This window comes from Capricornis sumatraensis, chromosome X (genome assembly GCF_032405125.1).
Source record: "Capricornis sumatraensis isolate serow.1 chromosome X, serow.2, whole genome shotgun sequence".
In the NCBI taxonomy this organism is placed as follows: domain Eukaryota; kingdom Metazoa; phylum Chordata; class Mammalia; order Artiodactyla; family Bovidae; genus Capricornis; species Capricornis sumatraensis.
This window is the reverse complement of record NC_091092.1, coordinates 78,547,881-78,605,132: the sequence shown is the minus strand read 5'-3', so window position 1 is coordinate 78,605,132 and position 57,252 is coordinate 78,547,881. Positions and strand designations below refer to the sequence as shown.

Here is a 57,252-nt window from a genome sequence, read left to right as displayed (position 1 = left end):
TTGATTAACATTTTGGTAGTATACTTCTGGAGTGATGTTATCTGAGTTAAAGTGGTCTTAAGTATGTTAAATGTGGATCTTTTACACCACATCATCGTGTACACATTGGGGAGGTGTGCTTTTTTGGAAAACTCAAGGTGCTAGATCCTTAATTCAAAGAGGACATTTCTCATGTTTGTTCACTCTAGTTTATTTTCATTTAAAATGTCTTAGGTTAAGTTTTAAGCTTTTTAAAAGTTTGTTTTGAAAATTGAGACACATCACAAATACTATAGGAATTGGTGAGGCCTTGACTTAAAAACTTTCTTTGTACTGTGATTTCCTTTCGGGTGTATTTTGCTAAGTGAAACTTGTTAAATTGTTTTGTTAACTAAGCTTCTTTTTCTTAAAAAGACTTTTTCACACACACACACAGACACACAAAAGAAGACACTGAGGCTAGACCTCTGGGGAACATCTACAGAGGAGCCGGAGGAGGACAATGCAGACAAAAATCATGAGCATGATATAATGGAAACCAAAGAAAGAATAATTTTCTAGAAATCAGATTTATTCTTAGCATCACACACTACTGAGAAGTTCCCTCTGAAGTATATCTGCAGCTTTTCTAATATGGAAACCACTTATCAGCATAGTGAAAGCTGATGGTTGGGGCAGAGACCAGAATGCAGAGACTGAACTATGATGTGAAGATGTCAGTGTTAACTATTTTTTCTGAAAATCGGAATCTGGGTAGTTCTTTTCACAATAGCAACACTAGTTGTGTGTGTGCTAAGTCGCTTCAGTGTCGCTTCAGTCATGTCTGTGCTTACTCAGTTGTTTCAGTCGTGTCTGACTCTTTGTGACCCCATGGACTGTGGACAGAGGACATGCTCCTCTGTCCATGGGATTCTCCAGGCAAGAATGCTGGCGTGGGTTGCCATGCCCTCCTCCAGGGGATCTTCCCAACCCAAGGATCAAACGCAGGTCTCCTGCATTGCAGGCAGAGGATTTACAGCTGAGCCACCAAGGAAGCCCACAATACCAGTTACCATATGTTAAATAACAAATATATAGAAGGTGAGTATTACAATTTCTTTCAACTCTGGAGAACATATTATTGGGTGCCTTGGCTGTTGGGGATATGAAGAAGATCAAGGTGAGGTCACTGTCCCCAAGGTGCCGATAACACAATAGGAGACAGACAAAGAGGTCTGGGGGCATAGATGAGGGAAGAATAATTTCTATCAGAAGGGGATGGGAATCTGAGAAATCCTGACAGAGGAAATGACATTAGAGTTGGGATTTGAAAGATGAGTGAAAATTCTTCTGGTGGAGGGTGGAGAGGATGTTCTAAGTAGAGGGACACAAAGGCAAAAGCTTGTAGACAGAAATGTCTCTGCCATGTTTGGGGATGACTTGTGGCTCAGTGCAGATAAAGGGCATGTTAGTGAGTTTGGACTTTAACAGAGATAATGGGAAGCTTCCAGAGTTATTTTAAGCTAGATCAGTCACATGTCCAGAATTGAAAGAGTCCAACTGCAAGTGGGAAGACACACTGAAAGACTTCCATAACTTTCTGAGTAAAAGAGGATGAGCGCCTGTTCTAAGAGGATAGCAAAATGTTGGAGGAGAATGAAACAAACAGCGAAGCAAGGCATTTGAGCTAATTGAGGAAATAAACATGATGACTTGGTGACTGATCATAGTGAAATTATTAATCTCTCGAGCCCTGGAATAAGGAAGAATTCTGGTTCTGCAACATTCCATTGCTTGCTCTTAGAAACATTATTGGGCTTCCCAGGTGGCGCTAGTGGTAAAGAATCCTCCTGCCCATGCGGGAGGCTCAAGAGACGCGGGTTTGATCCCTGAGTCAGGAAGATCCCCTGGAGGAGGGCATGGCAACCCACTCCAGTATTCTTGCCTGGCGAATCCCATGGACAGAGGAGCCTCATGGGCTATAGTCCATAGGGTCGCAAAGAATCAGACATGACTGAGCAAGCACAGACACATTATTTAATATTTCTGAGCCTCAGTTTCTTCATCTGCATAATAGGGATAATAAAATGCCTGCTGTATAGGACAAAACAAGATTAAGTACTCAATAAATGTTAGTGATTATGTTTAATACTATTATTTTTACTGCCAGCTAAATTGCAGTCACTAATGGAAGTGCCCAATAGGCAATTAGAAATGTGAATTGAAGTGCAGAAAGAAAATATGGACCAGAGATTTTTTATTTACCTTATTACCTTGGAGAGTGGTTACACTGCTGTGAAGGGCAGAGAACGGAACTTTGCAGAATATTTGCGCTTAGAAGTGGTAGGAGAAAGTGTACAGAAAAGTAGTGGTGTGTGAGAGAGAAGTCTTACCTTTGAGAGGATCATTTTAAACTGCTAAATGCAGTGGCTTCATCTAGATCCTTTATTCCTGACACCTCTGCACCATTAGATGCAAGTGACCTCTTCAAGCCTTCTTTTAGAAACTCTCTTCTTCAGTTTCCATGGCATTCTGTTCTCTTCTGGCTTCTCTGATTATGCATAGAACGTCTCAGCCTTATCACTTCCTTGTGCCAACTCCTTCATTTTACAAATGAGGAGACAAAAGAGCCAGGAAATGGAAGTAGCTTGTTCAAGGTTCACAGTCAATTGTTCCTTCCTCATCTTTATTTCCACCCTTTTCTCACTTCCTACAGTTCTTTGTTCTTTGCCCTCCTATACTCACTTTCTCTTTCTAAAAACTTATCTTTTTGCACAGTTTCTAGGATTGCTTTTAGGTTTTCTGATTTCCAGCTTGAAATCTCCCATCCTTGCCTCTCCAGAGCTGCTATCCCACCCCTTCAATAGTCAGTCAGATGTTCTACCAACACCTCATACTTAGCATGTCTGAAATATTGTCTTTCCCTACAAGGCTAGCTTCCCTCTGACTCCATTACCATATCAGTGCTGCCTTCATTCTCCTAGTCCGCTAATTCCTTATCAAATTTGGTCAGTTGGTCCTATATAAATGTCCATGTAGTGCAGGAGTTAAGCACACTGCCTGTAGGGACAACACTGTCTGGGACCAAATAATGGTTTTGTGATATTGGACAAGTGACTTATTCTGAACCAGAGGCTATTAGTGCTAGAAGAGAACTTAAAGATAATTATTTCCCAGAGCTTCACCTTTTTCAGAAAAGAAATCTGAATCTCTGAAAGGTAAATCCCCACAGCCTGTAAATATGAGTCAGGACTGGAACCCAGGACTACTGGAGCTCCAAGTCAATGTGCTTTGTCCTGCACCATGTTGCCTCTTGCTGTTTTATTGGACCTGTCACCACTGCCACTTCCCAAGACTGAATATTTATAACTTTGTGCCTGGATTATTGACATAGCCTTCTACCTACTCTTGCAACCTTTCCTTTACCCCATCCCCAGTTCATCCTGCCAAGTTAATCTCCCTAAAGCTTCATTTCCATCTTGTCATTCCCCTCATTGAAAAGCTTTTGGTGGTTCCTCCTCGCCTACTATATAAAATTCAAATGTCCGAAAGTGAAGTTGCTCAGTCGTGTCCAACTCTTTGTGATCCCATGGACTATAGCCTACCAGGCTCCATGGACAGAGTCCATGGGATTTTCCAGGCAATAGTACTGGAGTGGGTTGCTATTTCCTTCTCTAGAGGATCTTCCCAACCCAGGGATCGAACCCAGGTCTCCTGCATTGTAGGCAGACGCTTTTACAATCTGAGCCACCAGGGAAGTCTCAGATGTCCAAGCTAGGTATCAAAACTCCTCCAAAATGTGCTGCCAGCCCACCTTTCCACGCTTCATTACCCATACTACCCTTTTATACTTCATGACCCAGCCGTGCCCAAAACTCTGTGTTCTTTGAACAGCTCATGCACTTTCATGCCCTACTGCCTTTTTGCATAGTGTTCTCTCAACTTTGAATGTCTTACTTTGATTTTCTTCCTGTCAAATTCTTACTCATTTTTCAGGGACCAATTAAATGTCCTAGTGCATGAATACTTTTCAGATTCCCCCAGTCAGAATTAATCTTTATGATAACGTATGTGACAGGAATCGACAACATAGCTGAGTGTTTAGTGAGTTCCTGTCTCCCTTTCTTTCACCTGTGTTCCCACAACATATTGCTTATACTTCTGTTTAACACTTATTTCACTTACTTATATTCAAGCTGATTATTTAACCTACTAATGAGACTTGTCTCATTCATCTTTGCATCCTCCATGGCCCCAAGAGAGTTCCTGGCACACAATAGGTACTTAACAGATATTTATTGAAAGGAAAGGAAAGGAGAGGAAAACTGTGGAGCCAAGTCTTGAGACATCCCCTCATTAGTAATTCAGCAAGACCAACTCCTCTTGCTGAACATGGAGTGACATGTTGAGAGAAGAAAAATCTGGGAAACCCTATTGGCTGATCTTCAACAAAGTGCTTCAGGAAGCCTTGGTTTAACCTGACAGTTTGCTTGAGGGTGATAAGGTAGGAGAGGTGAGACAACTCAGATAAAATTCTTATCCACACATTCTTTAAAATAAGCTGAGATCAATGCAGGTCCATTGTTCCTTGCCAGCTGGTTTACAAATAGCTAGAGAGAGCAGTGACTTGTGCTAAAGAGGGGAGAAGGTAGAAGTAGAACGTCTTTGGAGCCATTTGCAAGGGGAGGTTACCATGATCCATGAGTTAATCTTTCCCTGGAAAAGGATTCTTTCTGTCAATTGAAGTATAGTTGATGTATAATGTGCTAATTACTATTGTACAGGAAAATGACTCAGATATATATATATATATATATATATATATATATATATATATATATATATTCTTTTAATATTATTTTCCATTGAGGTTTATCATAGGATATTGAATATAGTTCTCTGTGCTATAGAGTAGGAAGGACCTTGTTGTTTATCCATTCTGTATATAAAAACTACATCTGCTAACTCCAATCTCTCACTCCATCCCTCCTCCAGTCCCCTCTGCCTTGGCAACCACCAGTCTGTTCTCTACATCCGTGATTCTGTTTCTGTCTCACAGATATGATCATTTGTGTCATATTTCAGACCCCACACATATGTAATATCATATGGTATTTATCTTTCTCTTTTTGACTTCAGTTCAGTTCAGTCGCTCAGTCGTGTCCAACTCTTTGCGACCCCATGGACTGAGGCACACCAGGCCTCCCTGTCCACCACCAACTCCTGGAGTTTACCCAAACTCGTGTCCATTGAGTCAGTGATGCCATCCAACCATCTCATCCTCTATCATCCCCTTTTCCTCCTGCCTTCAATCTTTGCCATCATCAGCGTCTTTTCAAATGAGTCAGTTCTTCACATCAGGTGGCCAAAGTATTGGAGTTTCAGCTTCCATATCAGACCTTCCAATGAATATTCAGGACTGATTTCCTTTAGGATGGACTGGGTGGATCTCCTTGCTGTCCAAGGGACTCTCAAGAGTCTTCTCCAACACCACAGTTCAAAAGCATCCTTTGTTCAGTGCTCAGCTTTCTTAATAGTCCAACTCTCACATCCATACATGACTACTAGAAAATCCATAGCCTTGACTAGATGGACCTTTGTTGGCAAAGTAATGTCTCTGCTTTTTAATACACTGTCCAGGTTGGTCATAGTTTTACTTCCAAGGAGCAAGGGTCTTTTAATTTCATGGCTGCAATCACCACCTGCAGTGATTTTGGAGCCCCCCAAAATAAAGTCTGCCGCTGTTTCCACTGTTTCCCCATCTATTTGTCATGAAGTGATGGGACCAGATGCCATGATCTTAGTTTTCTGAATGTTGAGCTTTAAGCCAACTTTTTCACTCTCCTCTTTCATTTTCATCAAAACGCTCTTTAGTTCTTTGTCACTTTCTGCCATAAAGGTGGTGTCATCTGCATATCTGAAGTTATTGATATTTCTCCCAGAAATCTTGATTCCAGCTTGTGCTTCATCCAGCCCAGTGTTTCTCATGATGTACTCTGGATAGAAGTTAAATAAGCAGGCTGACAATATACAGCCTTGATGTACTCCTTTTCCTATTTGGAACCAGTCTGTTGTTCCATGTCCATTTCTAACTGTTGCTCCTGACCTGCAGACAGATTTCTCAGGAGGCAGGTCAGGTGGCCTGGTATTCCCATCTCTTGAAGAATTTTCCACACTTAGTTTGATAATCTCTAGTTGCAGCCATGTTGGTGAAAATGGCATTATTTCATTCTTTTTTATGGCTGTGTAGTATGGAAAAGGATTCTTGATCAAACTTCTGGATCACTTCCCTTGGAAGAGTGGGTAATTGTGAGGGGTAATGCAGGCCAAGTAGGTTCTTCATGATCTCTCAGTAGCAGTAGACAAAGCTTTCAGCTAAGGCCTCTATGCAGGTCATCCTAATTCTGGAGTAATGGCAAGATAAAAGATGACTTGCATTCTCATTTTGGCCAGACCTTGTGGCTTGTGGGATCTTAGTTCCCAGACCAGGGATTGAACTCAGGCCCTCAGCAGTGAGAATACAGAGTCCTAATCACTGAACCTCTGGGGAATTTCCTGCATTCTCATGTTGACAGTTTAAGGACAGGTTGAAAACCTCAGGTTCATTTCTCTGTTGGCTACCTCCATTATTATCAATTATCATTCATCAGAATTTTTCTAAACACCTACTACATGTCAGGTACATGGGTACTGATGCAGATTTGAATGGAATGTGCCCTTAAAAAAATTGTTATTCTAGGAAATTCCCTGGTGGACCAATGGTTAAAACTCCACACTCCCAGTACAGGGGGCATGGATTGGGTGCCTGGTTAGGAACTATATCCCATATGTCAATATCCCGCAACTATATCCCACAACTAAGACCCAGTACAGTCAAATAATTTTTTAAAGTGTTATCCTAATAGAGGAGACACGTAAGTAAACAGACAATATGGTGGACTCCGATAAGTGCCATCACAGAGATATACAGCACAGAGGAGAAACTAAGAGAGAGAGAGAGAAAGTGGATGGAACAAAACCTTAACTTCTGAATTTAGCATAAAAGGCCACTGGCTACCTCTCTCTACTCCTCAGCCTTTGTATGTGAACAGCAGACCATCTGAGCAGAGTTTCAAGGAATGGAGAGTTGGCAAAGAAGTGGGGAAGAGGTATTATAGGCAGATTTTATCCTAAAGGCAATGAGGAACAATGGTGAACTTGAAGTAGAGGAGGGGCATGATCAGATATGTATTTTAGAAAGACCACTCTAAGGAAAGTTTGGAGAATGGATTGGAAGAGGTCAGGAATGGAGGAAGGGAGACAGGAAACTGGTTTATTAACCCAATTGTAAAATTATTATAGTCTATACTAGGGCAGTGGAAGTGGAATAGAAAGAAAAGGAGCTGAAAGATATGAGAAAGCAAAACCTACAGGGTTTAGTTATTTATCAAATACAGAGTTAAAGGAGGCTAAGCAAGGGGAGGAAGCTAGTACTGAGTCAGCAGATTCCTGGCTTGAGCTATTGGGTGGATATGAGACCATTCAATGGGATAAGGGAACACTGGAGGGGCAGCAGGTTTGGGAGCAGAAGAGATTAGATGAACATCATATACATATTTGGAGACCAGGAGTGAGGTCTGGCCTGAAAATACAGATTTGAATCTATCTATAGTTGAAGCCATGGGTTAGATGAGCCTACTCAGGGAGAGCCTGAAAAGTGACAGGAACAGAGGGACTAGAACTCTGAGGAACATCAACATTTAAGGGGCAGAGTAAAAGAAAAGCGTGGAGCAATCAAATAGACAAAAGAGAGACCCAAAGAGAAAAGTGTAAGAAAATTCAAAACAGATTCTGTAGCCATTAAAAAATACACTTTAGAAAAATATTTAGACATCTTTGTTGTTGTTCAGTAGTTAAAGTGAAAGTGAAAGTTAAGTTGCTCAGTCATGTCCAACTCTTTGCGACCCAATGGACTGAAGCCCACCAGGCTCCTCCGTCCATGGGATTCTCTAGGCAAGAATACTGGAGTGGGTTGCCATTTCCTTCTCCAGGGGATCTTCCCAACCCAGGGATCAAACCCAGGTCTCCCACATTAGAGGCAGACGCTTTAACCTCTTAGCCACCAGGGAAGGTTCAGTAGTTAAGTTGTGTTCAACTCTTTGTGACCCCATGGGCTGCAACACACCAGGCTCCCTTGTCCTTCACCATCTCCCAGAGCTTGCTCAAATTCATGTCCATTGAGTCAGTGATGCCACCCAACCATCTCATCCTCTGTCGTCCCCTTCCCCTTTTGCCTTCAATCTTTCCCAGGGTCTTTTCCAATGATTTGGCTCTTCTCATCAGGTGGCCAAAGTTTTGGAGCTTCAGCTTCAACATCAGTCCTTCCAATGAATATTCAGGGTTGATTTAGGATTGACTGGTTTGATCTCCCTACAGTCCAAGGGACTCTCAAGAGTCTTCTCCAACACCACAATTCAAAAGCATCAATTCTTCAGCACCCAGCCTTCTTTATGGTCCAACTCTCACATCCATACATGACTACTGGAAAAACCATAGCTTTGACTAGACGGACCTTTGTTGGCAAAGTAATGTCTCTGCTTTTTAATAAGCTGTCTAGGTTTGTCATGACTTCCTTTCCAAAAGACAAACGACATCTTTAAATAGTCGTGATAGAATAGCAAGTGAAAGAGGATATGGAACAATATGCACTGCTGAGAACAGATTGATGATTGCCAGAGGTGGGGGGTGGACGGTGGGCAAAAGTGTGAAGGGAATCAAAGGGTACGTACTTGCAGTTACAAAATGAATAAGTCATGGGGATGTAATGAGCAGCATGGTAAGTGTAGAAACAATACTGTATTGTATATTTGAAAATTGTTAAGAGTAGATCTTAAAAATTCTCATCACAAGAAAAAAATTCTGTGTGGTGATGGATGTTAACTAGAGTGACTGTAGTGATCATTCCACAATGTATACAAATACTGAATCATTATGCTGCACACCTAGAGTTAATATAATGCTATATGTCAATTATATCTCAATAAAAATAATATGTAGTATATGATGACAATTTTATAATAGTATAAGTATATATTTTCATTGAAAAATGACTGTAAGCTTTCACACCTTGTAGTAATGGTTATCTCTGGATGGTGATGCTACAGATTATTTTTATTATTATCCTATGAATTGTTTTGGTATTTTCCAGTTCTACCAGATGAAGAAGGAACATACATTGCTTGTGTAACAGCAAACATAAAGATTAATATAAAAGGGAGGGACATCCCTGGAAGTCCAGTGGTTAAAGCTATGTACTCCCAATACAGGAAGCATGGGTTTAATCCCTGGTTGGGGAACTAAGATCCCACATGCCACAGGATGAGGCTATATATTTATATATGGAAAAATCAAAGAAGAAAGTTTAGAGAAGGTGGGAGTGGTCAAGTGAATCCAACATCTCAGAGTCAGTAAGACTAGTTTTGAGGGATGTCCATTGGATTTAGTAACAAAGTGACCATGGTGAAAACTATTTCAATGGAGTAGGGAGCAGGTGCAGAAGCTGGGTTGGAGTGGAAGTAAAAAGTGAATACCAGATGAAGAAGTATAGATGGCAAGTATAGACATATCATTCAAAAAATGTGGTTAAGAAGGAAAACAGATAGGGTAGAAGCCCAGTCTCAGATAGATAACATTCAGTTTAAGATTTTCACACTACTACGTGTGGTGGCTTTGAGTGCCCTGAAGAGAGGTAAGTTATGATGGTTTTCTGATACTCAGATTTTCAGTATAAGGGGTACGGCATAGTATGGAATTGTAAGCAGGAGCCATCAGGAAATCAGCATCAGAAATTGCTCTTATGAGCTCAGAGACAAACTTAGCATCATTGGAACTGAGTGAAACACTCCAGTATTACATATGTGGCTACATAATTTAGAGTGTGGGTTAATACTTGGGAAAGAGCCCTTCCCAAAAGCCTGTGATAAGTATGAAATCATTGTGGAAGTTCTAGTGACTCATGTGATAACAGTCAGGGCTTCTTTATCAAGGTGTGCAGCTCAGTTTCATAGACAATGTTGTTCTCTAGGAATAATGCCAAACCTCAGTGCACGCTATGGCTCAACACATCCCCAACACTGTGAGGTGAAATGTCAAAAGTGAGAAAGAGCAGTTTATGTTTATTAAAGTACTAACACAGATTCAGCAATCAATAACTGCTTGACACTCTGAAAAGCGCCCTCATGCTGGCAAATCCAATGCCACTGAACACCCATTTCCTAGGAAACAATGAAGTAGCTCAATTATCTTTGTCTTTTATAGGAGGAAAAAGCAACCAAATGAACCAAAATGGAATCAAAAAGTGATCAAAATTCATGATTTCAGGGATCTGAATGGGCCTAGGAATCAGCCCTTTAACTGTCAGCAGAGTCAATTGGAGCAGGTAAAATAGGGGGAAAAATGTCTGGGTTTCCTACCTAGATAGCCTTTCATCCCTCCTATGAACAATACTTGTTAGCAGAAGCCTTTGCTTTCAGGATGTCATCAGCAGCCTGACACTCCCCTAGGTATTGACCTAAGAGTGCTGAGTGGTTCAAAGAAATAACAGGGGCAGTGGCTGTGATTGCTGAGACAGGGAGATTCTCAATAAGGCATTTGTGGTGTTATGGTTGGCAAACTTGGTTGACAGGGGGAAGGACAGAGGAGTCCAAAGATTAGACAGAAAGGATGAGCCTCAGGGCTTCTATTTAGGGTCTGATTTACATGTTTTATTTGGATTATCAGTTTGAGGGGGTGGGTGATGAACCAATACATTTCTAATTGGGAGTCCTGGAAACAGATCCTATGAAAAAGAAGTTCCCTTTATATACAATATGAGTTCAATGATAGGTGTGTACATAAAGAAAGGAAACTGGAAAGTACTAAATTATTAACAGCTTAATGGGCAGGGTGTTAGCTCATCAGGTTGGACAATTAGCAGAACTAGCTAAATTCTTCTGTGTCCTTTTTGCTTCACCCTTCATACTTGACACGTGGCCCCATTTTTTTTTTTTTTTTTTTTTTGCTACAACCTGGACTCCTCTCTGATTCCTCACCCCTATCACACGACTTCTACCCTTGGGATTGGATGCAACCTGGGAATTTTCTCCCCCTGCTCTGCTGTACCTCAAAGCAGAATGATCAGGAAATGGACATCAAGCTGTAACATTAAGATAGGAGCCCAACAGTTCCAGTTTCTCATTATGCTTGTTTCACTTGGCTACCTGAAATGATGTGGAATTTCCTGGGGTCTTTTACAAGCATACTCTCCGTTGGTGCAGTGATCAGACATCAGTGAAATATAGGACCATTCCTAAACCCCAGGAGTTTGAGTCTTTTTAAAAAAGATTTATTCTTTTATATTTTGGCTGTGGTGGGCCTACATGCCAGCTTTCTCTAGTTGCAGCGAGCGGGAGGGCTATTGTTGCTGTGTGCACCTGGCTTCTCATTGTGATGACTTCTCTTGTTGCGGAGCACAGGCGCTAGGTGCGTGGGCTTCAGCAGTTCCAGTGTGTCAGCTCAGGAGTTGTGGCTTGCAGGCTTAGTTGCTCCGTGGCGTTTGGGATCTTATGGGACCAGGGATCAAACTGGTGCCCCCTGCATTAGAAGGCAGATTCTTGACCACTGGACCATCAGGCAAGTCCAGGGTCTTAATAAAATACAAAAATGAGGGAGGCAGGGGCAAAAAGAATTTGAAACTGCAGGGAGTAGGTATGGTGCTGCTTAATGCTCTTACTCCCAGGAAATCCGAAAGCTCCAAGAAGCACCACCTCACCTTTAGGTTTTACTGTTGGTAGAATGAGTGCACCATCCTGACAATACGGGGCTGGTTTAAGGATATTTCACACTTTTAGGTTTTTTTGAGCGGGAGAGCTGAAGCAATTTTGCTTTGTTCCCTGCTCCCAAACTGTCCTAAGAGCAAAGGGTATATGCTTAACGTCAAGTGAATTGGTGCACTATCTGCATCCAGTTCTTCAGAAATCCCCTTGGAAAAATACTGATAACTCTCCGTTTTTGATCTCTTCTAAGAATATGAATTCCTGAGGCACAAACTCATTCATACAATTACACCTTTTAAAAAGGATCTGTGGGGACTTCTCTGGTGGTCCAGTGACTAAGACTCCACACTCCCAATGTAGGGGGCTCAGGTTTGATCCCTGGTCAGGGAACTAGATCCTACATGCCACAATTAAGAGTTCACATGTCACAACCAAAAATCCCATAGGTGTCAATGAAAATCGAAAATCCTGCATGCTGCAACTAAGACCTGGTGCAGCCAAACAAATAAGTAGATAGATAATTTAAAAATAAATAAAAAGGATTTGTCACAACCAAGAGCAATTGTGAATACAGGACAACTTTCATCTTTCCCTAGCAGCCCTTACTGTAAACAGTTTGCATAACCTTCCACAGCCTGAGCTGGGGTGGGAACTTTTGAAATGTTCTGCAGATTTTCAGGGTTAGCCATTTCCTTAATCCTATGGACCCATTTGAGAAGATCTTTTTGGCCTGTGTGTCTTAAGCAACATTTATATGGGAAGCTGTCTCCTTTGATTTCTGAGCCATACAGCAGTGCTGTCTCATTGATCAAAGCCATAGAAAATGCCACATTTTGTTTGGTAATGAGGCCCAGGGACAGGCTTGATGATGGACTCCACATGAGAGGCAGCGCTGCTGCAGACCATCCAGGGAAGCCTTCAGATCGCTGGGCTGAGGCAGCCGGCGCTGTTCCGGGATGTAATGAGCAGAGCTCCCACTGGCTTTCTGATTCTGTTTATGAGTTTAGAACCTCTGAACTCTGACGATGTTGCTGGAGAAATGTGCTCTGAAATAAAGTGATCAATTTCTTCCAGCAACTGTCCTGGTCCTGGGTGGGACAGAACAGGAAAGCCCTTGTTTGGGCTAATATCTGAGCCATGCTGGAGACAGCAGGCTTATGTTTAAGACCTCTTATCTTGTATATTTTAAGATCTAATAAAGATCTTCCTGAGTGAATCTGAGGAAGTAAACAGGCTGATGTAAAAAAAAATTTTTTTTAATATTCCCCCCAAACGTCCATTGTGAGAAGAAAGGCTGCTTAGGATTCAAGGCAGACGCTGATTTTAGCTGCTTACCAGGAGCAAATGGATTTGCACTGCTCGCTGTAGTGGTTTTCCTCCTCTCCTCTCCATTTTCCTCCCCTCCCATGCTCTCTCCTCTCCCCTTTCCAGAAGATGTGCTCAAGCAGCAATAAACAGGCAGAGGACAAGTCAGTTCTAGCAACAGTATTTTTTATACCACTACAAGCTACTCTAAAAGACTTCCTGTAGCCTAGAACTACAAGCACTCAGAGAAACCCTGCCAGAACTCTAAGAAACAATGAGTACACACTGATATTGACCTGTATTTTCCCTTCCTAGGAGCTCTGTTATAGGAGCTTTCTCTTCTGGTCAAACAGGTCTGCCCACCGTTCCCTAAACACATCTCACAGCTTCCTGTCACCTGGAATGCCTGGCCTCTCCATCTCCTTTATGATCTACATCCAACTCTGTCTCTTCCTATAATAAGTACCTTTTAATCCTACATCTGAATGCCTTCTGGCCCCTCGTATCTACACAGGTCATTCAGGACATAATCCCTTGTTGTAGGTACTCGGGCATATACTTATCTCTCCAGCTAGTTTTGAACCTTCTAGAGTTAAGGACCAGTTCTCACTCAGATTCTCCATGGAACCTGTAGAGCTCATCAGCTCTGATGCTGTGGTTAAACAGCCTCTGGCACAAGACTGCCTGGGTTCAAATCTTGCTTTGTCACTTGCTGGTTGAGTGACCTCACTCATGTCACTTAACTTCTGTATGCCTTAATTCCCCTGTAACATGGGAATATTAATAACACCTTCTGCTGACAGCTATTTTGAGGATCCAAGTAATACTTGCAAAATACTTTGAACACTGCCTTTCACCCATTAAGTACTCCAGAAATGCTAGTCCTCTTTATCCACTCCAACCTGTATGCTCAGCATGAACTGCCAAGTACCAAAGAATGGCATTCAGCCTGCCCTCATGGTGTCAAGCTTGGTTTTGCCTTATAAGTTTACCAGACACTCACTGAAGGAATTCCCTACCTGACTTTCAATAGCCTTCCTGCTCTGAGCCCTTTACCTGACTGCTGGTATCATCCACAGCCACCCAACACAGTCTTGCCTCCTTTCTGTCTCCCAGTCATGTCCCACTCATTCCTACCTTTGTACCTTTAATCAGTGTTCCTCTTCCCTGGAAAGCTCGCCCTACCCTTCCCCTTTCCAATTCCCACCCATCCTTCACTTTTCCACTCAAGCTTTACCTCCTCCAGGAAGCCTTCCCTGATTATCTCAGTTTATCTTCATCTTCCCCTTGTGGCTCAGCTGGTAAAGAATCTGCCTGCAATGTGGGAGACCTGGGTTTGATTCCTGGGTTGGGAAGATCCCCTGGAGAAGGGAAAGGCTACCCACTCCAGTATTCTGAACTGGAGAATTCCATAGACTGTATAGTCCATGGGGTCACAAAGAACGACTGAGCGACTTTCACTTCACTTCCCCTTCTTCCAACTCCCTCAGCAGTCTAAGTTAGAACCACATAACTGAACATACACTGACATTTTCCTGGCAACTTTTGAGTCGTAGTCTCATTTCCTCAGGAAGCTGGTCAATTCCTTAAGAATAGCTAAAATGTTTCCCCCTATTTTTCCATCTTCCCCTGGCATGTAACCAGTACTGGGTGGGTACTCAACAGGTGTCCAGTAAAGACTTATCAATTGATGTACCTATATGCCCGGGTATGGCCAAGGGAAGCCGGGGTTCTGGCTCTCATCCTGGCAGTGAGCTCAGGCTGGAGTGAAGAGAAGGCAGGGAACCAGTGAAGCTGACTTGTTATTTCTTCACTGCCATCCAGGCCACAGAATTAGCAGGGTCTTCAGGTAAACTATCCTTCAAACTGGACTTATCTCTCAGTTAATGGTTGACATTCTTTGTTTACCTTAATGATTGCCAAGATCTGTTGCTGCGCACGGTACATTTTGTGGCTCAACTGCCTTGGCCCCGAAGGTAGAAGACAATTTGGAAGAGGTTTGGGGTTGTGGGATGGGACTGGAAACGCTTTGGTCCATTCCTAGCCACTTAGGGCATGGGCAATAAGCAGAGAGCCCAAGAGAACCCCGGTACTGCCATGTGGGGGAAGCCCTGCTGTCTCTCACTTTGGCCTCAAGGGGCCAGTAGTCATTGCCCATAGCTGTTCTTTCTCTCCCCATAGTCAGCATTTTCAAGGCTGGGAGCTGGAAGGGATGGCACCCAGTGCAGGAGCCCTCTCTGTAGCTCGTCCACACACTGGATCTACCTATGGCCAGTGGGTGAGGGAAGGCTGAAGGCTGAGGCCCAGGTCCAGTTCCATCTCCCAGATTGGGCTAAACATGCATACATGGGTGACGAAGATGCCTCTCTTCCTCTGGGATGGGGCAGTAACTTCAGGCTATGTGATTTGTCTCTCCAAAGTTACCGGGAGTTCAGGGGATCAATCTTATTTAATGATTGTGTGAGGGAGGAGGTAGAGCTGGTTAATGTTTGTCTTGTTCCTCTTGGGCTGTGGGCCATATCTGGCTCCAGCCCTGGGCTCTTTGTCCCTCCCCTGGACTGGGCTGACAGTACCTAGTGACATAGTGCAGACACGCCTGCAGACATTCCCTGGGAAAGGGCAGCAGCAGCCAGGTGAGGAAGCTGCGGGCTGAGGGACGTGGGCCCAGGGGCTGGTGTGGCCCAGGAGGGCAGAAGTGGGGGTTGGGGAGAGGCTTGGGTCTTGCCTTCTCCTGGGCTCAGCATTCAGCCACTTAGATCCCTTCTGTGTTTCCCTCTGAGCTGGACTGAGGCACCTCCTACCCAGGTGCCAGGCTTGCTTAGTCTCTCTCTGTAGCCCCCAACTCATCCTTTTCCCAGGCTCAGTGTTGCTTCTGCTCTCACTCTTTTTTGCCCAGGCAAGAATCACCCTCATCCCCACAGGGTCAAATACCCAGAAAGACTGGAGGGGGCCCCCAGGCTCAGGGTGTCTAAGTTTATATCTTTAAGACATTTCCTGCCACACAGGGTTAGGGTTCAGTGGGGGCCGCTGGGCACTGCCAGGTGCTGTTTTCCTTCCCTGATTAGAAGGCTAACCAGCCGTGCCACCAACATAGGGGCTGCGGGCGGATGAATACAGCACACTCGGTAGGCACAGAGGACCAGCCGGCCGGGCCAAGGTTTGGGAGCATGCATTTCCATTTTCTTGAGGGAGGCAGGGAGACTCAAGCTGAGCTTGGAGTAACTGATGACTGGGAGATCTGAAGGATGGGTAGTCCCCTAGTTGTTTGAAAGTTGTTCCAGCTGTTGGGAATGGCACGGCAGAATGCATGGACTTAGAAAATGAGATGAGGAGAAGAGAATAGAGACAAGATGGGCGTGAATGGAGAGAAGCATAGAGGAGGATGCAGCAGAGCAATGGGGAAGGGACCCCGGCTTTGATGAGGGGCCAGCATGAGCCCTAATCTGAGCTCCAGCACTGGCTTACCAGCTGTGTGATAAATTACTCAGCTTCTTTGAGTCTCCATTGCCTTGTCTGTGAACTGAAGACAATAACTCACAGCTCACAGGTTTGTTGTGAGGATAAGAGTTAAGGAACAGACTACTCCTAGCACAGAATAGGTATTCCCTAAGTGGTGGCTGCTATAATAAGCCCAAGTAGAGAGAGCAACAGGAAGTCAGAGAGTTGATGGAGGAGTAAAAGGGTATAGTCGAAACAGTGAGGAAAGGAGCTGATATTACCAGGAGCTCTGTGGAAAGATCATGGCAGAGCGAGAGAAGGAGAAAACTGGAATGAGTTAGACTGGCCCTGACCCAAGCCTGGCCACAGGATACATGCGACAGTGTGGAGGGAACAGTGCTGTGACTGAGGTGCTGTGGGACCACAGGCTGGAGGCGGGGAAGGGAAGCGGCTGAAGAGGAAGAGGGATGGAGGGGTTTGGTCTTAGCCGCACCAAACTGATGAAGGCAGCTGGAAACTCAGAAGAAAATCTGAAAAAAAGCCCCCTGTCCTTTCCTGCCAGAGGCTGCCTGTGAAATGGGGGAGGGAGTATGGAGTCTGAGGTTGAGTATAACCTCATTTAGCCAAGCCAGGCCCCTCTTTCCCAAACCAAAAAGATACAAGGATTTCCCATAGTTGGAAGGAGGGACAGGAAAGAGGTAGGAGCAGAAAGAGATAGACTTGAACGTGTGTGTGTATACATGCATACACACGCATGCAGGCACATGTGGAAAGGAATGCTGAGAACAGTTTTTGAGTTCTGAGATCTAATTATCTCAGAATGCAGTGTCCTTAAAGGAAGAGAGGCTGCCAAGGTACAAATACTTTGAGGTCAGAGGAAAACAAATTTGAAATTTGACTCTACCATTTACCAGAAGTGCAGTTGTCATTGAGGTAAGTTGTTTAACTTCTCTGAGCCTCACCTTCTCTGTCTGAGAAGTGGGTATAGGGACTAAGGACAATCTCCTGATTTTGACCTGTGCTTGAGTGCTTGGGCAAATCTGGATCTGAGGACAAGGCCAGAGCCAGACAGGGTCAGAGAAATCTTGTCTAATTAAACACAGGAGCCAAACATGCCTGGAGCAACACAGAGCATATCAACACCTGGACTTTAACCCAAAGTCACAAAAACAGTTTGGATTTCAAAATCAGGTGACTCCCATGAATGTTTTTGAAATGAAACCCTTGAGGTACTGATGTTGACATAGGGATCAGCTCTTTCCAAAGGGAGAGCAAAAATTGAGATATCAGTGCTCACACAAGGGTCCTTAGGGGCTCCAAAGGGAGCTCCTGGCTATGTCCCAGAGGGCTCAAGAAGATGGGAGGTGGAGAACTATAAGAACCTAGAAACTCAGGGGTGGCCAGGCTGGCTGTGAGACATCCCTAAACGACAGAGAGAAGAGAACAGCTGAAGTTCACTTTGGGGTTTGAGGAAGCAGCCAGAGAAAGGTAAGGACAAGGAAACAGAACAAATGTGGAAGCAACTGAAAGCCCTGGGAAGGGAGGAGAGGAGAAGAGTTGTCAGTTATAGGAAAGAAGAGAAGGGCTAGAGGAGAATAAAAGTCAGACAAATCTTCAATCTCGCTGTTTCTTAAAAGCACTCAGAAAGAAAAATGATCATTGTATCTGAGGCAGCAAAGCTTCTGGGAAAAAACATGGGCTCTGGAGTCAGCTTGTGTTTGTGTGTGTGTCTGTGTGTGTGTGTGTGTGTGTGTGTGTGTGTGTGTGTGTGCGCGCGTGTCTGTGTGCATGTGCGTTAGTCGCTAAGTCGTGTCTGACTCTTTGTGACCCTGTGGGCTGTAACCTGCCAGGCTCCTCTGCCCATGGGATTCTCCAGGCAAGAATTCTGGAGTGGGTTGCCATTCCCTTCTCCAGGGGATCTTCCTGACCCAGGGATCAAACCTGCACCTCCTGCATCTCCTGTACTGCAGGCAGACTTTACCACTGAGCCACCAGGGAGTCAGCTTGATCTGGCTCAAAAATCCCAGCTCTGGCTTGTACTCACCACATGAACCTTGTGACACTGAGATAAGTCCCTTCACCTTTCTCTACCTCAGTTTCCTCATCTGTGACATGAGGGTTACAAATAACACCTACCTCTCAGGGTTGTTTTGAGGTTTACAGGAGATGGTGTGCAAGGGCCTGGCACAGAGCAGGGGCTTAGGAGATGGTTATTCTTAACAGTATGCTCCTCCACCACCTATTTTGACTCTAACAGGTCTCATTGGATGAAGCATTTCTTTCCATTGTACCTCCTGTACCAGCTCTGCCTTCAAAATCCCAGGCTTGGGAGAAAGGGCACCTGTGTTCTTGCTTTTCCCGCACTGGTTTAGGCCCACAGCATGAACTGACTGAGGCTTTTTTTTTTTTTTTAAGCTGCATGAAGAAACCTTGTACAGACTATCCCTTTACCCCTTAGTTTCTTTCATTCCGCTCCCCCAACTTTTCCTGGGCTTCCCTGGTGGCTCAGTGGTAAAGAATCCGGCTGCCAAAGCAGGAGATGCAAGAGACCCGGGTTCAATTTGTAGGTTGGAATGATCCCCTGAGAAGAAAATGGCAACCTGCTCCAGTATTCTTGCCTGGAAAAACCCATGGACAGAGAAACCCAGCCCGTGGCTGGCTATAGTCCATGGGGTCACAAAAGAGTCCATCATGACTTAATGACTAAATAACAACAAATTTTTCTAGCTACTAATACCCTCTCCCTTCCCCCTACAACAGAGAGGACCACCCAGAACTTGCCACAAAGTTCAGGCCTTGTGTTCTCACAGCCAGTTTCTGGCTTGCAGCATGATCTCCTTGCAACTTAATGGCAGACAAGGTGGGAGGTAGAAGGAAGCCTTCTCCCCTTGCCTAAGAGACAGAGGGGAATTTCTTCCCTAGAGCAACTGGCAAGCTCAGGAAACCAGGAGTTAAAATGTATACTTGACCCGGGGCCAGGGCAGCAACGGAATGGTCTGTTCTATTTCAGACAGACACTATAGGTCAACAGCAGCATTGGGAAGAAATAAAGAGGGATATTGGGTTTGGCAAACCACTTAGTTCCCCCCAAGTCACATTGTTTTCTCTTCCTGATAAGGTTTTACTTCCCTTGATCACCAACCATGAAACTGGAGCTGGGCTAAGAACTTTTACAGGTTGCTTCATTGAACCTCACAATAACACTGGGTATGAACCTCATTTATAGATGCGCACACAGACTCAGAGGTTTGGTAACTTACCCCAAAGTCATAGTAGATAAAAAACAAAAACCCCAAAGCTCGGTGGCTCTTATCTTTTCCATCTCCTAAACTTCTTCTGTTTGCTTGGTTAACTTTTGCTTTTTCCTTCTGGCTTGTCTTCACTTGGCCATCCTCTGTACCGGCTCAAGGAGAGATGGTCAGGCTTTGCTCTGTGATTTTGGAATAGGACTGCACTCACAGGTTAGCAACTTCCTTGTTTCTTGTGTTTTTATGGGTAGCCTTTGCTTCTGTTGCTGTTGTTGTCATCATTTAACAGCTAGCCTACACTTCGGGGAACACCATCTGCAAAAGCACAAAGACTGTACCGAGCAAAGAGCTTAGAATTCTGCTTCAGACACTTTTGTGTTTCGTCCTACTCAGACACTTCAGCTGTGTGACCTTAAGTGAGTTACTTAACTTATCTGAGCTTCAGCTTCCTCAGCTCGAAAGACTGGGGTCCTTAGAGGCTTGCTAAGTGGGTCAAAAGAAAGAATGTATGGGAAAATACTTAGCACAGTTCCTAGCTTGATAAAAGTGAGCTCCTTTTCCTAACCTCAGGCTCACCCATATCTTGGAGGGGATTTAAGCCAGGAAAAATCCTGCTGAATCTAAGTTTCTAGTAGAGTCATGGGAGAGTGCCTTAGGCCAGAGGCTTCTGGTTCCCCTGGGTCCCATCTTACATGCACCTGTCCTTGTTCCATCTTCCCCCCCGCTGTGGCCATTCTTCTGGTGGGGCTATGGGGTGGGTGCGGCGATGGACCGGGCGGGCACAGAACAGGTGGGTGCAGGCTGGGTGTCCGGCGCTGGGACACAAGTGCTCTGTGTGTAGGGTGGGCGGAAGTCAGGGCGTTTGATCTGAATTCTAAAGGGCGTTGTTCAGAGCCCCACAAAGGTCCCATTGTGCAGACACTGGGTATAAAGCAGCATATGACTCCCCAGCACCGGGCGGTGATGAATTGGGACGCAGGCGCGAACCCAGGGACCACTCCCCCTGCATAGACATGAGACCATAGGGGACCTGTCTGGGTGGCCTCAGGGATAGGCGCTCCCCAAGGTAACGGGGCTTTGTTGGGTTTAGCCCAGGTCCAGACTTAAGGAACTGGGGGAGGGGAAGCTAAAGAGGATGGCTGATGGCAGAACAAGATGGGCCTGGCAAGGAAGGGCAGGAGAGGAGAGAATGTTGGATGAAGGTGGAGAAGAGAGATGGGGCTCAGGGAGGTCAAGTCATCAAGTGAATGAGTGAGGAGGAAAAGAAAGAGAAGGAGAGGCTGGCAAGGGAGAGGGGGTGGTGAGGAAAGCTATGACTCTCCTTCTTCCTTTCTTGTCACTGGCTCTTGGGAGGGTTGGGGGAGGTGTCAGGCAGTGTTATGGAGCCTGGCTTTCCACCCTAGCTTTCTGACAGCTTGTGCTGTGGCTCATGTTTTGCAGGTGTGAATGAAGCAGGATGAACTGGACGGGTTTGTACACCTTGCTCAGTGGCGTGAATCGGCATTCTACTGCCATTGGCCGAGTATGGCTCTCTGTCATCTTCATCTTCAGAATCATGGTGCTGGTGGTGGCTGCCGAGAGCGTGTGGGGTGATGAGAAGTCTTCCTTCATCTGCAACACCCTCCAGCCTGGCTGCAATAGTGTCTGCTATGACCACTTTTTCCCCATTTCCCACGTGCGTCTGTGGTCTCTGCAGCTCATCTTGGTGTCCACCCCAGCTCTCCTCGTGGCCATGCACGTGGCACACCAGCAGCACATTGAAAAGAAAATGCTTCGACTTGAGGGCCACGGCGACCCCCTGCACCTGGAGGAGGTGAAGAGGCACAAGGTCCACATCTCAGGGACACTGTGGTGGACCTATGTGATCAGCGTGGTCTTCCGGCTGCTGTTCGAGGCCGCTTTCATGTATGTCTTTTATCTGCTCTATCCTGGCTACGCCATGGTGCGGCTGGTCAAGTGTGATGCCTACCCCTGCCCCAACACAGTGGACTGCTTCGTGTCCCGCCCCACGGAGAAAACCATCTTCACGGTCTTCATGCTGGCCGCCTCAGGCATCTGCATCATCCTCAATGTGGCCGAGGTGGTGTACCTCATCTTCCGGGCCTGTGCCCGCCGAGCCCAGCGCCGCTCCAATCCACCCTCCCGCAAGGGCTCAGGGGGCTTCGGCCATCGCCTCTCACCTGAATACAAGCAGAATGAGATCAACAAGCTGCTGAGTGAGCAGGACGGCTCCCTGAAAGACATACTGCGCCGCAGCCCTGGCACCGGGGCTGGGCTGGCCGAGAAGAGTGACCGCTGCTCCGCCTGCTGATGCCACAGACCAGGCAACCTCCCATCCTGCCCCCTGTCCTGCCCCAGGCCTGCCCCTCCTTCTCCCCTGCCGGCGCGCAGGCCTCTACCTGCTAGAGGTTGCTCCATCAGAACTTTCCTTCCCTCCCTACTTCTCTTCCTCCTCAGGGCCTTCTGCCTCAGGGCCTGAAGGTGTGGGGAGCTGGAGGCCACCCACGCCAGCACTCAAGGCTATTGGGGGCGCGGGCAGCTCTCGTTGCCTGCACCCCTTCCTCTTCCCTCTCCCTCTCCCTGGGACCACTGGGGACCAGAGGTGGGATGCTCTGACAACATCTCCAATTATGAAACTAATCTTAACCCCGTGCTGTCAGATACCCTATTTCTGGAGTCGTATCGGTGGGGAGGGATGTGGGCAAGTGGAGTGGAGGGAGGGTGCTGTGGACGTGTGGGTGGGGAAGGGAGGGTAGCAAACGAAAGAAAAGGAGGAACAGTGCTTGCCGGCCCTGAGGAAAAGGAGGACATGTCTGGGGTGGAGGAGCTAGGGAGGGAGAAGCAGGCAGATAAGTTGGAGTGGGGGTTGGTCAGGGTTGCCTTTGCCTCTAGTCCTCAAGGCCTCTCTCTGCCTGAAATGTTACACATTAAACAGGATTTTACAGTAAACGAAGAGGTGGCTTGTGTGTTTGTGAAGTTCTTTCTCCTGCAATCTCTGACCACCCCCTGGATGAGCTGGCCTTGGCTTTTTGCTGATCAAGAAAGAAATGGGAAAAGAAAGAGAGCAATCTGAGTAGCTGAAACTGCCAAGGAGGGGCTGCCGCATATACCCCACTATCCCACCGGCCAGGCACAACCAGGCCCAGAGCCATTCTCTCCTGTGTTTTGTTTGGTATGGGTTCTTTTGCCCCCATTTTAAAATAACAGCTTTATTGGACTCTAATTCACTCATCCCTTTCTCTGATTGATTTTTTTCATCCATTTTAAGTATGTGGTTTATTGAGTTTGGGTAATTTTGTGCAGTCTTGTAAACATGACCACAATCTATTATAAAACATCTACATGCCCTCAAAAAGTTTCCTTGGGCCCCTTCCTCTGATTTTAAAAAGATTAAAATGACAACTCCCTCTGGAGAGACAGGAAGTGATGGAGAAAGTTCACAAGTCTGAGAGAGTAGCATACATCTCCTTGGCGAGGCCCGTCCCCTGCACTCCTGGGAGGAAATATGGCCTGTCTTCCCTCAAAACTCAGCCTTCACTGCCTATGGATGGTCTCCAAGCCACCCACTGGATTGCACAGTGACTCTGACCCCTTTTCTCAGATGTAGCCCTAATTCTACCCTTCTCCCCAGTTTCCTTCCCTCAGGAATCAATGCCTCCCACCACAGAGATGTCTCTAACACAGGTTAAGTATTTCACAGCAGCAGTTTCCTCAGCATCACTCACCCAAGCAGCAGGTACCTCCCCTCTTTCCCTGGGCTGTGGTGGGAAGAGCCCCAGGCTGGCACTTGATAAAGTGGGGTTCGAGTCTTGGTTCTGTCACTTAGTAGCAAGGTATTCCCTTCTGCAAGCTTCAGCTTTCTCATGAGCAAACAAGGGCTGGCCCAGAACCTTTCTAAGCTTCCTTTGACACTCTGGGCTCCATGGATTCCCCAAAGCCTCCCCCAGGCTCATGAGGGCTCCCTGTTGCAGAGTCACTGCCCTTACCAATGGCCCCTAGGAATAAAAGTTTCCCCCACAGTAGGTTTCTCCCTTCAGCTTCCCTATCTCTTAACAGAAAAAATTATTTGCTACTCCCTTTCAGAGAATGCTGACTCCCTGTGGGAAGTATGTCAGAAAGGAATAGAAAATCAGGCCTAATCTTATCAGAATTGTTCTCTAGAAACAGTCTTTTTCCTTCAGACAGAAACCCTGGGAGGGTTCCTCATTCAAGGAGGTTTCTCCTTTAGAAAAGAAAGGAGTGCACAAGTATTCCTTTCCCACACACTCTGCAATCCTGAAAGAGAGTTTCCTCCTCTCTTAAAAGAGAGACATTTCTTTCCTGTGAGAAATCTCCTTCCTTAGTAAACTGACAGCTACTGTCAGAGGAGAGGTCCCCATCCCCTCACGGTGAGTGGAGATTTCTGTTCTTATTGAAATACATTCTCCCTCCCTCCACAACACAGCACAGCAAACAGCACCTCTTTTTTGTCCAAAAGACCAAAGAAAGTTTTTCTTTTTAGAATTCCATCCTGGTTCAACAAAGGAACTTCATACTCTTCCCACGTTGAGAAATGTTAAATCTATCACCTCAGAAATCTGGTTTCTCTTCAGATTCTAAGAATTCCCCTTGGAAAGGGGTTCCATCTCCAGATCAAGACTTTGCTCTCCAGGGGGCAGTGGTGGGACAATAAAGCTACTGGGCTGGGTGTTCAGACAAAAGGACACTTCCTCTTGTGTGTTGTGAAACAGGTGCATGCATGTGTGCTCAGCTGCTCAGTTGTGTCTGACTCTTTGTGACCCCACGGACTGTAGCCTGCCAGGCTCTTCTACCCATAGGATTTTCCTGGCAAGAATACTGGAGTGGGTTGCCATTTCTTCCTCTAGGGGATCTTCCCGACCCAGGAATCAAACCCACATCTTGTGCACTGGCAGGTGGATTCTTTACCACTGAGTACCTGGGAAGCTGGGAGCAGGCCAAAAGAAGTTTGAGGGGAGCTAGTGTACATAATATATATAGCAAAGAGGGAGGCGGGTACAGCAGGCTAACCCTAGGACTGACTTTTTTATTTGAGGTTATGTCACAAACATGTAAGGGTTTCTTATACAGGAGGCAAGTGGAGCTTAGTACTTGCCACACAGAAGACACCCAGTAGAGCAACTGTAGTAGTGAAGATGGCAATGAAATTAGGAAACCTACTTCTAGCCCCTGGAAACTTCATACTTATCCTCTCTGAGTCTCAGCTTCCTCATCTGAAATAGAAGGCTCTCTACCTCTTTCACAGAGCTTTTGTGAGACTCAAACAAGGTATGTTCAAAAGCTGGTTATATACTGCAAAAGTAAAGGATGATAGTATCATCACCACTGAGACCACAGCCTTAGGGCATGCTAGAACTCGATGAACCAGGAAGGAGTGAGGCTGGTTCAGCCAGGTTGGAGCTAGTGGAAGGAACTTGGCAATGTAGGGTTGCCCCAGGAAATGGACAGCAGTCTAAACAGCAAAGTCCGGGAGATGTCACAAACTTCTTTTGAGCATGATCCATTTAAGGGTAAATATTCAAGGGGTGTAATCTGAGGGTAGAAAAGGCTTGGTAACAAGCTTCTGGTATTCTCTCTCATGGTACTAGTACTTCTTAGAGACATTTCTGGTCTTTTTAGAGCATCTGTGTGTGTAGAGATACCAGGAGCTGGGGGCAAAGGAACAGAGTCAGCTTCTGGATGAAGGGACTGGTTGAACTAGGATAGTAGTCAAGGCCCCAGCCAGCTGAGTTGGGATTTCAAAGCAGCCTGCAGTCTCCATAGAGAATTGGCATGGCAACCATGAACTGATTCAGATGCCCAATCAGATAGCCTGGGTGCACACAGTGGTGGCTAGAGGGGAATGCTTGCTCCATTTACTGATTCCACAATACTTAAATTCCAGACCTGACCTGTGAGAGAGAAGGGGCTATAAAAGCCCACCAAGCTAGGCTCCCTTTGATTCCTGGACTAGGCCAGTCTGAACCTGTCAGGTGGGGAAAGAATTGGGGCACTTTAGGGAGGGAGAATAAAGCGGGCAGAAACCATACAGATATCTGAAAGGGTATGGTGTTGTCTTCAGAGTTAGAGAAACAATCTGCTATTAAGGATTTGAGGAGGGAAATGGCTAGAGGGGAGGTAGGACAGATAAACTGTGACCTGTTAATAATGGGCCTTGTACGTCACTATAAGGCATTAAGACTGTTCTATAGTTGAGTTTTGAGTAGGGGAGTGCCACCTTCAGATTTGCAGTGTGGGAGCTCACTCTGGCAGCTGCAGAGACAGTGGATTGCTAGTTGGAAAAATGAGGGGAAGAATGACTGGCAATGGGACTGTAGCAATAGCCCAAGTGGGGCCTGTGGGACTTGGACAACGGCAGGAGGAGTAAGAGGACACAAATGTAAGAGACTCTTTGGATGCAGGATTGATGCCAGGACTTGATGTCTGAGTGTGGCGAGACTGAGGAGCCAAAGATCATTTGGAGATTTCCTCCCCCTTCCTTGACTGGCAGACTCCTAAAATCATTGAAGACTCAGCTCAAAGGTCAGTTCCTATATGAAAACTTCAACTCTCTTCTCCTTGCCGCCTCCCCCCAACCCCTCAGAAAGAACAAGTCCTCCCCCCATTCTGAATTCCTACAGGATATTGTAGTACTATGTGTTGATTAGAGTTCTTATCAAACTGTGTGGTAATTACTTGCATAATCTTAGCACACAGTAAGTGCTTAGTCTGTTGAATTAAGGGCAGTAGGAAAGAGGATATAGGCATGTGCAAAGGCTCAGGGTCTTGAAAGAGAGGAGTGTGTCCTAGAGCAAAGAATGCCTGGGATGGGGCTCAGGGTATGATAGGAAATAAGACTGGCAATTCAGGCTGGGGCCAGGCCATGAAAGGTCTCATATGCTATGTGTAGAAATTTAGACAGGAGTTTGAACTCTCAACCATCACAGGTAGGTATCCTTCTTTTTTAAAAGTTAGGTCCCTACTAGCGTGCGTGCATGATAAGTTGCTTCAGTTGTGTCCAACTCTTTGCAACCTTAAGGACTATAGCCCACCAGGCTCCTCTGTCCATGGGATTCTCCAGGCAAGAATACTGGAGTGGGTGGCCATACCCTCCTCCAGGGGATCTTCCTGACCCAGGGATCAAGCCCATGTCTCTTATATCTCCTGCACTGGCAGGTGGATTCTTTACCACTATGCCACCTGGGAAGCCCAGGCTCCTACTAGACTTGTAGGCAATTCTGTACTCATCATGGTAGGCAGACGAGATACTGAGGAGATTAAGGTCAGGGCAGACCTTGAACAACTTGATACATTAAGGTTGACAGAGAACTATGGAAGAAAGGGCAGAGTGATTTGACAGTGGACTTCAAAGAGAAAGGGTAATTTATTCAGGATGGTGAACAACTGTTCTCCATGTCAACTGAAGACCCTCTGAAAAGTCAGTACAGCATAGTGACCTTTGCCAAGTTGTTTGACCACTCTACTCTATGCCTCAGTTTCCTCTTCTGTAAAATAGAGATAATAATAGTACATCTGTCACAGGGCTGCAGTGAGGATCAAATGCACTCACTACATAAAAGACACTTAGAATAGTACCTAGTTGATAGTAAGTTCTATGCAAGTGTGTTTTTATTTCCTCCCACCATCTTTGCCATCCTCCAAAGATTCACCAAGAAAAAGAAATGCAAAAAGGCAAAATGGTTGTCTGAGGAGGACTTACAAATATCTGTGAAAAGAAGAGAAGCGACAGGCAAAGGAGAAAAGGAAAGATATAAGCATCTGAATGCAGAGTTCCAAAGAATAGCAAGGAGAGATAAGAAAGCCTTCTTCAGCGATCAATGCAAAGAAATAGAGGAAAACAATAGAATGGGAAAGACTAGAGATCTCTTCGAGAAAATTAGAGATACCAAGGGAACATTTCATGCAAAGATGGGCTCGATAAAGGACAGAAATGGTAAGGACCTAAGAGAAGTGGAAGATATTAAGAAGAGGTGGCAAGAATACACAGAAATATACAAAAAAGATCTTCACGACCCAGATAATCACGATGGTGTGATCACTCACCTAGAGCCAGACATCCTGGAGTGCGAAGTCAAGTGGGCCTTAGGAAGCATGTCTATGAACAAAGCTAGTGGAGGTGATGGAATTCTAGTTGAGTTATTTCAAATCTTAAAAGATGATGCTATGAAAGTGCTGTACTCAATATGCCAGCAAATTTGGAAAACTCAGCTGTGGCCACAGGACTGGAAAAGGTCAGTTTTCATCCCAATCCCAAAGAAAGGCAATGCCAAAGAATGCTCAAACTACCACACAACTGCACTCATCTCACACGATAGCAAAGTAATGCTCAAAATTCTCCAAGCCAGGCTTCAACAGTATATGAACTGTGAACTTGCAGATGTTCAAGCTGGCTTTAGAAAAGGCAGAGGAACCAGAGATCAAATTTCCAACATCTGTTGGATCATCGAAAGAGCAAGAGAGTTCCAGAAAGGCATCTACTTCTGCTTTATTGACTATGCCAAAGCCTTTGACTGTGTGGATCACAACAAAATGTGGAAAATTCTTAAAGAGATGGGAATACCAGATCACCTGACCTGCTTCTTGAGAAATCTGTATGCAGGTCAGGAAGCAACAGCTAGAACTGGACATGGAACAACAAACTGGTTTCAAATTGGGAAAGGAATACGTCAAGGCTGTATATTGTCACCCTGCTTATTTAACTTATATGCAGAGTATATCATGAGAAACGCTGGGCTGAAGGAAGCACAAGCTAGAATCAAGACTGCCGGGAGAAACATCAATAACCTCAGATATGCAGATGACACCACCCTTATGGCAGAAAGCAAAGAAGAACTAAAGAGCCTCTTGATGAAAGTGAAAAAGGAGAGTGAAAAAGTTGGCTTAAAACTCAACATTCAGAAAACGAAGATCATGGCATCTGGTCCCATCACTTCATGGCAAATAGATGGGGAAACAGTGGAAGCAGTGGCTGACTTTATTTTTGGGGGCTCCAAAATTACTTCAGATGGTGACTGCAGCCATGAAATTAAAAGACCTTTGCTCCTTGGAAGAAAAGTTATGACCAACCTAGACAGCATATTAAAAAGCAGAGACATTACTTTGCCAACAAAGGTCCATCTAGTCAAAGCTATGGTTTTTCCAGTAGTCATGTATGGATGTGAGAGTTGGACTATAAAGAAGGCTGAGCGCCGAAGAATTGATGCTTTGGTGTTGGAGAAGACTCTTGAGAGTCCCTTGGACTGCAAGGAGATCCAACCAGTCCATTCTAAAGGAGATCAGTCCTGGGTGTTCACTGGAAGGACTGATGCTGAAGCTGAAACTCCAATACTTTGGCCACCTCATACGAAGAGTTGACTCATTGGAAAAGACCTTGTTGCTGGGAAAGATTGAAGGTGGGAGGAGAAGGGGACGACAGAGGATGAGATGGTTGGATGGCATCACTGACTCAATGGACATAAGTTTGAGTAAACTCCAGGAGTTGGTGATGGACAGGGAGGCCTGGCAGTCCAGGGAGGCTGCAGTCCATGGGGTCGCAAAGAGTCAGACACGCCTAAACTGAACTGAAAGATTCACCAGCTCTTTCAAACACTGAGCTAAATTCTTTGTCTCACCTAACTAACATGTTTTCTTGACTGTCTAGTTGTCAATTGTGTGCTGAAGTGGGCAAATCTTTATGTTTGCACACATGTAATGGTACATATGGCCACATTCGGATATAAGTGGAAGGATGGTTGTGGGGGGAGGGCCTTAATTCTGAATGTAATTTTAATGAAAAGAATGTGTCTCAATCATAATAAATTCTGAAACTTTATTCCCAGACTTACAAATAATTTAAGTGTGGGACTTCTTTGGTGATCCAGTGGTTAAGACTCTGTGCTCTACTGCAGAGGGTGTGGGTTCAGTCCCTGGCTGAGGAACTAAGATCCCACATGCCATGCAGTGCAGCCAAAAAAGAAAGAAAGAAAAAGGGAAATAACTTAGGTGGATGAAAGGAAAGAAGAAAGGGGATTGCTTATGGAGCACCCAGTATGGACCAGATTTGGTGATAAATTAAGCACTTATATGTATCATCTCAGTAATGGTAACATAGCTATTACTATACCCATACTTGTAGATGAGGAAATGGAGGTTCAGAGAGGTTGAGTAGTATGTCTAGCTGAAAACTGCAGAGCTAGAATGAACACTTAGGTCTATTCTAATCCAAAATCCGTGCTATCTCCTCTATCCCAAACTAACCACTCTATGTTGCCCTAGGAAGGCTTTCATGATAGAGGGGGGTTGTGGGGGAAGCTCAGTATGATATGAAAAAATTAACTTGCTGGAAAACAAGATGTGCATTTGAGGGCCCCTAAGGTTAGGAGAGAGGAATGATGAAAGCTGAACAGGCTGCCCTGCGCTTCTTCCAAGATCTCTGCTTGGAGCAGAATCCAGAAATTGTCCATTTCTAGGAAGGAAGGCAATTTGGGGGGTGCAGGGAAGATGGGGAGAGAGAGTTATTTAGAACCCCTACCTTTCAACACCGTGAATCATGACAAGTTTTTAAATCCTACTATTTCTCTCCCTTAAGCTTAGAAATCTCAAATGCAGGCTTCATTTTCCAGCAGTTCCCTTGCCACTTTCTCTTTGCCTTTCACCTTCCCTTTAAGGGGCAAAGCCCCTCATCCCACAATTAGAGATAAAGGTCTTGAAAAGCAGATTCCTTGGAGGATTAATGCCAACAACAACAACAAAACATCATTCACACTAGAATATAATCAATTCACCAACAAAGAAAGTCTTGTAAGTCAGCTTCCCAAATCTTTCTCAAGTTCCTTTCCTCCTCAGCATTCTCATTATGCTGCAGTCTTCCTTCAGGCCTTGAAATTATCTCCTAACTGGTAATGTAGACAATAAAAGCTAATGTTTATTAAGTGCTTGTTGTGTGCTGGGCACTGTGCTAAACCGTATCTCCCTTAATCCTCACCATTCATGGAGGCAAGCATAATTATTGTCCCCAATTTACAGATGAGGAAACAGGCCCATATAGTAACTTGGCCAGACCAAAGAGCCCTAGGAAAGAAAGGGCTGAGCCAAGGATCTAGAACTCATGTCTGCCAGACGCCCTAGGCAAAGGACAAACTCATTTCTGTACCACTGGCTCCCTGAAACTGGCCTCCTGGGTTTCTTCAGCACTCAGTTGTCCATTCACCCAGACATTCTAGAGTCACCTTAAAACATGAAGCCGAGGACTACCCTGGTGGTCCAGTGGTCAATGCAAGGGGCATGGGTTCAATCCCTGGTCAAGTAACTAAGATCCCACATACCCCATGGTGAGGTCAAGAAAATTTAAAAAACAAACAAACAAAAAAACCATGAAGTCTACCCTGTCAATTCTTTGTGAAAATCCTTTGATGACTTTCCACTGCTTTGAGGATAAGGTATGACTGTTTCAGTTTGCCTGGACCAAGGGGTTTCCAGGGTGCTGGGCTTTCATTGCTAAAACTGGTTGGTCACCTTAGCAGGCCATGGTATTAGATGCCTTTCACAACCTGATCCCTTTTCCCCCAGCAACACGTCCCACCACTCCTCAGCCCTTTTCCTGTGCAGTGTCCACCTCCTGTGCAGCCCAACCACCCTTTCCTGAAGATACTCCAAGATCTCTTTTACCTCTATGCCTTTATGTACATTGATCCCTGCACCTCTACGCTACCTGATAAACTATCTATTCTTCGTGAGAACACGGCTGCCATATCGCCTCTGTGGTCCATCTTGATTTCCTGGGACAGAATGAATAACAATTACTTTCTACCTTGGTTATTTTATTGACATATGAGTCTTCCCCAGGGTCAGACCAGGGTGAGGCAATCAAGGCACCTAGGGTATAAAACACCTCCTTAAGGAGGCAGTCACTCTCAGGGTGGCTCAAATGCCAACCTTATATTTGCATGACCCCAGCCATGAGTGCCTCCTTAAACTTTGCACCCCAAATGCCTTAATTGGCTCACTCTTGTCCCAGGCTTGGTCCTATCAGACTGGGGACTTCTCAGAACAGACTCTAAGTTCTTACTCATCTTACTTGTGATTAGCACAAGGCTGGGCACAGGGAAGAAATCTAGTTGGGCAAATGACATCACACCCTTCTCTCTTGTAGTAGGGGAAGGAGGTAGGAGAGCTACATGGCTTTGGGCCCTGCTGAGGATGAGAGAAGGAGAAAGCAAATTAACAGGCTTCACCCTGGCCTGTGATATAAGGATAGCTTTTAATCAGGTGGTTTTACCTTTGGCACCTGGCAGATTTGGGGTTCCACCTATTTGTCTGGTTTCTCCTTCTCAGTTCCTTTTGCTGGTTAATTGAAGATATTCTCTAAGGTACCTTTTTTTTTTTAGTCCTTTTCTCTTATTTCCCCTGAATGATCTTGTCCATTCTCATAGCTTCAGCTAGGAGCCTTTTGCAGATGACTTCTAAATTGACACCTCATGCATTATACTAAGTGAAACAAGTCAGATAGAGAAAGATAAATACCGTGTGATATCACTTGTATGTGGACTCCAAAAAAGCTGAACTCATAGAAGCAGAGAGTAAAATGGTAGTCTGCAGGGGCTAGGGTGTGGGGGAAAATTGAGAGATGTTGGTCAAAGGGTATATACTTCCAGTTCTAATATGAGTAAGTTCTGAGGATCTAATGTGCAGCATGGTGACTATAGTTAACAACACTGTATTATATACTAAAGAGTTACTATGAGAGAGCTTAAAACTTCTCACCACACATACACACCAAAAAAATGGTAAATAAATGACAGGATGGAGGTTTTGGCTAATGCAATGGTGGTAACCATTTTGCAATATATAAGTGTACCAAATCAACACTGTACACCTCAAACTTATGCAGTATTATATGTCAATTATATCTCAATAAAGCTAGAACAAAGTAAGACACTTTATCTCTCTTTTAAGCCTCAGACTCACATTTCCAACTGCCTAGTATATATAATAGCATCTAGCATCATCATTATTGCTCTTTCATACCCATTTTGTCATCTGACCTTTGCAATAATTCTGTGAGCAAGTCAGGGCATTTTTTAGAGGAGACTCAAAAGGTAGGCCTGCCCAAGTTTTAGTGGCAGAACTATGATTAAAACTCAAGTTTGGGTATTTTCTTTTATGCCATGTTGCACAGCCCACCACATGGATATGTCAATGGAGTCTCAAACCAAATGTGATCAAAACCTCAACTTGTTACAACCTCCTCCTACCCTAACTCCCCTGAAAAAACCAACCAACCAACCCCCAAGATAAAACAACAAAACCCTGCCTCTGTTTCCCAACTTGGTTAAAGGAGTGTCACTTTCACTGTTTCAGCCATCTAGGAGCCTGTGGAGGCCTGCTGGGAAAAAGACTTCTAAAAGGACAAACATGTCTGGAAGGCTATGGTCCAAGGCCATTTTTTTTTTTTTTTTTTTGCTTGCTATAAGCAGGGTGTCCGGAACCAGAAGGAGCACACAGCCCTTTTTAAAATTGAAAGTCTTTATGCTCAAGATGAAATTGAACTATATGCAGGCAAGAGATGTACTTACGTGTTGAAAGCAAAGAATAACACAGCAACTCCTGGTGAAAAACCTAACAAAACCAGAGGAATCTGGGGAAATGTAATTCGTCCTAATGAACAGCAGCAGGGCTTGTGTCGAATTCCGAAGCAAACTTTATGCTAAGGCCATTGGACACAGAATCTGTGTGAAGCTGTAATTAAGTAAATGAAAGTGTGGATTTGTTCTGTTAAAAAAAAAAAAAAAAAAGATGTCTCACTTTTCCAGTCATCAAGGCCAGAAATGTGGGTTTCATGTTTGATTCTTCCCTCTCTTCCATAGCCTACAGACTTGACCTTCAAAATGTCTGAAACTCATTTTGAATTCATCCTCTTTTTCTTCTCTGTCCCCATTGAAGCTCATAGAATTTTAGCTACAATCCTTCCACTGATGTCCTTGCCTTCTGATCTACCCTACCCCCGACCCTCCATATTGTCCTGGAGATCTCCTCCCTAAAGCAGCACATCTGATCCCCTCACCCCCTCATCGGAAATCACAGCCTTTGATTGTGCTGGTCCCCAACCCCTCCTACTTACTGAGACCTGAGTCAACTGCCACCTCCCTCAGTGAACTTACACACAACCCCCCTGTAAACCTGAAATGATTCCTTATTCCTCGCTCTCCCATAGCACTAGGTATTGTATTTCATTCTGCTAGTCTCACAGCTAACTGTTCACTGTTCTCTCCCCCGTCTAGCCTGGGAACCTGCTGGGGATAGGATCCCAGTCTAATTCATCTGTCTTCTTTGAAATGTATAATCTGAAACTAGGTCCTTAAACGTAGTAGGTCCTTAATAGATAGCTGCTGCATAAATCTTTCTCTTGAGTGTTTGTAAACTTGTTATAACAAGGACCATATTCCTAGTGGATTCATTCAATGAGATGGATAAAAATGATTCTCAGCCTGCAGTGGGACACCTCACTTTACACCTTGAGAGATCTGAAGTGGTCCAGCATTGCTCCACTATATCCTTCACCCCTCAAAACATTGCTCTCCCTCCCCAAGAGAAGGCAAAAGACAATTTTAACTCTTTATTTGAAACAAACAATTTCAGAGACAGAAGGTTAGTCGTGACAACAGCTTCTCACTACAACACAAGGTGGGCATGGCTCACTGAAGGGACAGGCCAGGTGCCTCAGAACAATATATACAATTTAAACAGTGGCTAAACTGGTGACAGTTATAAAAACACAAAAAGGAGGCTGGGGAACAGCAAAGCCAACAGGGAAAGAACTAGGTACCCCCTTTGCCAGACGCTAAGAGTTTTCTGCAACTACAGAGGCAAGATGGGGAAGAGAAAAGATGGAGGCAGTGGGGGCAGGACCCATGCCCACAGTTCTTCACCTATCCTTTGACCACAGATCCCATCCTGCATGACTCAGGGCCCCCACAGGCTTGGCCTGGCTCTTACAATGGGGGAAGAACAAGAGTGGGGAACCCAGCCCCAACCTAATTCAGAAGGTGGTTTTTGCCTTTGGAACTCTGTCCACTGAACTAAAGGGAGGCAGTTACAGAAAGCCGCTAAGCATGTTGACACCATGGCTCATGTCAACCTAAGATGGCAGAGAGAGACAAACACATAAACCAAGGGGATAGGCGTCTTCTCCCCATACTTAAGAGTCATTCTCTGCCTTTGAAAGAAAAAAAAGCATTTAGATTTTTTAAATTGCAGCACCAAGGGTTGGTGCTTGCTGGGGTGGGGAGGAGGAACAAGGTAGTGAGGGGCTTCCAACCACCAATTATCTTGTGGGAGGCAAGAGTGCCTAAGCTCTGTGTTTTAGGTAAATGGTCTCTTCATTACTTTCATAGTTTCTTTTGTATCTTTCATACAAGACCCTTTAGTTTGTGACCAGGGAAGAGTAGAGAAGTGAGTGGGCACAAGGTTGAGAAGGCAGCTGGGTTCTTCCCTCGGCCAAACCTAGGAACAAGGGTCTTGACCTATGTGGGATGGGTCAGGAAACCCAAAGCCAACAGGATCACCAGAGCTATGAACACTTCACTCAGAGTTTGGCCCCAGGAGTTTACTCTGAAACATGAAGAAAATGGCCTAGCTGGTTTTTGCCCACCACTGGGAGACCAGTCTCTCAGTACAGAGGACTGGGGCCTTGTGGTCATCAAGTGGTTTGGGAGAAGGTAAAAGCCAGGGATTCCTAGGGAAGGCAGGGAATGGATGAGTAGAAAAGGGCAGTCAGGGCCCTTCAAAATGAGTAGCATCCGTTCCTGGGCCTGTCACCCTGTGGGACATGGCCGTGGGACAGACGTTGTGTGGAAGATGGATATGGGAAGCATGTGGGCTCAGTCCAGGTCTTCCTCCCCGGGACGACCCAGCTCCTCATAAATCTCACGCACAGCCAGAATGCGATTGAGCATACTCTCCAACATGCTGCGGTCCATGGGGATCACAGAATACCAGAGAGGTGACTCAGCGATGCAGGACCGCTCAGGTTGCAGGTAGAACACATCGTTGCGTGTCCGGAGGCTTTCAGGACTGCAATGGTGGGGATGGGAGGGGGGCAGGTGGACAGAGATCAGTAACTGGAAGAAGGAGAGCCCGTGGGTCCCCAGGCTAATGCCATTCCTGTGAACCTGCCAACTCACCATTTTGAGAGATAGAATTCATAGAACTTGACGGGGCAGCGGAGAGGATTCATGCGGTTCTCACGCTGCTCTAAGATGGGGGCTTCATCATCTCTCTTCCGTTTCCCAGGACCTGTGTCTGTGGAGGAGGCAAATGACCTGGACTCATTAAAAGTGCACTCTCAACAAAGGACCTCCAAGAGCACAGTCCAGGGCACAGGTTGAAGGCCTCAGGACACAAAATGGGCTCATGGAGAAATAAAGGCAGAAGAGTTGGTCAGTCTCTGCACCAACTCAACATTCTGCAGTGTGCTACTCTGAAGGGCGCCCTGGTTCTCACTGTTAAACACTATCTATCATCTTCCCAAAGTTGATTTCCTAAAGAGGTGATCTCAGAAGTCACATGGACAAACTGACAAAACAGACCCTACTGTAAAATCGGGGCTGCTTTCTGGGATAAACAGTCATGGCTCCAGCACACCACACATTAGTCCTGGTAGAGTCTCAGGTCAAGAAGGGACCTTGGGAACTGACTCAAGGGCCAGAATAGAAACCAAGGTACTGTGGCAGTTACGCCCAGCAGCAGAGCCATGGAAAGCCTGTCATTCACTCTTGTCAACTCCCCTTCAGCCAAACACACCCAACAGCTTCCCACCTGTCCACCACACCTCCTAAAAAGTAAATTGCCCTGAAATGAGGAAAGGCAGGAAACAGGCAACTGGGTGACCTATATGCAACAATCACTTCCCACCAGACTGAAGGACTGGGTGTTGTTCCTTTTTTCTGGAAACCCAGGAATGGAAGGATAGGGAAGCTAGAGATAATGGAGAGGGCCAACCTGGTGGTATGATGGGGCAGGGAAGGGGAAAGCAGAGGGGGAGGAAAAGCAAAGGCGGGGGCAGCATCATACCTCGCCCTTTCCTCTGGCGGACAGGAGCATAGTAGCGGATGCTCACCACCTTGGTGGTGCCCCGAGGGGTGGTACACTTGCGGGACTGCCGCACCACATTGGTGAAGGAGAGCTGCATGTGCTCCTCGGCTGTCTGCAGCCCAAAAAACTTAGTGTTGAAGAACATGAGGGTGTTGAGAAGGACAAAGGGTGAGTAGACCCCCAGCTGCTTACACTCCCAGAGGTGCTCTTCCTCTACTCGGGAGAACACTGTATCTGCAAAGGCAAGGGGGAGAGGCTGTCAGGAGGGACTGGCTACCCACACCTATCACCTTTACTCCCACAAGTGCCACTCACAAGCACTGAGCACACCAGACTCGTTTGGTCACTAAAGGACCACCACACGCAAAATCCTGACACCTTGCTATACTGCACAGGAGGACTGGATTTGTTTGTTGGCTTTTGGTGGGGTTTGGGGGGGGATTTTTTCCCACAGTTTCCACCTGTATTAGGAGCTTCACTCATGTAAACCTTCAGGAGTCCAACTTCTTTCTTTCTTCACTTACCACTCAAACCCTGGTCACTTTTTTTGGTCCCAGAGATAGCTCTTCAGACCTAAGTCTTGATCCCCTCCTCATGTTCAAGGACAGGGGCTCTGATTCCCTTAGCTCTAAACCCCAAGGCACCCAACTACGTGCTCCTATACTCAGACCCTTTTGTGAAGAGTGGCAGACCCAAGAGTCCAGGGCTCGGAGTGGTACACTGGAAGAATAGAGCAAAGGGCAGAGGGGTTGCCAAGTCCCTGGCCCTTACTGTTAGGGAGGAGGGTGGGCTGCCAGGTACTCAGAGACTTGTTGAGTTCTTGAACAAAAGTCAGGTAGTAAAGGTCCGTGAAAATGTTCACCATTCGGTTATTTTCCAACAAGTACTGGAAAAAGAAAAACAGACACACATACAGCTAGACTCTGGGCCCTAGAGAAAAGACAATGATGTCAACGGCCTCAGGCATGGCGACCTTGACAGTTAGGAGACCATGGGAAACAGTTGCTCGATTAAGTGATCCAGAGTGGTTTTCCCCAGGTAAACCTACAGCTCTCAAGTGCTGAGGCCCTGCTAGAGGAGAAGGAAGTTTAGAAGAGATGTATCACAGCTGCTTCTTCACAAGCCCAGACCCCCTTGTCAGCTAAGGCACGTTTGACTTCTCCCCATGGAAACCAAACATTACCCCACCATTCAGGAGACCCCGCTCTGCCCATCCGTCCCCTCTGAGCATGGGTTTGAGGACGACAAAGCAACCCAGACAGCAATGAATATTGCTCCTTGGTCAATAGTCCTGGAGTGCAGCTCTGATTTTGGTAGAGTATTGTCATTTCTTGTCCTGTCTGGAGTAGGAGATGCCTGCTCAAGGCAGCAGATGAGGTGAGGAACAGGAAGTGGGACAGAATCATTTCAGGTAGGACCCTGCCTACTGTGCTGAGTTACGACAAGTGCGGCAGCATGTCAGTGGTACCTGTTGGATGCCAAGACACAGATAGTAGATGCTATCAGGTTCATATCGTTCACCGTTGGGTCGAGTAATTTCTCTCACAAACTGGGCTAAACCGTAGTTGAGTTCAGCAGCTGAGCAGGCCAGAATATCCTCCTTGATACGCATAGGTTTGGCTGCAGAGATACACAGTGGAGGTAGCTGGCATTAAGACAGCTCCACATGGAGAATTTCCCTTAGCTCCATCATTAACCCCTTCATCCCTTAGTCATGTCCAGCTCCAGAACAAACCCAATAATCACACAAAGAACCTTCAGCCTTGAAACCTAGATGGCATCTCCCCTTATTCTGCAACTCCTCCACATCTGCACAGGATGCCCTATGGACACCTTCAGCTGAATCACAGCCCTGCTCCCTCTCCCCTTCCCCTTGTACTTACGGCCAAAGCGCAGCTCATCACCCTTGCTGGTTTCTCCATTGGCATATTTTGACTGCACCCAGCACTTCCAAGCATTGACACCATAGGAATAGTTGAGTCCAGTACAACTAGGCTGGCTGCTCATGGAGTCCCGGGAACAGCTCTCTGAAAGCACCAGCCGCTTTTGACCCTAGAGAGGAAGAGAAAGGAGTGGGTCGCAGAGGTAAGGCCAGGAGCACTGTGGAAGCAAGTCAGGACAGTGTTCACCACCAGGGCGGGGTGGGACCAATGTAAGAACGCAGCCAGCTTCCACAGCACAGGACCCCAGGAACAGCTCTGATGAGCTCTGATGAACTGGGGAGAAACTAGAGTTTGGCTGTACCTTAATGTACACAGTCCCTGGAGAATGGAATGGCAACCCACTCCAGTATTCTTGCCTGGAGAATTCTAAGGACAGAGGAGCCTGGTGGGCTACAGTCCATGGGGTTGCAAAGAGTCGGACATGATTGAGCTAATAACACAACACAATGCACACAGTGGTAGAGAAAGGAGGCTAGGGAAGGGGAAACTAAGGCTTCTGATTTGGCTATGAAAGCCCCACACCCACCCCACTACCCTTCATGCCTCCATCCCTCTTCTGTGGATATAGCAGCTCCAGTCCTCACCTTCCTCATGGCTCGGGGAAGGTCTTGCTCAGTAGACACGTCCTCAGGCCCTACCAGGCCACAATCAAAGAGGAAGTCCACACTGGGGTTAATGTCCAAAGGATCTAGAGGGGAAAGGAAGAAGAAATCGATTTTTTAAGACCTCAGCCCTGTAGTCCTCCCACCTCACTCCCACTACTTGTCCACTTGACTTGAGATGAGCCTCCCAGACATCTTCATTGTAGTCAACAGGACAAAGCTATACACAAAGAACGTGCTCACAGGCATGTACACACAAAATTCACAACATTGAGAACATTCCTAACACTACTGAATTATAAACTTAAAACATGGTTAAGTTGGTAAATTTTATGTTATGTGTTTTATAACAACTACAAAAAGAAGAAAAAAAAAAAAAGAGTCAAGTGTAGGAAAGTGTCCTGATATCTCTGGCACTGCTCTCTGTGAGAGTCTTCTTGGGGTCACAAGCAACACTTCTTTCCTGACGGTGCACATGCTACTATATGCAGTGGGCACACCCTGAATCCTACTCACTCTTGGGGAAGTCTGCCTCCAAGTCTTGTCCAGGCTCATCCAACACATTGGCCATCTTGACGGCCATGGCCAGGACATCATCCCGAGCTGGCCCAAACAGGTCACAATCTTCCAGAAGTCCCTCTGCACTCTGGTTGCTCACAAGATCTAGGTGGCAGGGAGGTTGGCTCAGTCTCTGCAGCTCCCCCTTGGCACCCCCAAAAGGCTTTCAGGGGCTGATCCCAACTGTTCCCCAATCCCACCAGGCAACAAGATCACCATTCTCCACCCCCTTAGGCAGACACAGACTGGCAGCACCCTGTCTCCCTCACCACCGCTGCCCATGGCATACCACAAAGGTCAGATGAGGCCTTGTCTAACTCCTCGGCCTCTGCGATCATCTCTGCCATAGCCAGGATATCGGCCTCCAAGGGGTTGGATGGGATCTTCACCTTCAGCTCCTCAATGGTCTCCACAATCTTGTCTGTGCTCTCCAAGGTAGTGGGCAGGAACATGGGCACAGGCACCTGGAGGCATGAATCCCAACTAAATGCCAAGAACCACACTAGTACATGAGATGAACGGCTAGTGAGAGGGAGACAGTGGGGGTGGTGGCCTCCAGCCTGGAAAAGTGAAAGAGGCCCCCAGCAGGAAAGGCAGGAACACTCACCGGGATAGGCATTGAGAAAGGCACCGGGACTTTCTGGCAGTACAGATGCATAGGCACTGGCACAAAGATGGGCACTGGGATGGGCAGCACAATCACCTGTGGCTTCCACTCTTCTGTTGACAGGAAAGGGGTCTTCTCAGAGACCCTGGCAGATGAGTCACATCCACCCCAGGAACTGATATTTGTTCATCACCCCTAAAAGCTCTAACATGTGCTCAGTATCACAAAGCTGCCCTTGAAACAAATGTTGACAGATGACCCTGGGATTCCAAGACAATATGCAGGACACTTTAGCCATCTAAGAAACTCCCTTGTCCAGCTCCCAGGCACAGGAGGAGGCCTAAGACCATGAAATACAGCCTGTGGCGCCTTGGTACCCTCACTCACCTGTCTGACTCCCTTTGGACTTCATCTCCACCTTGCAGGAGACCCCCCGATTCTGCATCAGTGGTTTACACATGGCAGCTTTGTTTTTGCGGGGTGCTGCTGGGGGTGGCGGCGGTGGTGGTGGAGGAGTAGGAGCAGCGGGGGCTGGTCGGGTCTTCACAGGGATCTGCAAACACAAAGGAACATGAGTACCACTGCTACGGTAACCCCTTTGAGACCATCTTCCCCCTTGGCTCTTGCCTTGACCTTGCCCAGATTTCCATTTTCCTGTAGGGTCTTTATGGTGTTTCTGTTCTCCACTTTGGTTTGAGAGGGTGTCTGGGGCTTTGCCTCAGAAGACTGACCTGTAGATCAAAACAAATGAATGCTCTCATCTGAGGCACTAGCTCTCTGTTTTCCTCACCCCTGCTCCAGGAGGGCTTTGTTAAGAGAACTCTGAATGTGAATGGTAAGTCTAGAATTTTCCCTTCACTCCACCCCAGCTCTAATCTTCTCTAGGTCCCAGCAATAGTGGCCAAAAAGATTCTTTGCTCCTGGCTTCCAAGAAGGATTAAAAACATTGCTTCCCCGATAACTCATAATTTGAGACCTTCCATTAAATGGCCATCAGGAGTTTAGTACCCCTGGAGTGTGGAGGGTCCATGGTGATATTCTAGAAATGACAATAGTCTTCATTCTCCCTAAAGATGTTTACGTTGAGCTTGTGTTGACATTTCCTTCTCTCTGAAAACTAACCACAACCCCCATATGCCCCACTCTACCAGGGTAGGTACCCATTCCTTACAATATATCCCTTATAGAAAATCAGTAGGATCTAACTCTCAGAACCCCTTTTTTAAAGCTCTCAGAACCTTTAAATGAGACTTCTCTAGTACCTGCACAGTTCAGAAGCTAAAAAACAACACAGAAACAGGAGCTCTGGCCAGGGATGAGGTGAAAGCAGGAGAGGAAGAAGAAAGTGGCTGGGCCCAGGGTCAGAGGAGTCCAGGCCAGTTCTAACAGACTGTGCCCCCTGCCCAGGACTCACTGTTCAGGAGGCTCTCAGGCCCACTCTGGGTATCCAGGTTGGGTTGGTTCTGCTGGCTGTAGAAGCGCAGCAGACACTGTTGGTTGCAGAAATGACGGATCTGCCCACGCCAGTGGATGGTCTCCAGCAGCTTCCCCTGGCGCTTACAGGCATGGCACCGGGCAGCCTGAGGGTGTTGACAAAGTGGTCAGACCTGCCTCCCTAAAATGTGCTGGGTCCTTTGCCCTGGGATAATCCATGCCACTCTACAGAAGCTGGGCTAGTCGGAATCCCCTCCCTGGAGATGGACCCACAGCCTGATGGTGGCACAACAGCCTGTGCTCCTTGCTGCCCTTGCCTTCCTTTGTGACATGCAGCCCCCCTTACCTTGCAGTACCACAGCAGGTACTTGCTCTTACAGTCCTCGCTGCAGAAGTCCCAGGTGCTGCCATCCAGCTGCTCAGTGACTCCGCGCTGGCAGGTCTGGGAGCAGTAAGTACAAGTGATACAGCATAATCCCAGCTTCTTAGTGAAGTCCTGTTTGTATAGCAGCACACAGCCTGGAAAGGGGGCAACAGAGAAGAGTCCAGAGACATGAGATCTCCATGTGGCCATGAGACCCAACTTTCTCAAGGCAGTGCACCCGAAATGTCTAACAGCCTCCAGAGTGTCCTAAGCAGAATGGACCACCCTGCAAGCCTACCTTACTTAATCTGCTGTTCTTCCCAGTTGCAAGGTACAGGACTCTCTGGCCCTTCCCCATCTCCTTACCTTCGCTGCAGAAGCTCTTCTCCACCCCACTGAATCGGAGCTTCTCATGCAGGAGTTTCTCCTGCCGGCAATGCTCACACTGGGACACCACACCCCGGAGGCGCTTAAAGTCCTCACAGCAATCACGACAGCAGAACTGGAACACCTGGTCCTAGGATGGGGCATGGGGTGGGGGAACAGGGCTGCGACATCTGGACCCAGCGAGAGCCAAGTGGAAGGATCCCTTCAGACAGACGTCTGGTCATGTAGCAAAATATGGGTGGGGGTGGGGATCTTACCTGCCAGTCCAAGACCTCAGGCTTGCCACTGAAGAGGCTGTGGCAGTAGTGACAGCTCAGGTGAATGCCCCCCTCAGGGCTCGTGCGCTGGAGGGAAGGAAGACAAACAAGGGAGGGGCAAGATGTGTGCAGTGGGCTGGCGGAGGGAGGGGAAGTCAGGCTTGCTCTTTGCTCTGCCCAGGCCTACCTACCCCAGATCTCATACCCTCTCTATTGCCACACCCATTATCCCGCGTCCAGGGTCTGGAGTACCTGGAACTTGGTCCAGCAGCTGGGGCTGCAGAATTGGTAGACTGTGCGATCAACCTTGTTGTAGTAACAGGGGTCAGAGAGGCTGCGGCGGCAGAAGCTGCAGGGTCGGGGAGGGCCTGGGGCACAGAGAGAAAAGGAGAGAGAGAGAAGGAGAGGAAGAGAAAGAGAGAGAGAAAGAGAGAACACACAGCAGGTGTAAGGCAGTGCAGAGATGGAACAGGAAATCCATGGGAGAGTGTGGCTGGGGCTGAAGTTGGGCAGCAGGGGTTACCATAGAAGGAGTATGGGAGGTAGAAGGAAGGCCAGCAGGGGTCTCAGAGAAGAGGGCTTCGCACCTACCAGTGAGCCCTGCCTGCTTCGCTTTGTAAGAAGTGGTACAGCACAGGGAACAGAACAAGCTGGTCTTGCCATTACGGTCCACATGGGATAGCATCTCAAAGTTCTTACACAGGGTCTTGCACCAGACACATGGGTACACCCGTGTGTTTTTCTGTGAGGATGGGGAAGGAGAGGCTGAGGCTGGATTTGTCCCTTCACTTTTATTTTTAAAAGTTTTAAAACATGAGATATTTCAGGCATACAAAAGAAGTATAGATGATGAGATAACAAACACCTGTGTGTCCACCAGCCAGCTTCAAAAATAAAACATAACAGATACAATTGAAACCCCCTTTATTTGTTTTATTTCTCCCAGCCCTCGACCCGTCAGGCACCTTTATTTCTCACCCAAGGACCGCACCCCCTTCCACAGCCCTCTAATGCACTACTCCCTCGGCCCCACCTTCTTGTATGCCCCCAAGCAGGTTGTGTTGCAGAACCGCTTTTGTTGGCCCTCGTGGAAGAGGAGCTCGGGGCCAGGGCTCCCAGTCTTGGCGTAGATGTAAGCCCCGCACTGGTCACAACAGTTGGTTTTCAGTCCCTTGTTGGCCCGGAATTTGGAGAAGCAAGAATCGCTGCAGAGCCGGTGCACCACGCTGCCATTGCTGACCTCATGCAGGACCTGCCACACACACACACACACACACCCTGAGCTGGGGCCTGGCCACCACCACCCACCCTGGTGCAAGGATGGCCCACCCCACCTCACCCTAGACCTTTACAGCAGACAGCGGGCCCAGGGACCCCCCAACCTGCACATCAGGATGTCGACTTGATGCTGAGGTCCTGGGAGGCAAGGACGGCCAGCCGCACACAATCCTGGAGAAGCTCTAGCCTTGAATCCACTCCCTCACAATGGCTGCTTCCCCCTCCCCACATCCCTCATCCACAGGGCCTGGCCCCTGCAGCCCCAGGATTGCAGGGGTGGCTCAGGGCTGGCCAGGCTCTGCAAGTCAGCCCCCATCCAGCTTCCTCACCTCTCCAGTCTTCTGGCATATGCTGCAGCGAGTGGCATCAGCAGGATCCCCAGACTGGGGAATTGGGCGCTGCTGCTGGGCCTCATACAGGGAGAGACAGACGGATGTGCAGAACTCATGGAAGGAGCCTCCCGAACCGGTCTGCGCCACAACTGAGTCCTTGGTGTTCCAGATCTCCCTGGAGGTGGGAACAGGTTTGTACATTTAGTTGATACCACCCCCTCATTTCACGAGCCTCTACCTTCCTCCTCTGGGATCAATGACCACAGAATCAAAAACATTCTCAGACACCCTTCCTATTAGTGAATTGCTCTATCCCATATGGTGCTAGGGTCTTGCCAACAGAATCTGTCTCACCCTTTACTCCCGGCCTGATCCCTGCTCTCCCCATAGCCCCAGACCCTCACGTACTTCTTGCAGAAGGTGCAGGTCTTTTTGCCAGAGGGTTTCTTGGAGAAAGTGGTGAGGCAGGATGAAGAGCAGAAGAGCTGCGGCAGCCCCTTGCGCTGGTAGGCCGTCTGGCCCTTCTGCAGCGGTGTCCGGCAGTGGGCACACGTCATCTTGGTGCCTACTGAAGAGCGTCCGGCTCTCTGTGCCACGCTTGAGCGTAGAGACATGCGAGGAGAGCGCCGGGGCCGGAATGGCACGAAGTCCTCATCGTTTGGGTCATCTACCATGGCATCAGAATCCTCATCTGACACTGGAACTGGGCAGGGGAGGGGGGGTGCGCGGGGAGAAAAGGCTAAGGGACCAGGCCTCCAGCCATCACCTGACCTGCAGGTAGTTCAGCTGATCCTGGGATCCCCAATCCCCATGGTTCTTGGCTTTCCACTCTGCCCCTATTACACTGGAATCTCAAGCTACTGGTGTCACCATCCCTTAGTTACTCTGCAATGTCCTAGGGAGGGGAAGGTAGGGATCCACGTGAGAAGATTCGGGGACAGGGATGGCAGAGCTGAAACAGGAAACTCCATTCTCACTGCTCTTGTTTTCAATTTCCCCCACTGCCCCAGGTTCCCATGCCAATCCAGGGCAGAGATAGGCGCTTCACATTCTGCATGGTGCACAGCACCACAGGAGCTGGGAGATCCATTCCGGCTACATCCCACCCGGTCACACTTCAAGTCCTACTCACTGCTCTCAGTGGAATCCACAACCTCAGGTTTTGGAGGCTCTACTCTTCTAACGCGCTCGCTTCTCTTCTGCACCTTGGAAACATGGGGAGGGAGGAAAGCTGACACCAAGGGCAGGCTAAAGGGCCAGCTGCACTAGTACAGGGTTTGGGGGGTGTACAGAGATGGGAGGGGGAAGAGAGAGTAGGGACCCTGGGCCCAGCCCTTAGGAGTAGGGGAGAAAAGGAGGCTGGACTTTCTCCTTAAGAAGCAATAGACACAAGTGCTCCCTCCCTCCTCCTAACTCTCCTCACACACACTCTCCACAGAACAACATCTGGGAGGGAAAATGAAGGGTCTGCCCTTCCCAGAGCTATAGGGGGAACCAGACTCCTTCCAATCCCCTCCCCCCTCACCCTCTCAGGCGGCTTCTCACTCGCCTTCCCAGTCAGGCCATCTCCTGCAAAGGAAGCAGAAAGCAGCCTAATTCTTGAGCCTGCCCTCACCACCCCCTCCCCGGCTCAACCCCCGCCTCCATTCCTGGGGAAGAACTTACTCAAAACTGAAAGGGAAAACTCACGTGCCTGTGGCTTCTTGAGGCCCCTCTCAGGGTTACCTCGAGCTCTGCACTAAGTGGGGGGGGGGGGGCGGGCTGCAGCTATTCTCCATGAAAAAACAATCCTACCTTCCCACCAGCTTTCTATCCCAATGGTTGGGAGTTAAGGAAATATAGGTAACATCCCTTTCAAGAATTCATAGTTTATCAACAAAAACAAATGCAACCACCCAAAGGTAGCAAGGGGAAAAGGAAGCAATAATGTATGGGGAGGTTCCCCTGGACTCAGGTAGTTATATAAGCCCTAAGACCCTGGTCACAACCTGGGAGAGGCACAGTGCTAGGTAGAACTGGGAAGAAATGCAAGCCTCTTAAGTCTCTATCAGAGACACAATCCTAGGCCCTGCATGTCTACCATTCCTCTGAAAGCACTCTGCACTTGGCTCCAGAACCTAGCATCATTCATCAAACCCAGAAACCCCACTCTCATCTAGAACAAAACAGAAAGATCTTAGAACCAAGAAGCCTGGTGTCCTCCCCAAGTCCTGAAGGAAGCAGGACCCTGGTACCAAAAGCCCATCGGGAGAAGAAAAAGGGACTCTCTCCCACAAAATTCAGCCTTCTCAACCCACCCCCTGAAATCTTGCCCCTATCTTTCCTCCAGAGCGTCTCCCTCCCTACTTTCCTTCATCTTCTTCACCACATCTCCATTCCTCCTTTCCAAACCCCTAACTCCTCCATACACATCCCTACTCTCCAACCCCACTTCTTCCCCAAACACACAGCCACCTCCTTACCATCCCCCAGCCTTGATTTTCCAGCTGATCAGGCAACCTACCTGGCAAGGAAGGGTGTGCAGGGGGGCTAGGGCTCCCAGGTTTGGTCTGAGAACTGTTGATTCCATCCCCCAGAGTCTCTCCCACTGAAGGGCTGGGGGGGCCATTTGGGCTCTGTGGTTGCCCTTGGGGAAGCTCCTCCTCCTGCCCAGGGGAGCCCCTTCTCCCTGTAGCTATGGAGGTGGTCTCCTCCTCTTCAATATGTGGGGATTGCAGAGTTATTGGAGAATCTGGAGCCAAAGGCTCTAGTAGCCCCTCAGGTGAAGAGGGATTTGCCCCAGCCCCTGGGTCAGGTGGCACCACCTCAGGGGTCCTGCCCCCTGGTCCAGGCTCTAGGGTCTGATCGCTTGTATCCCATGCAAGGGTCCCCTCAGGACCATGGTCCACCTCTGGGGGAGAAGGGGCTTTATAGAGCAGCCCCCCCAGCCCCAGCAGCTCAGTGGCTCCATCCAGGACTCCAGGGTCTTTTTCCAGGCCAGCAGGGTTATCAAGCAGGTCCAGGGCTCCTGAGGATGGAGAAGGGCCAGGGGGGGCCCATCCTCGAGTTGGGGCAGTCTGAGATTCCAGTAGATCCTCTCCAAATTCCATGTCTACTGGAAGGTCTCCAGCCAAGGGCTTCTCTGGCAGGGTCAATGGGTCAAACGGACTGGGGAAATCACTGGGATCCATGAGGATGACTGGATGTGGGCTGTAGATTAAGGGTAGAAAAGGGGGCAAAAGAGGCGGTCTTCGCCAGAATTCCTTCTTATATAGGCTCTGGGACACACCCCACCATCCACTTGGATTTCTCTTGAACCGCCCCCACCACTATCGACAAGCATTACCACAGGTTTTAGTGCGAATGACCACTCCTCCCCCCAGTACAGCGCCCCCTGTGGGAAGAAGCGTTCCCCGCCTTGGCCCTGTACCCCCACTCTTCAGGCGCTCCACCCGCCCGCCTAGCCCCCGCCACCCCATTTCAACTCCCAGTTCCCCTCCCCCTTCACCTTTCACTCCCCCCGCTCAACTCCGGCTGAACGCCCCCTTAGAGTCTCCCAGGGCCGTAGCCACCAGGAGCCTTTCCCGCCCCCGCGGTCTCAGTTTCTATCTCCCCTCCCCTCTCTCCTAGAGCCCCCCAGTTCCCCAGTCTTTACCCACCCTGTCTGGCCCCACCCCCCCTCCCCGCGTTGCCTAGTCGTCCCTCAGCCCCTTCCCCGCCCCCCCAACTGCCTTTCCTAACCCCTCCCCCCAGTTACCTTTCAGGGTCGCCCACTTCCTCAAGCCCAGTCCCCCTTTCCTATAGCTCCCCTGGTCCTTCTTCTCCTGTTGCCCACCCCCCACCGCAGGCATTTACAGGAAGACATTTTGGAGCTACGGTCTCTCTTCAGACCCCCCTCCCGGCTACTGCGAGCTCTTGCCTGCAGGTTCGGTTCGGCTTAGTCAGGCCCGACCCCTACCTGCGGCAGGGTTAGTGTAACCGCTACAAGCCTAGAACTGCAGTCAGCGACGGCCCCGCGCTCCTTCTCCACCTCCCTCCCTAGCAGCCGGGACAGGGGTCGCGGCCCCTTTAAATGGCAGCGCCGCTCGCGGAGCCCAGCGCTATGCACCAGGCGGGCGGGCGGCGTCAGCAACCAACCCCATTGGCTGGCTCAAGGAGGGGGCTCGCGAGACAGCGCCGGCCCCCGGCGCGAGACTCCCAGCCCAACGGACGCCTGGAAATTGCGGAGTGGAACGTCGGCACTGGAGATGGAGCTCGAGCCCCCGCCCGGGGCCCCGCTAGTTGAGGAAAAGCTAGCCTCCGGAGCTTGGAAGCCTGCCCCTGGGGAAGGAGGCACCCCCTTTTCCACCAAAGGGCCGAGTACACTAACCCACAAAAAACAAATCTACGCACCTGCTTCCCTTACCTGGCTCGAGTCTGGCCCCTCGTCAACACCCGCGCCCGCCCTACCTCCTGGAGCCCACTCTACCCGTGATCCCCTCCTCTCATTCAAATGGTTCCCGGTCCCCTCCCCCTCCTCGTGTCTCTCTCCCCTTCCCACTCGTGTTCAACCCCCCGGCGTCCGCCCCCCTCAACAGTCCCTACCTACGCCATGCAGCAGGCGCCTGCCAAGATTACCCTCCCCCCAACCCCACCTCTCCGGAGCCCGCCCCCTGGGCGACTGTTGGGGTAATGAGTGACAGCGGAGGGTGGGGGGAGGCAGGGACCCAGCCCTCACGTGCCCCTCCTCCTCTTGTCTGCAGCCTCGGGCCCTCCTAACCATTCTGAGACTCAGAGTTGTGGGGTGTCTTAAGCCTGCTCTCCAGCCACCCAGGGCGGGTTAAATGGCTCTGGCTCAATGACAACGCCTATGCAGTAACCGTTACTGCCTGGTGACCCCAAAACCAGGTCCTGCAAAGACACTCCCCCACTCCTTCCACGGTCTTAGGGTAAGTTCTGGGATCTTCTCCCTAAGTCTTCCCCCAAGAGCCCCCTGAGTTATCTCTTCAGTAGTTTTCCTCACCGAGGCCGACAGATTTTCTTCCTCCTTTCTCTCTGTTTCTCCCTCCTTTCTGTCCTTGTCCCCCACCCCCCACCCCCACCGCGCGCACTCTCTCCCCCAGTCTCTTTTTTGTCTCTGTCTCTCTGTCTCTCTTAGGCACGAGCACGCACGCGCGCGCGCGCACACACACAACACACACTCCCCCTCCTGGATGGTCCTTAGCATGTGGGTGTGGCTGGGGTTGAAGCTAGAGAAGTAGGGGAGGGGGAGGGGGTATTAGCATTAGGCCTACTGGCTTTAAAAAAAAAAAAATGCGTGCCAGGATCCATTCCCAGACCTCTTTAGAGTTAGAGCACTTTACAATCCCCGCTCTCCACTTCCCCTCTAAGGGCTGGAGAGTATTTAGTATCCTGAGATACTAGAAGAGGCTCGGGCTGGAAGGGAGTCCCAACACATTTGTAGGTTTGGTGTCCAGTTCCTGCTCTGGCCTGCCTCTTTGCTCTGGGCCTTTCTTCCTTCCCACACTAAGCCTCTCCTAGCCTTGTAGTCCTTGAGAGTCTTATCCTGCCTTGCCTCATTCACTTTCTCAGAAACCTTATCCTTCCTGGCTCCCCTCATGGCCTTGAGGTTATCTTTGCTCTCTCCTGTACACAGAGATAAAAGTAAGAATTTTCCCCTTTAGGTTTCCCAAACCCAGCTTTCTCTTTATCTTAACCAGTATACTGTGTAACCATCTCTCACTTTCTGATTTCTCTGTCCCTGTACCTCCTTTTTGCGTTTTCAGTTTGTTCCATCTCAGTTGGGCCACCTTGTTCTTTTGTATTGCCAGCCCTTCTCAACACATGCTTGGATCTTTGGCTGCTCTGGTTGTGATCCTTGTGCCTGGTTTCAAGTTGAGGGGAGACAATCTAAAGGGGGTTGATGGTGTATTCAGAAGTATAGTGTGTGGGTTCTGGAGACAGACCAGAACTCTAATCTCAACTCTGTCTTCTTTTTAGCCAGTTGCCTTTGAATACATCACTTGTCAAGTCACTAGGTCTTATTTTTCTCATCTTTTAAACAGAGATAAGAAAACCATCTAAATCTACAATAGGGGCTGGTCAAATCAACTTTGGTTATATTCATACAATAAATGTAATCATTAACAAACACATTTTTGAAAAAACGAATGATGTAGAGCACAGGATTTTTAAGGCAGTGAAACTATTCTGCATGATTCTGTAATGGTGAATACATGTTTGTGACATGTTAGAACTCATAGAATGTACAACAAAGGTGAACTCTTACCTGAAGTATGGGTTTTGAATGATATTAATGTGTCATCTCCTGCCGCCCTTTTCTTCTTTTGCCTTTAATCTTTCCCAGCATGAGGGTCTTTTCCAATGGGTGGCAGAGGATGAATGGTTAGATAGCATCACCGACTCAATGGACATGAACTTGATCAAACTCTAGGAGATAGTAGAGGACAGGAAAGCCTGGCATGCTGCAGTTGATGGGGTGGCAAAGAGTTGGACACGACTTAGGAACTGAACAACAACAACAAATGCCTCAGTGTAGGTTCATCAATTGCAACAGATGTACCACGCTGGTGGGGGAGGTTGATAGTTAAGGGAGGCTGTGGAGCTGGGAGGCAGGGAGGGCAGGGAGTATATGGGAACTCTGTACTTTCAGCTCTATTTTGCTGCAAACCTAAAACTACTCTAAAAATAGTCTATTAAAACAAATGATACATGAAAACACTTCTGATATTACATTTTTTACAAAAGGAGTTAAAATATGATGCTAACTTTTAGAAAAATTCTATATATAGGTGTGCTTAGAAAATTACTGCAAAGGGGTTCCCTGATGGCTCAGTGGTAGAGAATCTGCTTGCCAATGCAGGAAACACGGGTTCAATCCCTGATCCAAGATGATCCCACCTGTTGCGGACCAACTAAGTCCTAAACCCGTGGGCCACAGCTGTTGAGCCTGTACTCTAGAGCCCAGGAGCCGCAACTACTGAGGCTTGAGTGCTATAGAGCCCATGCTCTGCAAGAAGAGAAGCCAGCAGAATGAGAAGCCCGAGCACTGCAAGTAGAGAGTAGCCCCTGCTTGCCACAAGGGAAGAAAAGCCCAAGCAGCAGTGAAGACCCAGCACAGCCAAAAATAAATAAATAAATACAATTGTATAGAAAAGAAAATGACTGGAAAGAAATAGTGAATCTAATGATACCTCATATAGCAATGCTACTAAGATTAAGTGAGATGTACACTTGCCTGACATATAGCAGGTGTTTAATAGATACTTGTTAGTATTATAAGAGAAACAGCTGATTTCATGAATGATTTGGGACTTCATACACTCGAGCCTTCATGTTGTTAAAATATATGTGTATGTATGTATATATATGTCTCTTTGAGTAAGCGAAGATTGCCCGTATTTAATAGGTTTGAGTATGTATTAGCCACAGATGAAGGGCTCTAACATAGAATGAGCTGATGGGGGACAATAGAGCAGGTGTTGAGTAAGACTGTGGCCTGCAATTCAACACTTGTTTCAGCCTTGTTACAGTTATGACATAGTACTGAGTACTATTACTTGTTATTCACCGTTTATAAAGCAGTCCTAAAGTTCTGTGAACACCATAACAGGTAGAAACTCAGTCCCTGTCTTAATGAGAGTTCTTTCATTTTAGTTATATATATACTTTTCTGATTATAAAAATATAAAGGTTCACTGTAAAAACATTGAAAAGCATAGAAAGTTTGAAGAAGAAAGCAATGATCACTTTTATCCTACTCATCATACCTGGAGATACAACTACTCTTTTTGATGTATATCCTTCCAGTCCTTTGTTTTCTTTTCACATATGTCTTTTTTCAAAGTAGGAATTATCTTGTACAGTGTGTTCTACAACATAATTGTAATAGCTGTAGATTATTCCATCATTTGCATGTGCCATGCTTTACTTAACTAACTACTGCTGGATGTCAAACTTTTATTATTTTTTCATGACAGGCAAGGCTGCATATAACTTGATTAAACAAATGGTGATACTTCCCTTGTGGCTCAGCTGGTAAAGAATCTGCCTGCAGTTTGGGAGACCTGGGTTCCATCCCAGGCTGGGAAGATCTGGAGAAGGGAACAGCTACCCACTCCAGTATTCTGGCCTGGAGAATTCCATGGACTATTTACATGGGTCACAAAGAGTCAGACACGACTGAGCAACTTTCACTTTCACTTGGCAGCCCTTTGATTAGAGTCATGTTCACTCTTTTTTTAAAAAAAATATAAATTTATTTATTTTAATTGGAGGTTAATTACTTTACAATATTGTATTGGTTTTGCCATACATCAACATGAATCCGCCACAGGTATACACGTGTTCCCCATCCTGAACCCCCCTCCCTCCTCCCTCCCCGTACCATCCCTCTGGGTCGTCTCAGTGCACCAGCCCCAAGCATCCAGTATCATGCATCAAACCTGGACTGGCGATTCGTTTCATATATGATGTTATACATGTTTCAATGCCATTCTCCCAAATCATCCCACCTCTCCCTCTCCCACAGAGTCCAAAAGACTGTTCTATACATCTGTGTCTCTTTTGCTGTCTCGCATACAGGGTTATCATTACCATCTTTCTAAATTCCATATATATGCATTAGTATACTGTATTGGTATTTTTCTTTCTGGCTTACTTCACTCTGTATAATAGGCTCCAGTTTCATCCACCTCATTAGAACTGATTCAAATGTATTCTTTTTAATGGCTGAGTAATACTCCATTGTGTATATGTACCACAGCTTTCTTATCCATTCATCTGCTGATGGACATCTAGGTTGCTTCCATGTCCTGGCTATTATAAACAGTGCTGCGATGAACATTGGGGTACACGTATCTCTTTCAATTCTGGTTTCCTCGATGTGTATGCCCAGCAGTGGGATTGCTGGGCATATGGCAGTTCTATTTCCAGTTTTTAAAGGAATCTCCCCACTGTTCTCCATAGTGGCTGTACTAGTTTGCATTCCCACCAACAGTGTAAGAGGGCTCTCTTTTCTCCATACCCTCTCCAGCATTTATTGCTTGTAGACTTTTGGATTGCAGCCATTCTGACTGGCGTGAAATGGTACCTCAGTGTGGTTTGATTTGCATTTCTCTGATAATGAGTGATGTTGAGCATCTTTCCATGTGTTTGTTAGCCATCTGTATGTCTTCTTTGGAGAAATGTCTCTTTAGTTCTTTGGCCCATTTTTTGATTGGGTCGTATATTTTTCTGGAATTGAGCTGCAGGAGCTGCTTGTATATTTTTGAGATTACTTGTTTGAAAAATATGGAACGCTTCATGAATTTACGTGTCATCCTTGCGCAGGGGCCATGCTAATCTTCTCTGTATTGTTCTGATTTTAGTATATGTGCTGCCGAAGCGAGCGCTAGAGTGATGTTCACTCTTTAGAACCGACTCTGGAAACATGTATTTTTACGTAATGTTCTATACCATTCTAAAGTACCCTTGGGCTTCCCTGGTGGCGCAGATGTCAAAGAGTCCCTCTGCAATGCAGGAGTGAAAGTGAAAGTGAAGTCGCTTAGTCGTGTCCCACTCTTTGGGACCCCATGGACTGTAGCCTTCCAGGCTCCTCTGTCCGTGGGATTTTCCAGGCAATAGTACTGGAGTGGATTGCCATTTCCTTCTCCAGGGGATCTTCCCAACCCAGGGATCAAACCCAGGCTTCCTGCATTGTAGACAGACGCTTTACCGTCTGAGACACCAGGGAAGTAACGAGAGTTCAATTCCTGGGTCAGGAAGATCCCCTGGAGAAGGAAATAGCAACCCACTCCAGTATTCTTGCCTGGAGAATCCCATGGACAGAGAAGCCTGGTGGGCTACAATCCATGGGGTCACAAAGAGTCAGATATGACTGAACGACTAAGCGTGTTCACACACACACACACACACACACACATAAACAAAGTACCCTGGAGTGAAGAAAAGGAAATATGCATTTAGGGAGACAATGGGGAAATGCTAGACTGTGAGCTCCTCAACAATAGGGGCCAGTTCTTACTCATCTCTATCTCCAACCTCTAGCATAGTCCCTGGTATGTTTATTGGATGAATTGCAGGACAAATGAGTTACGGAGAAAGGGGGAAAGCCTCAGTGAACTCAAATTGCAGTAACATTTCTATAATATAAGGTTAATAAGGAAAGAAATAAGAGTGAAACAAGAGGGGAGAAAAGGCAGACAGTCAAAGATAAGGAATCTTCATCTTCATCTTTAAAAAAGAAGAATACTACTTAGCCATAAAAAAGAATGAAGTAATGCCTTTTGTAGCACCATGGGTGGACCTAAAGATTATCATACTAAGTGAAGTAAGTTAGAGAAAGGCAAATACCATGTGATACCACTTATATGTTGAATCTAAAATATGATGCAAATGAACTTATGTATGAAACAGAAGCAAACTCATAGACATAAAGAACAGACTTGTTGCCAAGGGGAGAGAGCTGGAGAAGGGATGGAGTGGGAGTTTTGGGGTTAGCAGATACAAACTATTATACATAGTTAGAATAAACAACAAGGTCATACATACTGTATAGCACAGAGAACTATATTCAATATCCTGTAATAAACCGTCATGGAAAAGAATATAAAAAAGAGTGTATATTTACCTATAACTGAATCACTTTGCTGTAAGGAGAAATCAACACAAATTGTAAATCAACTATACTTCAATTTTAAAAAGTAAGCAGAGTCAATAACATTGCTTCAGTGAAAATTAAGAAAAAAATATTCTATTGAGAGCAAAATTCTTTTTGTATTGTTAAGAAATTTTAAAAATACAAAATAAAATTATTTGAATATTTTTTAGAAAAAGAAGGAGAGAAATGTAGCAAAAGGGCACCTATTCCTCCTAATCAGAAAGTCCAGTGGTGGCAGTCTTGACTACACTCTTTTTTAATATTAATTAATTTATTTTATATGTGGCTGTGCTGGGTCTTCATTACTATGGGCAGGCTTTCTCTAGTTGCACCAAGTGCAGGACACTCTCTAGTTGTGGCTTCTCTTTGCAGTGACTTCTCTTGTTGCAGAGCATGGGCTCTGGGGCTTGAAGGCTTAATTGCCCCACAGCATGTGGTATCTTCCCAGATCAAGGATCAAACCCCTGTCCCCTGTATTGACAGGCAGATTCTTAACCACTGGACCATTAGGGAAGTCCTACACTCCACTCTTTAACATTCAGTCTGACCTGTCCAAACATCTCTCCCAGGTTGGGAAGCAACATATCCTAATTTACTCCACAGAGGGTCAGCCGACTTTATGAGACACACACTCTCAGGTCTATATAGGTCCCAAGATTTCTACAGGACTTTCTGCTATGGTGCTGTCCCTTGAGAAATCAACTTAGGTTAATATTACTTCTTCGGGTCCAACATATACTTCTTTTTTTTAAAATAGGAGCTTTATTGAGATGGAATTTATATACTATACAATTTGGCCATTTAAAGTGTACAACTTAATGGATTTTAGTATATTCAGGGATATGTGCAACCATTAATAATCAGTCAATTTTACATTTTCATCATTTTAAAAAGAAATCTTGTATCCTTTAGCTATCTTCCCCCATCTCTCTATCTCCCAAAGCCTTATCCAAGCACTATTCTACTTTTTTCTCCCCTATTCTGAACATTGCATGTAAATGGAATCATATAAATATGTGGGCTTTTGTGACTGGCTTTTTTCACTTAGCATAATATTTTCAAGATTCATCCATGTTGTAGCATGTATCAGAACTTTGTTACTTTTTTATAACTGAATAATATTCCATTGGATGGATATATCACATTTGTTTAACTGTTCATCAGTTGATGTACCTTTTGGCTATTATTAATAATGCTGCTATAAACATTCATTTTTACCAGCTTTTATGTGAATAAATGTTTTCAGTTCTCTCAGGTAGAGTGCCATTTCTGGATCATATGGTAACTTTATGCTTAATTGTTTGAGGAACTGCCAAACTATCTTCCAAAGTAGCTGAACTATTTTATATTCTCACCAACAGAGTTCCAGTTTCTCTACATCCTTGCCAACTCTTGTTATCTGATTAATCAAAGTCCATTTATTTAGGTCTTCTTTAATTTCTTTCAACAATGTTTTGTAGCTTTCAAAGTATAATTTTGCACTTCTTTTGTTAACTTTGTTCCTAAGCATTTTATTCTTTTTTATATTATTGCAAATAGGATTGTTTCTTATTTTCATTTTCAAATTGTTCATTGCAAGTGTATAGAAATACATTTGACATTTGTATATTGATCTTGTATCCTGCAACCCTGCTGAACTTGTTTATTATTCTAATCATTTTTTAGTGGATTCCATAGCATTCTCTGTATATAAGATCATGTCATCTCCAAGTAGAGAAAGTTTTACTTTTTCCTTTCCATTTTGTATACCTTTTATTTCGTTTTCTTGCAAATTATCCTGGCTAGAACCTCTAGTACAATGTTGAATACAGGTGGCATCCACTTATAGTTCTTAAGACAGAGTCTTGTAGACTTTTTGATAGCAGCCATTCTGACCAGCCTGAGATGGTACCTCTCTGTGGTTTTGATTTGCATTTCTCTGATTATGAGTGATGCTGAGCATCTTTTTGTGTGTTTGTTAGCCATCTGTATGTCTTCTTTGGAGAAATGTCTCTTTAGTTCTTTGGCCCATTTTTTGATTGG

The 57,252-nt window shown here is 46.6% G+C and overlaps 2 protein-coding genes, 1 non-coding gene and 1 pseudogene across 7 annotated transcripts; 2 read left to right on the top strand and 2 right to left on the bottom strand.

Moving 5' to 3' along the window:
• Positions 1-10,281: 10,281 nt before the first annotated feature.
• On the top strand, positions 10,282-22,442 carry GJB1 (gap junction protein beta 1). Of its 5 annotated transcripts, none has more exons than XM_068962294.1 (2): positions 10,282-10,375; positions 21,182-22,442. In XM_068962294.1, the coding sequence occupies exon 2, from the start codon at positions 21,198-21,200 to the stop codon at positions 22,050-22,052; it is 855 nt and encodes a 284-aa protein (XP_068818395.1). In that variant the 5' UTR covers positions 10,282-10,375; positions 21,182-21,197; the 3' UTR covers positions 22,053-22,442. The 5 variants fall into 5 exon arrangements, with proteins under 5 accessions (XP_068818395.1, XP_068818393.1, XP_068818398.1 ...); XM_068962292.1 differs by lacking the exon at positions 10,282-10,375 and adding an exon at positions 15,613-15,688; XM_068962297.1 differs by lacking the exon at positions 10,282-10,375 and adding an exon at positions 17,963-17,981.
• A 10,709-nt stretch (positions 22,443-33,151) lies between these two features.
• LOC138071772 (large ribosomal subunit protein eL33 pseudogene) lies at positions 33,152-33,481 on the top strand (annotated as a pseudogene).
• A 954-nt stretch (positions 33,482-34,435) lies between these two features.
• On the bottom strand, positions 34,436-48,620 carry ZMYM3 (zinc finger MYM-type containing 3). Its single transcript, XM_068962035.1, has 25 exons — positions 48,529-48,620; positions 47,095-47,780; positions 46,117-46,160; positions 45,724-45,796; positions 45,000-45,294; positions 44,589-44,766; positions 44,015-44,233; positions 43,573-43,723; positions 43,234-43,349; positions 42,982-43,068; positions 42,704-42,854; positions 42,320-42,492; positions 41,954-42,119; positions 41,173-41,270; positions 40,927-41,092; positions 40,540-40,652; positions 40,222-40,396; positions 39,891-40,037; positions 39,357-39,460; positions 38,713-38,881; positions 38,298-38,449; positions 37,601-37,715; positions 36,809-37,063; positions 35,920-36,037; positions 34,436-35,809 (listed from the first exon to the last, which is right to left on the bottom strand). The coding sequence occupies exons 2-25, from the start codon at positions 47,759-47,761 to the stop codon at positions 35,617-35,619; spliced, it is 4,125 nt and encodes a 1,374-aa protein (XP_068818136.1). The 5' UTR covers positions 47,762-47,780; positions 48,529-48,620; the 3' UTR covers positions 34,436-35,616.
• Positions 48,621-53,855: 5,235 nt separating this feature from the next.
• On the bottom strand, positions 53,856-53,962 carry LOC138072118 (U6 spliceosomal RNA). Its single transcript, XR_011144265.1, has one exon. It is a non-coding gene; the product is annotated as a U6 spliceosomal RNA (small nuclear RNA).
• Between the last annotated feature and the right edge of the window lie 3,290 nt (positions 53,963-57,252).

What these genes read in the sequence shown, in the direction of transcription:
- GJB1 (XM_068962294.1), top strand. Translation starts at nt 21,198, where the DNA reads ATGAACTGGACGGGTTTGTACACCTTGCTCAGTGGCGTGAATCGGCAT.
- ZMYM3 (XM_068962035.1), bottom strand. Translation starts at nt 47,761, where the DNA reads ATGGATCCCAGTGATTTCCCCAGTCCGTTTGACCCATTGACCCTGCCA. An exon ending in CTGAGGTCTTGGACTGGCAG is followed by an intron (nt 42,855 to 42,981) that starts GTAAGATCCCCA and finishes GCCCCATCCTAG; the next exon opens with GACCAGGTGTTCCAGTTCTG. An exon ending in GGAGGCAGACTTCCCCAAGA is followed by an intron (nt 39,461 to 39,890) that starts GTGAGTAGGATT and finishes TTTCCCCTCTAG; the next exon opens with ATCCTTTGGACATTAACCCC.